Raw genomic sequence first — 61,890 nt, 5'->3', positions numbered from 1 at the left:
TTCTTCCAAGGAAGGGTATGTTTTTCAACCACATGAAAGTGATTATATTATATATATAATTATGTATATGTATACATGTACACACGTGTGTTACAAGAAAGAGTAAATGCACTTTTGCTCGAATCCTCAAATTACAAAGCTCTAAAATCAACTTGCTCAAACAAACACTTGCAGATTTCAAAAACAAATGTTACACACTGCTTAACTCAATTTGTTGACTGCACATTCCAATTCTACAATGCCTCCATAAAGGAAGAGAAAGACTTGTGTGCACCTGTGCTTATATTTAGCTAGTCACTCTCCTATAAAAAAAATTTCAAGTCAATACCTCTCCTTGGTGATCCATGTAAGCGTTTAAAGCTCCAAGTTTAAGCATCAAATAGCAAGCAAGTGTGATGAACTAAAGCTCATAGTCAAACAAGCAAAGAGAACAAGTTTAAAAACACCCTTCTCACCTTGGTAATTTATGTAAGCATGTAAACATTGCAAGTTTAAGCATGTCAAATAGCAAGTTTGATTAGTTTTCCTTCTATTGATCAGTAATAAACTTGAAGTTGATAGTATAACATGCAAAGAGAACAAGTAAAAAATCCACCCTGAAAGTCCTCTTGAGATACCAATTTGTTTTATGGCTTCGAAACTTTAGTACTAGAGGAGATTAAGTTGATATTTATGAACACTCCTCTATCTTGGCATTCATTAGTAGTGTGTTCTATATGGGTCCCTAGGAAAGTAAATTCCAAGTCAAAGAACTTCATCAATCGTCGTTGGCTACTCCTATGCACACCAACACTACACACAATAGATTGCCTAATAATGTTACTTAGCCAATTCGAGACAGGCAGCATGCCATGGCAATTCTATCCTTTCACAACTTTAGTCTCAAAAAGAGAATTTGAGCCCTCTACACTAGCACAAAATTGGCCAACACTGTTGCAGCCATTGAGGATTCTCTTTTAATTTCTTCGGTATTCATAACTTTGTGATGTAACAAAGGTCTTTACTTAAAGTGGATACAATCAGTTTATAACTGCAAGTGTCCTGAAAGAATATCATGACAAGGTGTACAAACCACTTAATATATGACAAAAGCGTTTTAAGAAATCCCTCAGCTTTAATGGCTAAACAGGAAGCCTGGACAAGCCTTCTGCTCTGGGATTCATAATTGTCAAACATGTGCATGCATAACGCATTAATGTTCTACTTTTTTTGTTGCAAGCTATATATAGTGTGGGCGTCTGTCCCCTTCCAAGCAGTGTGCCATACAAAAACTACTCAAACAAGGACCCACCAACTTGTTCTACTTTGCATAGTGAAGATCTTCCATGGAAAAATGATGCAAGTAGCTCCGCATTTACTGTATATTGGATTGCAAACAATAGGGCAAAAATTGAAGGAACACCTAGCAATTAAGCATGAAGACGTTACATACTAGCTTCAAGGGTGAGAAGACCAAACCATGACACAATGATGATTTCCAGATCTCGAAGTAAAATTTTCCAATACACATGCTGTGCAGTAATGTAATGGCATCATCCTTTCCATTGCCATTATTTCAAGCCTTTCTTCCGACAATAAGAACCCAAAAAAAACACATAATAGTACTTCACTCTTTTATTGCAATTCCAGGTAGACAAAATCAAAAACTGCTGGCCCACGACTGTCTAGAAGCTACAGGGTTTGAACTTCATTACACACCAGCATCAGTGTTTGGTACCAGTGAGCTGCGAACAAGTTACATGATATGCTAGATCAGTTTTTGTTTTATAAACCTCGAGAGGCTATGCCCAGCAGAGGCAACAGAGATGTTTGTTACTCAACTACTAACTGGTGATTCTTCAGTGACAACACTCAACCCGCCAAATTGTCAAGATTACTCCTGCCAAGAGAGGAGGGACTAATTAGAATTACTTGTATGAAACAGCATCAGGTTAGGTGGTTTCTGTGTGATATCTGGGCATACCTTTGGTGTAACATGGGGTGCCGCAGACGATGCTGAAGGGGTAGAAGCCTGGGAGCCACTCGAGGGCAGCGGCCACTTGGGCAATGCACCAGCCATGATATGGGAACAATCTGTGTAGGCAGATCCAAGGCCTACACCCGCACCAAAAGCTACAGCTGCCCATCTTGTCACAGGACTCCCTGATAAGATCAAGAAAAAAGGCATTCAGTCACCAAAAAAAAAAACAGTTCCAACCGTAGAAGCTTTCAAAGATGATAAACCAAAAAGTGAATCAGCAAACATGGGCATAGTGTGCACATATCCAACGCTAAATATACTGACAAATGCAGGTAAGGAGATGTAGGATGCTAGCATTAGGCAAAATCCATAGCAAATTAGCATAGAGCAAAAATGGACAGGACCCAGGTTGGGGCAATTTAAGATCAGTTTTGGGCATCCTACGTATGTGCAGACCAGCCTGGCCAAGTGCCTATATCGTTGGCACCTTTTAGGCCCAATATAGACGCGATTAGTGAATTTTGTCACTTCTAAGGGCTGGGAGATATTCCCTTAAATAGGCACCAAATCCCCTCATTCCTCATCACCTTCTACTTCAGCCCCTAGAGCAGTAAACTAAAGTCCACAAGAACCCTTTCCTAGCCTAATTCAGCCCAGAGGAACAAGCACGCCCCAGCTAGACATGCCCATAGAAAGTGCCCAGGTTTAGCAGAAGCCGCTTATGAAGTCGTCGTTCCAGTCGACACAAGTAGAGCAGCTCCTGCTCTCACAAGCGTTGCACTCAAAATCGTCACTCCCAGCAGCGTTCCCTCTCGGAATCCCTCTTGAGCCTTCCTCTATTAACCATCTCCTAATTCATATTTTCCAACTGCTGCAACTCCTCTTGCAGTGAACGCCCTATTGACTGCCATGTCAAAACCCAAGCATGCCCAGATGGTGAAGATGTTGAAGTCTCCCTACTACAACAGGAAGATGGATGGTGAGATAATCACCGATTCAGACCAAGAGATGGTATCCAGCATTGCAGCACCAGTGGCTCTGATACTTTTTAGCTCCATATCATCCATTGACAAGTCACGCTCTCCTCTTGTGATGCACCTCCAAGGTACAGCCAGCAGCGCACAGCAGCCAAGGCACATGTGGCAACAGTGTGCCATGTGGGCAGCAGCCTAGCCAAAAGAAGGCACCCAGGTGCAGGCAGCCTGGTCAGACAGACTGGCAGGGCAGCATACGGCCATGTCGGGCAAGTACAACTGGGTAGGCAGATGACAGGTTTGGGCCAGCCAGTACATGTGGACAAGTCAACCTTTATTAATAGGTTGTTATTTTGCCAGCCCGCAACTCATATAAACTGGCCAACCCGCTCTAGGGGCCCTCTCAAAGGAACCCTCAGCGAGCTTCCGCAGTAATTCATCAAGTATCTGCACTCAGAGTTCTTCAGCACATAGGACAACACGCAATTAGGAAAAGCAAGGAGAAGGATCTAGCAGCCAGTGTTTGCCCTCAAACAATGGCCTTCATCTTTGACATAGGGGCAAAAGTCTCTTCATAGTCTATTCCCTTCTCTTGAGAATATCCCTTAGCAACAAGCCTTGCTTTGAATCTGTCAATAGATCCATCCAGCTTTCGTTTGACTTTGTACACCCATTTTGTACCAACAACATTTTTACTCTGAGGCAAGTCAACAAGTACCATTTTTGATACCAGAACTATATTCATCATGCATGACCTTTTCCCAATGCTCATGGCCATGAACCTGCTCATAAGAAGCTGGCTCCTCTAAATCATACATACTACCCATACAGGCATAGTCAACCTCATGCCTCCTTGGTTCACCTCTTTTGCCTGCCCTTGTCCTGCTCTCCCAAAGGAGCTAAAAGTTTGCTATCTTCAAGGGTATGAATCAGCCATCTAGGGACTGATTTAGCCGATTGTATGCTTGTCCTTTTGTCACGTGCATCCCACACTTCGATGCCACATGGACATATCTGTTCAACACGTGCAGGACCTGGAGTGGAAACTGGCCCCTTGTTAGCCCCAATCCCAACAAGTCAACCAGGGTTCCACTCTAAGCGTCCAAGGTTAGGTGTACAAGTACAACGGTAAACTCGATCCCACAGCTCTGTATTCATGGATTGATCACTTTGTTGCTGGTAGGGAGTCAAACAAAGAGACCATGGTGTTACCTCGCTGCTACACTGAGAGGGAAGCCATCTCTTGGTAGACTCATTGGGCCCACGTCAATTCCAATTATGGAGTTGCTGCCTACGAGTGGGACCAATTTGTCACTGACCTCAAGAAGCAGTTTCTAGCACCTCCTTATCTTGAGCAACTCGAGGACGAGTATCCGGTATTGCGCCATAACGCGCTACTTGTCCTCCAATTTGCAAATAAAGTCACTCACCTAGCTTTACAATTGCAGAAATTGGATGCCGACAAACGAGGTCAATTCCTCTATGGTTTGGACGTGTAAATCCAGTGGGATGTGCACATGTTTGAGCTAGAGACGTTTGATTGGGCACTTTCGCTTGCGCAAAGTGCAAAGACCTCCCAACCCAGAGTAGCCAACGCAGCCACTACCTCTAGCAAGGGCCAGAACCAACCCAAGTCAAGATCCACCTAGCGAGCCTCTGGCTCCAAGAATTCAAGCAATGGACCTCGCCTTACTCCAGACCAGAAGGCTCTGGCCAACAACACACGTGGTAAGCTTAGTCCCAAAGAGCATGACCAATACAAGGAGGGGTGGTTTTTCTTTTGTCATACAAAAGGACACACTTCTATGGTATGCCCTAAGAAGACCCCTGCTCAAACTACCAGCCCGGCCTCGACAACTTCCGTGGTGAGCCAGCCTCCCACATTGACCCCCCAGGTTGTCGCTAGTCCTCCGCCTCCCACTCCTACGGTTGGCGCCATTGTCAGCCGGGAGCTCGAAGATAAGTAGATAGGCAACCATGACCAAGACTATGAGCGAAACGAACTGCTCAAGACAACTGGCTACATAGGTGGCCAGAGGGTAGTCGTCTTATTTGACAACGCAGTACAAAGGACATGGTCACGGAAAAAGCCGCTTGGTGAGCCTGATTTTCATTGACCTTGGTAGATCAGAAGGTGGAGGGATTAAGCATGAGCATGACAAGTTTGAAGCTCGTCGTGCTAAATTAGTCATCCACGACACAGAACTTGTGCGCGATTTCATGATTGCCCCTCTTGTAGGTGCAGACATAATCTTAGGCATCTCCATTGCAACCTCTGGTCATCCATCACCAGTTTTGACCACTGAGACCCCCTGTACATCTGTCGGCTGCTCTATTTTAGGGAAACAACAATTGGTGTGCTGTGTTTTTTCCTCTACGAGTGTTTCTTGCAATTGTTGGTGTTCTGATTTGAGGATTGGTGGCATCCGGTACTTGCGGTGGACACTTGTCAAGACCCCAGTCGGCTCTGAGAACCTGGAAGTCCTGCAACAACAGCAAACACATAAACCCCAACCGAAACTCTAGGAAACAGCGGAAGAGAAACAAATCTGGGCGCAAGCACCCAACCATGATAGCCATGAGCGAGGCTCACAATCTTGGCCGTCCCCATCAAGCCACGAGCTAGAGCGTCATACCCTCGTGAGTGCCCTACCATCGTCCTCATCTAGTGTCCTCTACCACCCGGGGTTGTCCCCCAAGAACAACGACATCCTGCGCGATGGTGCTCCATCTGTCGATGTGTGCCCAACTGGTACCCCTCCCCCCAATAAATAGGGAAGGAATGCCCAAGAGGCACACACTATCAATAGCGCACCGAAAAGCACATGTCCGCCCACAACATATCACACTCTAGCTCGCCAATCTGCCTGTCCCTAGCATGCAAATGACATACTCCCCTTTCTCAAAACAGCTCACTCTTGAGCTCAAGAAAAAGAACTCAAGGAGAAGTTGTCACACTCGCAACACTAGAGAAACACCCTCTATTGGTCGAAACCAATAGGGTCTCCTACTATGTACATGTGCCAAGAAGCATCGCTCCAAGTTGGACTCGAAGTCTCAACGCATGACTTTTCTCGGATACAATTCTGTGTCCAAGACATATCGTCTGTATGTCATATAATCAGCAGGCCGGCAAAGTTGTTGTAGTGAGAAGTCATATTTCTCTTGTTGATGCTTCTCCAAGGATTGATCAGAGACAGTATCGGGTTCTCGTCGGTTGTTTGGTTTGGTTGACCTACTCCCGATTGGACATTTGTTTCACAGTCAACTTATTGAGTTCTTTCACATCCAATGCTGCCGCTGTCAAACAAGACGACTCCTCTCTAGCCACCTATGTAGCCAAAGGTCTTGAGCAATTCGTTGCGCTCATACTCCTAGTCATGGGCGCCCTTCTACTTATCTTCGAGCTCCCGGCTAATGATTGCTCCAATTGAAGCATTGGAATTTAAAGAACTAGGGGCAGCCACTGGAGTCTGTGTGGGAGCTAGGCTCACCACTGAAGCCGTCGAGGCTAAGGCGGGGGTCTTTGGAGTGGTAGTCTTCTTAGAACACTCCCAAGAAGTGTGTCCTTTTGTATGACAAAAGAAACACCTACTCTCCTTCTTGTACTGAGCAATCTCCTCAGCACTCAACTTGCCATCGGTCTTGCCTACCTCCGCTTTCTGGTTTGGAGTAAGCTTGGGCGTATTGGTCGAGTTCTTGGAGCCAGAGGCTCCCATGCTTTGCCTTGGGGAAGACCCCATCTAGTTCTGGCCTTTTCCCACCGAGGTGGTAGCCTTGGGAGTAGCCGGCTAGGAAGTCTTGGGCTTTCCACCATTGTGCTTCATTTCAACACTTTGCGCAAGCGAGAGTGCGTCTTCGAAGGTGGCTGGCCTAAACATACGCACCTTCCATTGGATTTACGTGTCAAGGCCATACAAGAATTGCTCTTTCTTGTATGTATCAGATAAGCCTAATTGCAAACATAAGTTTGAAATTTTGTTGGCAAACTGAAGGACTGGTTGCGCGTTTTGATGCACTCCCCTAAACTCGTCTTCCAGTCACTCAAGGTAATGGGACAGTAGAAACCGCTGCTTAAGGTCGCAGACAAACTCGTCCCAAACATAAGCTGCCATACCTAATCTGATGTGGGCATGAGCCCGCTGCTTAAGGTCGCAGACAAACTCGTCCCAAACATAAGCTGCCATACCTAATCTGATGTGGGCATGAGCCCGCTGCTTAAGGTCGCAGACAAACTCGTCCCAAACATAAGCTGCCATACCTAATCTAATGTGGGCATGAGCCCACTGGGTCCACCAAGGAATGGCCTCACCTTCCAAGTACCAACTGGCTAAGATCACCCTATTAGTATCATTTCTTCTAACTGTGGCAAAGTAAGCTTCAAATTGATGCAACCATGAATAAAGAGTTGTGGGGTCGAGTTTACCATTAAACATACTGAAATTCATTTTTTCGGGAAAATGATTTGAGGAAGCCACTAGTGCCAGTCTTGCGTCCAAAGCCACAAGGTATCACTCATGTTCCACACGTCGCATGGCTTCGTCTTCACGTTGTCAGATCTCCAATGCACACTTCTGCAACTCAAGCATCGAACTCGGATGCGGTCGTGACCCTTCGAGAGGGTCCCTGTGTAGAGGATCTGGAATCTGGGAAACGGAAGGAGAGGGAGAAGGAGACGGAAAATGCGGAGCTGGAGAACGGGTGCGCTCTTCCAGAGCGAGTATCTATGCCTTCTGCTCTTCCAACTTGGAACTCTGGTTTGCGATTGCTCGCATCATCTGTTGGAACATCTCTAACACTCATGCCTGATGCCCTAGCTGGGCTGCCTGGTGCACTTTGGTCCTAAGGTTCCACTATGTGTGTAGGAGACTTCCGGAGGCTAAAAACCAACCGTCCTTTAAGGGACAAGAGTCACTCCGAAAGGGGTGGTCCACTGGAGTATAAAAACCACCACACGAGCGAGAAAAAATTTCTGGTTTCTTGCTGAATCTTTACACTTGAAGTAGGCTCTGATACCACTGCAACATGCGGAAGCTTCAAAGGAGATCGAAAACTTCAATGCTCAGAAATCAGCACACTTTTCGCGACGAAAATAACGCACAAAACTGAATATAGATGTGCAAAAAATAGAGAGAGAGAGAGAGAGAGAGAGAGGGAGAAGAGGACACAGTATTGGGTCCCGAATACCCTCTGTAGGGCGCCCACCATGGATGGTGTATTTGCTTTTATTAGAATGATGCAAATCTGAAAATAAAAGACCGAACCTGAACCTTCTTGGCTGAGGAGAATCCTCTGCCCTTGACCTTCACCCTTTGCGTTAGCTTCTCCTTGGCTGTCCTAGCCCTTGAGTTAGCTCCAGCACTTTGTGAATTATGAGATGAATGAACTGAAATATGCTTTGGGTATTTATACCCCTCTCTAATGCTGGTCGGCTGGTTTTACCCCAATTGGCTGACTGAGAAAAGCCTCACGATTGCATAAAATAGCATTAAATGCTGGAAACCATGCGCATTCATACATGGGCTGTCTAGCGACTTGCGCAGGCTGCTGGACAACCTTCTGGGCTCTGGCCGCCTGCAGTCCAGGCTGCCCAATGGGCCTGCCAACTGGTTGGGCTGGCCCAAGGCAAGTTGGCTGCCTGGCCAAGCCCTCTTGGTCTAGCCGACAGCCTGCCCAGCCCCCTCCTGGGCTGGTGTGCAAGGGCCATGGGCCCCTTGGGGTGGCCTAAGGCCTACCCCTTGCCCAAACATGGGGTATAATCCCCTTTCTGGGGTAGCCTGAAGGGATACCCCCCTTCTACATGCAACCTACACAGCCATCTGGCATCTCGCCACAGACCAAACACACACAACAACTGACATCATTCCCGAGGGAGACTCACAGCGCGGACTGGCACTGTTTCATGTGCAGGACAATGCACACCTGACCTTGGACGCATGTGCAGGACAATGCACACTTGACCTCAGACGAATGGAGTGGAACCTTGGCTGACTCATCCCGGACTGGGCTCACATGGGACCAGTTTTCCACCCCAGGTCCTGCACCTTCTTGTACAGATATGTCTACGTGGCATCCAAGTGCGGGATGCACGTGACAGTAGTCAACCCACAAGACTATATAACTACAACTCCATTATGCATAGCATGGACTAGATACTACCACATCCCCACTAACGTCATCAGTGCCCAATAGTGGGTGTAGAACTCTGTATCAAGATATGCTCCCACACACGCACTCCACAGACACACACACACACACACACACACACACACATAAGAGCATATATTCACACAAAGGCCTTCGTACTGAGTTTCTGTCAAACCTTCGGAGATGCAGGGCAGACTCAGCCATAATGAAGCCTAGCACTAAGGGAAGTAGCAAATAGAAAGAATTAGTACATCAAATAAGTAGTTGATAGGGCAAATGCACCACTAAAGATAGAAAGAATTAGCACAATATCAAATGGCCGAAATTAGAACATATACGTATATGTTACATGTCATATACTTATCTTATCCGGTTACAAGGGGTGTGTTCACACCTTCGCAAGTGTTCACACTCTTATATATGAATAAGGTGACACACACACATAGGGTGGATACACATAGGCCTTTGGGGGATAGTTCACATACGACACGTCGGTGCATAGTTACACACATGAAGCTCCGAAATATCCAACAATCTCGATTCTCATATATGCTAGAAAAAGGATAAAACATTCTTCGAAGAAGAAGAACCATGTATAACTACAAATCCACATTCCATACAATAGACAGTTTGAAAAGAGATCATGTGTTCAAAATACTTCTGTTGATCTTAATATTCTAGATGACATCGTAAGAGAGAACAACTTGGCTTTCAGCCTTTGTTAAAATATGAGTCTTGCATAGACATGCAACATGAAGCATAATCATAGTTTTATTTGTTATTAATTGGTCTCACCAGTTGGTTATCAAAACCAAAAGCTTAAGCTATTTTCTAATCTACTAGACAAAGCTGAAAAATTAAAACGGATAAAATAACTTGGGCTTTATGTAAACCCAGGTTGGCATGTCCTCAAGAGCTACCAAACCCTTCTTGGGGAAAGTAGAGTGGTCCTTTGGGAATATAATCCTCTTCACCCGCAGCATAGAATGCTTGCATGGCAAGAGGAAACCGAGCATTCATCTTCTCTTGCATGGCTTGGCGAGAAGCTGATTTGTTCCCGGTTTTCATTGTGGTATGCAGCGGAAGTCTTTGTATTGGAAGATCCTATCACACAGATGCTCACACCGTCTTCTGTATCCTGAGTTTCGTGAGTTTAGCAATCCACTTCAATACTTCAAACTTTAAAGAGATATGAGAGAGAGAGATGAGAACTGTACACCAGATTGGGTTCCGAATTACCCACTGAAGGGCCCCCTATCCCGATAATGAGATAGTATTTGCTTTGTTTCTTTAGAGAGAATGACTGTGGACTGTAGATAAGCCAAACGCAAGATCTCGGAGGATCGGAGATTGGCTGAACTGTACACGGCTGTAGAAACACCTCGATGACCTGATCTCGAGCCTATGCACTCTTCCCAAGGGCAGAAGGGCTACACACCTGACGTTGAGAGAAGAAGATGGTGGACTGTTCTACGCTATGTTAGAATGCTGTAAATGCTTATGAATGCTGTGTTACCTTCACCAGATGACTGTTGCATGTATGGATGATGCACAGAAGGCTGGATACTGATGTAAACTGATGATTCAGGGCTGAGAACTGCTGTGGACTGAAACGCAGACCTGTAGGGATGCTGCTGGTCTGAAAACGCAGGTGTGCTGCTGCTGGACAGAAACGCTGGCTGTACGGCTGCTGCTGGACAGAAAACGCAGGCTGGCTGCAGGCGCCTGTGGGCTGTACAGATGGACTGAACCTGAACTGCTGAATCTGTGGGACTGCTGCGTTGAATTGGGCTGAATAGATGCTGAATACAGGGACTGAACTGATGCTGATGGCAGGCGCCTAGGGCTGTAGGGGCTACTGAACTGCAGGTGTTGGAGAAATAGGGCTGGCCAAAGCAACCTCAAGCACTCCAAGGGCTGGATGAGACTAGTCTAGTGCTGAAGGCAAGGGGAACTCCTAGGACTGAGGAGGAAAGCTCTTAGCACACTGAAGACTGAATGAGAAACTAAGCCCTATGCAAGCCTATTTATACTAACTGGAGGTTGGTCAAGTTGGCTGGTCATTTAATAAAGTTTATATTTATAAATGACAAATAATGCAAATAATGCTAAATAAATACTATAAAATATGGAAAAAATACCAGATAAATTCTAGTAAATTCCCTAAGGCTTCTGGGATGTTCTAAATGATGCACAGGCATATGAATGCATATTATGCAGGATGCAGAGTGCTTTCTGATGCAAACCCTAAGGCTTCTACTGACTCTACATGCATGAATGATTCTCTCCAAGTGGGTTAAGGGACTTGACTGACTGACTAACCCGCTAAGGCTGAGGAATGACCTACGTAGCTCGTGCCTGACTTATCCTGGACTGAGGATGTACAATGGGGTCACGGCATACGACAAATATCATCCTACTGGGTTCTAATACTTTACAACTGTTGCACTGCTGATGATGAGCCATCTTGTCACCATGCACTGAGTGCAAAGTGCATGTGACATTCCCTCCTAATTAGCTTGGCGACAGGTTCATGGCTTCCAAGTAGTTCGCCAATAACTGGGGGTACTCCTGGAAGAACTCCTCGTCGAGCCATACGGCTTCGTGGGTGCCTCGATCTCGGAATTTCGTATAGAACTGACGAATCCGTCGACCGGAACCATGCTTCCATCGATGAAGAAGGATCTGCTCAGGCTCAATCACTTCTGCCTCGTCTACCACGTCTGGCTGCTGTTCATCTGAAACAACAAACACTTTTGGACCAACATATGGTTTTAGCCAAGAAACATGGAAAACATCATGCATTGTCCAACTGGTAGGCAACTTTAAATTCATGGAGACATCACTTAACTTCTTAACTATTGGAAAAGAGCCAAAACTATGGAATAAAAGCTTGGGACAACGTTTGTCCACTTGTTTCAGTCTCTGTTTCATGATACGCAAATAGACCCAATCTCCTTCCTTGAAGTGGACATCTCGTCTAGACTTATTTGCATGTCTGCTATATGCTTCCTAAGCTTTGGTCAAGCGGTCCTTGATTGACTCAATGATCTCGGAAAATGCTTCCGTGGTTTTATTAGCCTCTAAAGATGGAGACACCATTCTCGTCAAAAGAGAAGAAAAACGGCGGCCAAAGGCTGCTTCATATGGAGTCCGTCCGACACTAGATGAATGAGTGTCGTTCAAGATAGCTTGGACCAATGGAAGATAGTGCTCCCATTTGGACTGCTGGTCATGACAGTATGACTTGAGGACATCAAAGACCAATTGGTTATAAATTTCTGTCTGGCCATCTATCTGGGGATGGAATGCACTAGACAACTGCAACTTAGTTCCGAAGTTTTCAAATAATGCCCTCCAGAAATGCGAGGTAAACTTGGAATCTCTGTCTGATGTTATGGTGCTAGGCAAACCACAAATTGGATACCAATGCTTGAGAAACAGACGGGCTACGTCCTCAGCTGTGGCCGTATGCTTGCATGGGATGAGCATGCAAAATTTACTAAAGCGATCCACAATGGTAAAACACTGAGTGTTACGGGATCCAGTGAATGCTGGTAGAGGCCCTACAAAGTCCATAGATATGTCGATGAAAGGTCCGTCGGGGATAGGCAAAGGTTGAAGTAAACCTGCCTTCTTTGTATGGGGAACCTTGACTTTTTGACAAATCTTACAAGCTTGTACATGTGCATAGACATCACGCCTCATCTTTGGCCAATAAAAGGACCGTTCTAATTTCTCGAGGGTACTCTTGATACCCCTATGTCCTCCAACTAAGGAGTCATGGTGTAGAGGCCAGAGGGTGTAGAGAAGAGTGTGTCGGTGAGAATGTGTGAGGGTTCCAGCAGGTTTTAGCACCACACAGAGAAGAGAAGAAGAAGTCGACTCCTTGCAGATTTCAACGTGAGTATATCTCTCACTTACTCACTACTTTAGTTTTATTACAACTTAGGGTACACATGTGTCCGGGCGTCCCCGGCCGAACACGGGCCAATTTGGCCATGTAAAATAATGTGTGTGTGTGTGTGTGTGTGTGTGTGTGTGTTTATATGTACACACTTTACATATGTGACAAGGGGCTCAGCAAGAGCTTTACCCCCAACAACCTCCCACTTAAAGATCTTGTTGAGCGATCTTGTAGAAGTGTGTGTGTGTGAATCATCTGACTCCCACCAAATCAAGGCAATGCTCATGCGATGACTTGGCGAGGCTCTTTGTCAATACATCTGAGGGATTTTCTTGCGTTTTGATCTTAGTCAATGTGACTAGACCATCGTCTATCACTTGTCTGATAAAGTGATAGTGCACATCAATGTGCTTTGTACGCGCATGGAACATGGCATTCTTAGCCAAATGAATGGCACTCTGGCTATCACACTAGATGACTGGCATGTGTTGTTGCAATCCCAACTCAGTGACTAGTCTGCCAAGCCAAATGGCCTCTTTCGAGGCCTCTGTGGCTGAAATATATTCAGCCTCAGTAGTGGATAGTGCAACATTCTTTGTAGCCTGGAACACCATGAAATTGCACCACCAGCCAATGTAAACACATACCCGCTAGTGGACTTGCGAGTATCAATATCACCTGCCATGTCTCCATCACAATACCCCTCTAGATGCATGGACCCTTCACCAAAGCATAAGCATTTATCCACTGTACCCTTCAAGTAGCGTAAGATGTATTTCACTGCTTCCCAATGTGACTTGCCTGGATTTGCCATGTATCTGCTTACAACTCCCACTGCATAAGCAATGTCCATACGAGTCATGATCATAGCATACATCAATGAACCACAAGCTGAAGCATACGGTACATCCCGCATAGCATTAATGCTTGCATCATCTTTTGGGCTCTCTCTCTTGCTAAGCTTAACATGAGGAGGCAATGGCACTCCATATGGCTTAGCATTAGACATATTGAACCTGTCAAGTACCTTTTTAATGTACTTCTCTTGAGACAAGAAGAGAAGCTTTCTCTTTCTATCCCTTTTGATACGCATGCCCAAGATGTGCTCAGCATTGCCTAAGTCTTTCATAGAAAAGACTGAATTCAGCTGTGTCTTTAGTTGTTTCAGAGCTTCAATGCTCTTTGCGGCAAGTAACATATCATCCACATAAAGTACCAAGATAATGAGATTGTCATCATCAGCCCTCTTGGTATACAAGCAGTGATCACTATCACTTCGTTGAAAACCTTGTGAGAGCATAAAGGCATCAAACTTTTTGTACCATTGTCTGGGTGCTTGTTTCAAGCCATAGAGACTCCTTTTAAGTTTGCATACAAGATGTTCTTTCCCAGACTATACAAAGCCTTCTGGCTGTTTCATATACAGCTCTTCCTCTATATCACCATGCAAGAAAGCAGTTTTGACGTCCATTTGATCTAGCTCAAGATCCAATGAAGCCACCAAGGCAAGTAAGACTCTTATAGTAGTCATTTCACAACAGGAGAGAACACTTCCTGGAAGTCAATGCCCTCTTCCTGCTTGTACCCTTTTGCTACAAGTCTTGCCTTGTACTTGGGTTTTCCATCAACACACTTGACTTTATAAACCCATTTGTTTGGAATTGCCTTCTTACCCTTAGGCAAGCAAACCAAATCCCAAGTGTCATTTTGTAACAATGACTTCATTTCCTCTTGCATGGCAAGCTCCCACTGTTTCTGTTTATCACATGATTGGGCTTCCTTATACGAAAAAGGCTCACCCTCATCTGACAGCATAATGTAATCAAGAGAAGACGTAAACCTTTGAGGAGCCCTTCTAACAAGTGTGGACCCCCTCACCCAATGATCTACATTGACAAGCATAGGATCCACATCAGGTGGAATGTTTTCCAAAGCATCATGGGGCTGATTTTCCCCATTTTCAGCCGGCTGTCCATCATTTGCAGGTGGATTTTCAGCCCCCTGCCTGTTGCCATACATGTCTATTGGCTGTCCATTATCTTCTGGCTCAAAGACAACAGGCTCTTCATCAGCCATTTGCTGATTTTCAGTCACTACTGGTGGCAAAATGGACTCAAACTTAACTCTTTTCTTGTCCTCATTGCATGAAACAGAGTTATTTAACAGTTTGGTCTCATTGAATATTATATCTCGGCTGCGAATAATCTTTCGAGATAGAGGATCCCACACTCTATAGCCCATTTCTCCTTCATCTCCATACCCCATGAAGATGCCCTTGATGGACTTCCTGTCAAGCTTGGACCTCTTCTCTACTGGAATAAGCACATATGCTTCACAGCCAAAAACTTTCAAATGGTCATATGAGGCCGGTTTGCCAGACCAAACCTCCTCAGGGATGCCATTCTCTAACGCACGATTAGGAGACCTGTTGCATATATGAACCGCGGTTTTCAATGCTTCTCCCCAGAACTGCTGAGGGAGATTAGCAGTGGACAGCATGCAGCGGACTCGCTCACATAACGTATGATTTACCCTCTCGGCCACCCCATTCGAAGAGGGATTATGTAAACCGGCCTGACGGGCGGTGAAACAAACACTCGCACATAAAACACTTCAACACCATTGAGGACCTAGAAAAGGAAAACAAACAGGGGGAGCTAGAGTGCTCCTGCAAATAGTACACGGACACCGATTGGCCCCAAAACGCAGTGGCGCCCCTTGCGGTATTTCTTTAATTGATTATAAGAGCTTTGATTACAATACAAGGCTGGGAACTCAGCCGTCACAGTAGAACCCCTGAAGCCTGCAAAGAACCTGCATCTGGCTTCTTGTCCACTCGGCATCCACAAACAAGTCCAGCCATTGTTCATGTCGAAAGACTCTCTCACATTGAGTCTGCATACAGAAGCTTTCTCCCATGATCAAGACTGCCACAACCATCCATAGCCTCTCACACCATGAACAGCATCACACCCTAACACATCCAGTGCTCCTGCATCACAACACAGACTCCCAAACTGTCTCTCAAAAGAGTATCACAGCACAGCATACCATACAGTCGACACACCTGTACCAACCCTCTCTACTTTCCAAGGATACTATCCATCTCTGTCATGGATCCCCTGTCTCCTGTCCAATCAGTAGCAAGGTTGTACCAAACATGTGTCCATTCCTGTACCCTCTGCCTGCATGTGACCTATCTCCTGGAGAAACCCAAAAACATGCTTCTTCGAGAAACCTACGACCTGTTTCCACATGAAACCTTAGGCCTGTCCCTTTGAAACTTCTGTCCTGTTTCCATACAGAACCATTCATGGCACCATTTAACAACAGTGCCAACAACGGCATACATCTAGTTACCTGTTCCCTCATGAAACATCTGGCAACATAGAGATGCCCATAACTGTAGGTCCCACTGTTCCTTTCTAGCAGGAAGAAAACAATCTACTCCATGAGCACGCAGCCATGCAAGCTTGCATCACTCCCATGCCAAGAAACATAACCAAATGACCTGTACTTGCAGCCAAAAACCCAAGCACATAGCTGAATTTGCAGCCAAACAAAAACAGCCCATAAATAGTCCTGTTTCCACCCTCTGAACTGCCAAACCCTTCCTCTCACAAAGGGCTAGAGAGAACCACTCTGGAACAGTCTTGAGCTAGTGAAAAGAGAGACTCCGAAAGACATCACCTGCAGTCCCACTTGCTCACAAAGAAAGAGAGACTTACAGTCTTTATGTCGCTTTCCACAAGAGAGAAAAAGACACGAGGAAAAGCCCCGAACTGTCTTGTCTTCTTGTCTTGCAGCCAGAAGACTGACAACCATCTTGCCAAAAGCAAAGGACAGAGAAAGAGATGAACTTGTAGGCGCCTGTTTGCTCTGCAGCCAGTAGCCGACCAGCTCTTCAAGAACTAAAGAGAGAGAGAGAGAGAAAAGAGTCTCGAATCTCTGTTCTGTAGCACAGCCAGCATTCAGCCTTTATGATCTCCCTCTTGAAACCAGTCCTGAATTCTGCGCTGCCTACCTACAGTCCCTTCAGAAGGCAAGCATAAAAGAAGCGCAGCCCTGCAGCCCCTGAAAGAAACGCAGCCCTGCAGCCCCTGCCTGTATGCGCCTCTTTTTCAGAAAACTCTCCATGCCAGCAGCCTGTATGCACTCTGTTTTCAGAAAAGCTCTCCTCTCCCTTGCGCTGCCCGCCAGCCTTCCTTTTTCCAAAAAAACTCACGTGTGGCCCCAAAATAGCATAAGGGCCACGATTTCCCCTAAAAAAGGGTTCTTATAATTTTAAAGGTTTTTAAACCTTTGTCCCCTCCAAAATCCTTTGTCCCCATGGGTTATGAGAGACTTTAATCACTTGGCCCCCTTCACACTTGGGGTTATCCACATATGGGCTCCCTTTTTGACTTCAACCTGATGCCATTCACACTGTCCACCATGTCCCCGTGCACACCTGCATCTTGTCCAGAGAAAAACACAGGGTCGTAACATACCCCCCTCTTGAAAAATGGCAAGCGTCCTCGATTGCACTCAATGGCACAGTAAAGCATCTTAAGAGCAAAGACATCCCATATGGCAAAAACAATGGCCTTCCAATGCATCTGGGTGATAAAATAATCATCCTGCACAATAAGCCACACTGTCCTCTTGCTTGTTCCTTCAGAACCTACAGCAAAAGTCTAAAACCAAAAGGAAACACGTTACCTGTGTTAGCCAAAAACAAAACCATGCATCATTCTAAATATGACAAACATATGCATGACACATATATGCATTCGCAAACAATATGCTCCTCATAATGCTCTACCTACTCCAAAGTAACAGTCTAAGGGCTGCTCGCAAGCCTTACGCCCATGGGCATCCCATGGTACCCACGACTGAAGTTAAAACATGAGCATATGCAAGCACTCAATGCATCCAAACACTACATCCACTAAGTACTTTCCCACATATGTTTCATGGCCATCCCGCAGGAGTCACACCCAGTGGTGCATCCATGAACATAATAAAGCACTTGATGTATCATATCAATCTACATGCAGTACTCAACACAATGCAGAGTATTTCCCAATGTATTCTCAATGGTACCAGGATCCAATGGCACCAGAATACAAAAATACCTCTACCTCAAAAAGTGTATGCATACATGCACAAATAGAGTTCGATCCATATTTCCATGAACCAAACCAACTCTAGGACTGCTCGCAAGACTTATGCCCTCCATAGAGTTATCCATAGTTGCAGTTATAGTTCAAGGTGCGGCCGACTATGAACCATACCCAACTTTACCATCTCATGTGACTAGTACACAATATCATAGAAGTCCCATAAGCAGATGTACTGTCAGCCTTAGTACCTTCGGGTGAATACAAAGATGTCACCAAGCGACTCCTAGATAACAAATGAGCCTGTCTGTAACAAGGGAGCGGAGGTGCTACCCCCCTCTTGAGCATCAGGCAATGCTCCAGACCTATGCTCTGCTGAACCTGAACGAGCCGTAACAAGAGTCGACTCCAACTCATAGGCATCAAGATAAAGTTGCAACTCCTGAGGTGAATCTGCTAAGTCACCCTCCTCCATCCACTTCGCATCCATCAGTGAACCTCCTCCATCCACTTCGTATCCATCAGTGAACAGCTCTTGAACTTCACAGGATAGCGACGGGAAACCTTACCTTGTACCTTTCTTTCCTTATGTGCCAGTATATGCTCAGGAATAAGAACCTCGTCAAGTTCCTCCACTTCCATCTGAGCCTCATCTGATACATCCTCAGGCACCCAAAACCTGCTTGCACTCCACCCAAGTGGTAAGCACAAGTCCTCGATGAAGCATAGTAGATCACCACTGCTAAACATAGAAAGAAACTGTCTTCCGAACCCATGAAGCCTCCATGAATATACCACCGGTGACAAACTGTCGAAAGCCATAGCCTTCAACGCATCTCCTGCACCATAACACTTCAACTGCTTCTTGTTCCTGGCCGACTACTTCTTGCCCTTGGTGTCTTTTCTCCTGAGCTTCATCCTCAGCTTTTGCTCTTCACCTCATATAGGCAAAGACACAAAATCCTGTACTATGTCCTGCACTTCCTTTTCACTTTCCTCATGTTGAAGCTTTTAATGTGTCAACCACGGACTCGCCTCCTTGAGAAAGTCGACGATGTGTCCCGGCAACGGAACCTTGTAAACCGGCCTGACGGGCGGTGAAACAAACACTCGCACATAAAACACTTCAACACCATTGAGGACCTAGAAAAGGAAAACAAACAGGGGGAGCTAGAGTGCTCCTGCAAATAGTACACGGACACCGATTGGCTCCAAAACGCAGTGGCGCCCCTTGCGGTATTTCTTTAATTGATTATAAGAGCTTTGATTACAATATAAGGCTGGGAACTCAGCCGTCACAGTAGAACCCCTGAAGCCTGCAAAGAACCTACATCTGGCTTCTTGTCCACTCGGCATCCACAAACAAGTCCAGCCATTGTTCATGTCGAAAGACTCTCTCACATTGAGTCTGCATACAGAAGCTTTCTCCCATGATCAAGGCTGCCACAACCATCCATAGCCTCTTACACCATGAACAGCATCACACCCTAACACATCCAGTGCTCCTGCATCACAACACAGACTCCCAAACTGTCTCTCAAAAGAGTATCACAGCACAGCATACCATACAGTCGACACACCTGTACCAACCCTCTCTACTTTCCAAGGATACTATCCATCTCTGTCATGGATCCCCTGTCTCCTGTCCAATCAGTAGCAAGGTTGTACCAAACATGTGTCCATTCCTGTACCCTCTGCCTGCATGTGACCTATCTCCTGGAGAAACCCAAAAACATGTTTCTTCGAGAAACCTACGACCTGTTTCCACATGAAACCCTTAGGCCTGTCCCTTTGAAACTTCTGTCCTGTTTCCATACATAACCATTCATGGCACCATTTAACAACAGTGCCAACAACGGCATACATCTAGTTACCTGTTCCCTCATGAAACATCTGGCAACATAGAGATGCCCATAACTGTAGGTCCCACTGTTCCTTTCTAGCAGGAAGAAAACAATCTGCTCCATGAGCACGCAGCCATGCAAGCTTGCATCACTCCCATGCCAAGAAACATAACCAAATGACCTGTACTTGCAGCCAAAAACCCAAGCACATAGCTGAATTTGCAGCCAAATAAAAACAGCCCATAAATAGTCCTGTTTCCACCCTCTGAACTGCCAAACCCTTCCTCTCACAAAGGGCTAGAGAGAACCACTCTGGAACAGTCTTGAGCCAGTGAAAAGAGAGACTCCGAAAGACATCACCTGCAGTCCCACTTGCTCACAAAGAAAGAGAGACTTACAGTCTTTATGTCGCTTTCCACAAGAGAGAAAAAGACACGAGGAAAAGCCCCGAACTGTCTTGTCCTCTTGTCTCGCAGCCAGAAGACTGACAACCATCTTGCCAAAAGCAAAGGAGAGAGAAAGAGATGAACTTGTAGGCGCCTGTTTGCTCTGCAGCCAGTAGCCGACCAGCTCTTCAAGAACTAAAGAGAGAGAGGGAGAGAAAAGAGTCTCGAATCTCTGTTCTGTAGCACAGCCAGCATTCAGCCTTTATGATCTCCCTCTTGAAACCAGTCCTGAATTCTGCGCTGCCTACCTACAGTCCCTTCAGAAGGCAAGCATAAAAGAAGCGCAGCCCTGCAGCCCCTGAAAGAAACGCAGCCCTGCAGCCCCTGCCTGTATGCACCTCTTTTTCAGAAAACTCTCCACGCCAGCAGCCTGTATGCGCTCTGTTTTCAGAAAAGCTCTCCTCTCCCTTGCGCTGCCCGCCAGCCTTCCTTTTTCCAAAAAAACTCACACGTGGCCCCAAAATAGCATAAGGGCCACGATTTCCCCTAAAAAAGGGTTCTTATAATTTTAAAGGTTTTTAAACCTCTGTCCCCTCCAAAATCCTTTGTCCCCATGGGTTATGAGAGACTTTAATCACTTGGCCCCCTTCACACTTGGGGTTATCCACATATGGGCTCCCTTTTTGACTTCAACCTGATGCCATTCACACTGTCCACCATGTCCCCGTGCACACCTGCATCTTGTCCAGAGTAAAACACAGGGTCGTAACAGATTATAAGGAGGTGTGAGCTCCCTCTTAATTCCCTGCTTCTCACAAAACTCGTTAAACGCTTTAGATACATACTCTGTCCCATTGTCAGTTCTCAAGCACTTTAGTTTATTACCTGTTTGAGTACTCACATAGGCATAGTACCTTTTAAATGCATCTAAGGCCTCATCCTTATGTTTCAAGGGATATGCCCACAACTTTCGAGATGCATCATCAACAAAAGTGATCAAATATTTCATACCACCATATGTTTTCACAGGCATAGAACACACATCAGAATGAACCAAATCAAGTGTTTGAGACTTTCTTCGCACACCAGAGTAGTAAGAACGTTTTACTTGCTTTCCAAAAATACAGTCAGGACAAAAATCAAGATGAGATTTCTTTATATCAACTCTCTTAAGAGAAGAGAGTACCTATAAGCCCTTGTGGCTCATATGACCAAGCCTCTTGTGCCAAAGCTCCATGTGAGACTTCACATCCGCAACAGCAAGACACTTTCCAGAGATAACCTTTGAATGCAAGTAGTACAGTGTGCCTCTTTTGCTGCCTTGGCTACTAGCATAACACCCTTGTGCATCTTCCACATGCCACTGCCAAATGTGGTAGAGAAACCACATGCATCCGGCTGACCCACCGATAGCAAACTCTTTTTGATGCCAGGAACATATCTGACAGCATGGAGCTGCAGCTCCTGCCCATTCTCAAGGACCAACTATATAGTCCCTTTGCCCCCTATATTGCATGCATGATTGTCCCCAAGGAACACTTTACCGCATGGGCCTGGAGTATACGAGGCAAACGCATCCACATTTGGAGTTACATGGAACGAACCCCTGAATCTCATCATGGGTGGTCAGCAAAGCATCTATGACATCCTTTCTGTCAATGTGCAAGTCACATTTGACATCACTAGCACATGACTCAACAGAATCTAATGCAACAACTGTGTCTGACAACTTAGTGATAACGACACTAGAGGCAATATTGGCTTTTTCAGCCTCAGAGGATAGTTTTTCTTTCGCATCCTTCTTCTCATCTTTCTTGTTCTTGCCCTGCCACTCCTTTTTCCTCTCTTGCTCCTTCTTAAAGAACCTACAGTCGGGGCTTTTTATGCCCTTTTCTGCCACATTGATAACAAGTAACCTCAAAGTCGCCAAAGAGGTGATAGTCCAAGTGGTAAAGTGTTTGCTTAGGACCGAAAGGTCTTGGGTTCAAACCTTGCTTGGACCCCTCGGCGGCACCTCTCATCCGCGCTCTCCATAAAGCTTCCCTTTCGGCGTCGATCGTGTTCTGGCCGCCTTTCCCAGGAGGACTCCAGTGTAGCCCCTCCGCTCTCTGTGGTCGAGTGTGCTCGTCGCCCTCTTCAGAGGGCCGCGTAGATGATCTTGTAGCTCACGACACCAGTGTGGCTGGGACGTTGAGCGAGTTGTAATGTTAACTATTAGTAGGATCTCTCTCCCGGAAAAAAAAAAAAGTAACCTCAAAGTCTTTCTTTTCCTTCCCCTTGCTCTTACTCCTTGCCCTGTTAGAGGAACCTTCAGCATTCTTGCTTCTACCTCTAACTTGGTAGGCACCACCTGACTCACCACTTGTTTTCCTCCTTATTTCTTCATTGAGAATAGAGCCCCTAACTCCATCATAGCTCAACGAAGAGGAGTTACTTAATGAGACAACTAGTGTCTCCCACGAGTCGGGTAGTGTCATCAACAAGAAGATAGCTTTCAGCTTATCATCAAATAGAGGAAGACCTGTGTCCTGAAGCTGGCTCACGATACCTGGAAACACACTCAGATGCTCGGATGCTGACTTAGATTCATCCAGCTCCATATTCACCAGCTTCCTCATCAGGTGAACCTGATTAACTGGCGTGGCATTCTCATAAGTAGCCTTGAGCTTTATCAAGACCCTTGAGTTCTGTCAGAATATCATCTGACACAGCCATCTTTATATACGTAACAGCTTTCTTATTCAGCCTATTCCAATCTGCATATGACATTGTGTCCGGTTTTGTACCCTCAACTGGCGTATCACACTCTTTCAGAAAGAGTACGCCTAAAATGCGCTCCTTCCACAAGTCAAAGCCCTGCCCATCAAATTTTCGAATCTCAAAGAGATTCTTGAGCTCAGATGATGAAGCCATGTAGCTGAAATTTACTGTTTTTCAGCTTATAACACCTGTTACCTGTCACCTGCTTTTCCTATAAAACCCTTTCAAATGTTTGCTGAAATTTCCTGTTTTCAGCTTGAAAAACACTTGAAATAGTGTCTAGAATGCTTCCCCAGAGGTCAGCAATGAGCTACAAGAAGAATGCCCAAAACTGAAATTTCTCGCCAGGGAAAAAAAATTTCGAAAAATCTCACCGAAATCTCTTACACAGCAACGGAAAAGTTGCTTACACTTATTGTAAGCTCCAATGTCGATTCAGGAAAAAAATTTGCAAAATTATAGTGAAAAAACAGCAAAAACGAATTTGCCTGTTCCTGTTCCTGGAGCTCGCGACGAGCGGAGATGGCTCTGATACCAGTTTGTAGAGGCCAGAGGGTGTAGAGAAGAGTGTGTCGGTGAGAACTGTTGGAAATAAGTGCACACTAGGTGTACTCTATTCCTAGTCTAGTATAAACTTTTGTCTTGAGTCTTGTGTGTCTGCCATGTGGCATCTTATTTGTCCCACATATCAGCGTGGCTACTATCTCTTGTACTACACACCTATATATTGTGGGTGTCACATCATAAGAAGTATCTAGCTTGTGTCTTGTCTACACTCATCTCAAGGTAACTATTTGTCCTTCAATCTTGTTCTTATTTCACTTCTAGGCTTCTAGTTTCTAGCTCTTGTTTCCATATTTTTACATGGTATCAGAGCAAGGTTCCTCCTAGCCTCTTCAGCCCATTGCCTTCATCTCAGCCATCGGGCTGTCCTTATTCAAAGTTTTCGTGGAGCTGCTACTGTTATCTCTCTTGGAGCTGCTGCTGCCCATCATATTGGAACTGCTACAGCCCGCTGTACTGTTGTTGCTCTCCTTTGGCTGCCTTCTTCATCGACTCAAGGGACTGTCTCTACCTAGGATTTATTGCGCATCATCTAGAGGCAGCTCTGCAGATCGACTTTCCTCCTGTTAACGAGCTATTTGCTGCATTCAGTTCGGCCATCGCTTCCTCTTGAAGAGTCTACAAGGTACTGTGCATTGTCTCCTTCAGTTTGCTGGTCAGTCCTTTTGTTATCCTCATATCTGCAAACTGCTGGTTCCTCATGCTTCAATGGGCTGTCACATGCTATGGCCTTGACAAGTGGTGAGAGAGCCGGCTTCTAAAAACAATTTGGATCTCTTCTTTCATTCATTTCTGCAATCTTGTAAGGGAATAGACACTGCCCTTGCATTTTAGCAAGAGGTAAGACCTTCCCACATGGCCTCTTCTACTCATTCTCTCATGTCTATCGACAAATTCAATGGGTCCAACTTTCATACTCGGCAAATCAAAATCAAGTGCCATCTTATGAAAGAAAGTCTTTGGGACGTTGTTCACCATGCTGCTCCCGAAGATTCCGACATTGAGCAAGTTGTCACTTATGTTCCCACTGCCAAGAATGACAAAGCCTATGCTATCATCTTGCTCGGTCTTGGAGATGATTACATTCATCACATCTCCGACATACAGTCTGCTTCTCGAGCATGGATCACTTTGGATACCCTTTTTGGACCCCGCTCTAAAAACTCTAAGACTACACTTATGATCTCATTCTTTGATCTATATATGCAGGAGGGAGCTACTATAGCCTCTCATGTCAATTATCTTCGCACTCTTATGGTTCAGCTTGCATCAATGAAGTCCCCCATCTCCGAAGATATTGCTATTGCTGTGCTTCTCAAAAGCTTACCTGACACCTATGCTACTCTTGTCACTACCTTCAAGTATCACAATAATCCTACTCTTGAAGGTATCATCAATGCTCTCCAAGAAGAGGAAAGAACTCAACAACAAAAGGTAACTGACACTGCATTTTTAGCAAAGAAAGGAAGTTCTAAGGTAAGAAAGCCTTGCACCCATTGTGGCAAAACTAATCATATGGAGAAGGACTGCTTCAAGGCTCATCCATGCACCATTTGTGGCCGTGATAATCACCGGGAGAAGGACTACTACTCTAAACCCTCTACATCAGCCCCTACATCTACCTCAGCCCATGTTGCTGCAGCATCTCCATCAGCAGATCTTGCTGTTCATTCCTCATATGATGAAACGTGGGCTTTCTGATTACTTCATCTTTCTTGTCTACCACTTTGAACACCGATGATGTAGGTCAAGGGGTTCTAGTGTCTTACTCATTCTGCTTTTGGACCTCTCTCTTGTCCCTACCCAAGAGGCAGAGATTGCCCTTGAGGAGGGGATGTCTTCAAGGTCCATCTATTTGTCTACAGTCAGTCTTCTGTCTATCTAGTCTTGTCTGTCTGTCTATTTAGTCTTGTCTGTCTGTCTATCTAGTCTTGTCTATCTGTCTATTTGTCTATCAATCTGACTATGTCTTGTTTTAGATCCATCTTGTCCCTACCCTTGTGGACCCATATGAGGATATCACTTGAGGAGGGGTGTCTCAGGATCTTTTCTATCTCGTCTTCTATCTTGTCTTTCAGTCTTGGTCTTGTCTTGTCTATCTTTCAGTCTTGTCTTTTGTCTTCCCCCTAGTGTCCACTTAAGGAGGGTGTTGGAAATAAGTGCACACTAGGTGTACTCTTTTCCTAGTTTAGTATAAACTTTTGTCTTGAGTCTTGTGTGTCTGCCATGTGGCATCTTATTTGTCCCACATATCAGCGTGGCTACTATCTCTTGTACTACACACCTATATATTGTGGGTGTCACATCATAAGAAGTATCTAGCTTGTGTCTTGTCTACACTCATCTCAAGGTAACTCTTTGCCCTTCAATCTTGTTCTTATTTCACTTCTAGTCTTCTAGTTTCTAGCTCTTGTTTCCATATTTTTACAAGAATGTGTGAGGGTTCGTGCAGGTTTTAGCACCACACAGAGAAGAGAAGAAGAAGTCGACTCCCTGCAGATTTCAACGTGAGTATATCTCTCACTTACTCACTACTTTAGTTTTATTAAAACTTAGGGTACACATGTGTCCGAGCGTCCCCGGCCGGACACGGGCCAATTTGGCCATGTAAAATAGTGTGTGTGTGTGTGTGTGTGTGTGTGTTTATATGTACACACTTTACATATGTGACAAGGGGCTCAGCAAGAGCTTTACCCCCAACACATGGGTATCGTGGAGAAGAGCAGAACGCTTTTCCCGAGTAACACAGATACGGTTCTTGTAGAACAACCAACCATTCTGTACTGAATAGTGGCCAGGCTCAAAAGTGAGGACCAAACTATACTGAGTACCAAACTCAGGGGAGTCAACATATTGGTCTTTCATACTATCCAAGTCCTTCCCCGTGATTTCGAGAATGGTAGCTTCTTGGACTGCCTGGATGCTGGACTTTCGACTAAGAGCATCTGCTACTGGGTTATGCTTACCACGGATGTATTCAATCATACCTCCAAACTGTTGGAAGATTTGACTCCACCTGACCTGTCGATCACTCCACTGGGCACTTGGCATAGTCTGAAGCCACTTAAGTGCTTGGTGGTCTGTTTTCACTGTGAAAGTCTGTCCATAAAGAAAAGGCTTCCAATGTTTGAGCGTTGTGATCACACCCAAAAGCTCTTTGTCATATACCGAATAATACTGGAGGACTGCACCTATGGCTACATTGCTGGCATCGGTGATGACCTCGAAAGGTTCGTCCCATGATGCTAACTTTAATACAGGTGCTTCTGAGGCAGCTTTCTGGAGTGCACAGAATGCATCAAGTGCCTTACCTATAACTGAGACTTTCTGCTTGCGAGTCTTCCCCCCTTGAGCAAGTCGGTAAGAGGTGCTGCAAGGTTGGAAAACTACTATAGGCCTGACAAAGACCTATGAATGAACGGATTTCTTGGGCGGTCTTAGGAATGTCCCAATCTAAGATCTCCTGAACCTTTGATGGGTCCAGTCTAATCCCATCAGAACCGATGATGTAGCCTAGATACTGAACTTCCTTAACACCAAAGACAGACTTTTTGGCGTTTATGTAGAGCTGGTTATCTCGCAAAAGTTGCAAGACTTTCTCCACATCTTTCTCATGCTGCTCCGCAGTGGCTGAGAAGACTAGTATGTCATCAAGGAATATGAAAACACACTTCCCAATGTGACCGCGAAAAATCCTAGACATCATCTTATTGAACGTTGTGGGTGCATTTGTAAGCCCAAAAGGCATGACTACGAACTTGTAATGACCACGCTCTGTCCGAAAAGCTGTTTTTGGAATGTCAACTTCAAAAATGCGGACCTGATGGTAACCACTCTTGAGGTCAATCTTAGTGAAAAACTTAGCACCGTCTAAACGCTCCAAAATGTACTCTATCCTCGGCATAGGAAACTTATTCTTGATAGTGAGTTTGTTTAATGCCCTAAAGTCTACACAAAGGCGTGCAGACTTGTCCTTCTTTTTGACAAATAGGATAGGTGCAACAAATGGGGAGGAAGAAGGCCGAATGAATCCGGCTCAGAGAAGCTCAGATAACCGCTTTTCTAACTCGCCCTCTAAAGTCTTGGAAAGACGATAGGGAAACCTGCTAGGAGGATCTGATCTTGGGACCAAATCAATGTGATGGTCCTCAAGGCGAGAGGGTGGGAGACTGGGCGGGAGATCGTCCCTAAGCATAATGTCCTGGTGTCTGGATAGGAGGTCTGCTAACTGAGGGACTGAAGATGTAAAGGATGCTACTAATGAGGGAGGGGCTGTTTGAGCACGAACATAAAGGAGTGCTCCTTCTGCTCCCTTGCGGATAGCTCGTCTGGCCTGGAGATGCGAAATCAATGGGATGCCAAGAATGCTTCTATCCCCACGAATCATGACAGGCTCAGGAAAACCTTTACAAATAGTAAAAGTGTCCTGCCCCCAATTGGGAATAGGCTCAAACTGACGGAACCACTGAATTCCTAAGATCATGTCACACCCCAACAGAGGAGATGATGAAATCTCGTTGAAATGAGGCCTTCTGAACTTCAAAGGCAAATTGTTGTGCCTTCTGGGAAATGTGGGTGCGAAGACCAGGTGGAAACCCGTCCACATCCAGATGATATGGGACTAATGTGCAGTTCAATTTATTAGCCAACTGGGGAGAGATGGAGTCTTCAGAACTACCCATATCGAAAAGGATTATAAATTGTCGGCCCTGGGCAGAGCCATAAGCTCGAATGAGGCTCTTCTGAGCAGCATCGCTCTCACCCTCCTGCTTAGCATCAAATACCACAGATGGCATAGGATGCATGGAAGGTAAAAGTTGAACTGCATTTGAGGTAGTAGGCGAGGCTGGAGGAGTTGGGGACGCTGTGGCAACTGTGGCAGAAGGAGCTTTGGCGGCTTGTGCCGCTTGCCATTTGTGGCAATCCTCCTATAATATGACAGAAAAAACATCTATTTTCTGACTGGCACTTCCTTTGCTCCTCTGGAGGAAGATAACCTCCAGTAATGCCTGCTTTAGCCTTTTCATCAGGGGTTTTCTTAGGTTCCTTATCCTTCTTACCCCCTGAACTGGAGCTATTACTGATGTCCTCTTAGCATCTTTAGAAGATGCGTTATTTGCTCGGGTTTGGTACTGGACTGAGATGCCTGCTTAGGCTTGCCCCCGTTAAGCTTCATTTCTTCATTCTGAGCGAGAGTCAGAGCCCGGTCATATATACTTGGTTCAAAGTTACGAACTGTGAACCGAATGTTAGAGTCCAATCCACGAATGAATTGCTCCATCTTAGCCTGCTCAGATAACCCTAACTGATGTGCTAAAGTAATAACCTTACCGGAAAACTGAAGCACTGGGGATCCGTTCTGTCTGAGTCCATAGAACTCGTCTTTCAGACCGGTCATGTACTCGGGCGGGAGAAATCTGGTCTTCAAGTCATGGACAAAGATGTCCCAGTCAAAGGTTGTGACACCTGTGGCCTGGTCTGTATGAATACTAGACCAATGCTGCCACCAAGTGACTGCCTCACCAGTGAGATGGGGAGCCGCTAAGTGGACTTTGTCTTGAGGGTCTGTGATCCTAGCTAATGGAAAATGAGCATTAAACTGATGAATAAATTGATTAACAGATGAATGATCACACTTACCATCATACTTACTGAAGTTTGGTTGACTGCGGATGATGGTGGTTGATGCTGCTGCGGGCTGCTGGTGACACCTATGACTGGGGAGACTAAGGAGAGCTACTGATACCTCAAGTGTATGGCCTCCTTTTCCCGTTGGTGCTCGAGTAACATACGTTCTCGATCAAGCTCACGTTGGTGTTCCCGAGCGGCGAGTTCAGCCTGACGCCGGTCTTCGTCGATCCTGCGTTGGGCTTCCTCATAGTCCCGTCTTTCTGCTTTTTCTCTTTTCCTTCGGGCCTCGTCCTCTCTCCTTTGTTGTTCCATCTGAAAGAAGAGGGAGATGTAGTCGGGTGCTGCTGGAGGTGTAGAAGGACGTGCTGCTGCTGCCTCCAAGAGTTGGAGACGCTCCATGAGCAGCTGGTTCTGAGCTCTAAGAAGAGCTATGGTGTCTACTGTAGGCGGAAGAACATGGTCTCCTTCGGGGGAGACGTCTTCCGGCTGATGAGTACTCTCTTCTGTACACATGATGCTGAAGTCGGTGGTCGTGCCGGAACGCAATCTAACCATCCAAGGATGCCCCCACGCTAGGATACGGTGTGTGTGGACAATCTAAATCTGATACCAATGTGGTATGCAACGGAAGTCTTTGTATTGGAAGATCCTGTCACACAGATGCTCACACCGTCTTCTGTATCCTGAGTTTTGTGAGTTTAGCAATCCACTTCAATACTTCATACTTTAAAGAGAGATGAGAGAGAGAGAGAGAGAGATGAGAACTGTACACCAGATTGGGTCCCGAATTACCCACTGAAGGGCCCCCTATCCCGATAACGAGATAGTATTTGCTTTATTTCTTTAGAGAGAATGACTGTGGACTGTAGATAAGCCAAACGCAAGATCTCGGAGGATCGGAGATTGGCTGAACTGTACACGGCTGTAGAACACCTCGATGACCTAATCTCGAGCCTATGCACTCTTCCCAAGGGTATGAGGAAGGGCTGCACACCTGAGGCTGAGAAAAGAAGATGGTGGACTGTTCTACGCTATGTTAGAATGCTGTAAATGCTTATGAATGCTGTGTTACCTTCACCAGATGACTGTTGCATGTATGGATGATGCACAGAAGGCTGGATACTGATGTAAACTGATGATTCAGGGCTGAGAACTGCTGTGGACTGAAACGCAGACCTGTAGGGATGCTGCTGGTCTGAAAACGCAGGTGTGCTGCTGCTGGACAGAAACGCTGGCTGTACGGCTGCTGCTGGACAGAAAACGCAGGCTGGCTGCAGGCGCCTGTGGGCTGTACAGATGGACTGAACCTGAACTGCTGAATCTGTGGGACTGCTGCGTTGAATTGGGCTGAATAGATGCTGAATACAGGGACTGAACTGATGCTGATGGCAGGCGCCTAGGGCTGTAGGGGCTGCTGAACTGCAGGTGTTGGAGAAATAGGGCTGGCTGAAGCAACCTCAAGCACTCCAAGGGCTGGATGAGACTAGTCTAGTGTTGAAGGCAAGGGGAACTCCTAGGGCTGAGGAGGAAAGCTCTTAGCACACTGAAGACTGAATGAGAAACTAAGCCCTATGCAAGCCTATTTATACTAACTGGAGGTTGGTCAAGTTGGCTGGTCATTTAATAGAGTTTATATTTATAAATGACAAATAATGCAAATAATGCTAAATAAATACTATAAAATATGGAAAAAATACCAGATAAATCCTAGTAATTCCCTAAGGCTTCTGGGATGTTCTAAATGATGCACAAGCATATGAATGCATATTATGCAAGATGCAAAGTGCTTTCTGATGCAAACCCTAAGGCTTCTACTGACTCTACATGCATGAATGATTCTCTCCAAGTGGGTTAAGGGACTTGACCGACTGACTGACCCGCTAAGGAATGACCTACGTAGCTCGTGCCTGACTTATCTTGGACTGAGGATGTACAATAGGGTCACGGCGTACGACAAATATCATCCTACTGGGTTCTAATACTGTACAACTGTTGCACTGCTGATGATGAGCCCTCTTGTCACCATGCACTGAGTGCAGAGTGCATGTGACATTCATAGCCTTTCCTCTAGACAAATCTGTGTCCCCAAAGGCGTGCATTTCCTAAGAATTGCCTCCACTCATAAGGGTTGTCTTCCTCTTCTTTGGAGCACTTGCTGACTGGTTCACTTCAATGTGCACCTAGTAGTACGTGAGAGCCTGAAACTGGATAAGTGAGTCCTAACTGTCCTTAGGCTCTTCAATGAATACCCCTAATGAATTCTAAGATAACTGGTAACCCTCTTCTAGCAAGAAAGCAATGGCAACCTCTCTTGGATTAAGGCTTTAAGCCCTTCATGCCTGGCCCAATCTCCCAACCTATCTTGAAGCCTTTTGACCGAAGAGTCGTGAACTTGATTTCCCTGTAACTCCTCAATTAAGCTCTCTTTTTTAAGAGGCTCCTCCTTCAATTCCTTAATCTGTTGGAGATAGAAGTCTTCTTGATTCTTGATCTCCTACTAGTATTTCTCTTCTATCAACTCCACTTCACGTGCTAAGTTTCCCATGATTTGCAAGTTGTACAAGAAGCATGGGGGATGCCTTTGCCTTAATTTTCATTTTGAGAACCTAGGCTCTAATACCACTATAACGGCACAGGCACCCAAAAGTACCGATTCTAGATTGAATACACTTGCAAACGAATGAAAAAATCACACTGAAGATGAGCTGGCCTCACTCAACACATCGCTAGGGCCGGAACGGGCCGACCCCCCCCTAGGAAAGCTTTATTCCACAGAGTATTTTCTTAGGTACAAGAATGAGGATGCTATGCACCAGATTCCCAATACATGCATGAAAACAATGACAAACAACAAGAGATAGCTTATCCAAGCCACACAACACGGATAAACAACACTGATATAAACTGTCCTCTGTTGGAGTGCCTTCAAGAAAAAAAAAATCTGCTCTTCCTTCCTCTTGTGTAGCCTTTAACCACCCAAATCCCTTTCCCTTCCTGGAAAGTCTTCTATGGATATATATATATACCTTCATAAGGTCATAAAAATCTGAACTTACGAATTGAGAGATTTGAGAAAGAAATAATAGTGAAGAAGGACAAAGACAAAAACAAAACATTTGAAAGATCAAAAATAAATAAACTAACAAACCTAGCTACTAAGGAGAGGAAATCAAAAGATAATATCAATCGAAGACTTTTAATTAAGACATTAACCAAAAAAAAAAAAGACTAAGTCTTCTATGGATAGCCACTGTGCTCAGCTTCAAACTCTCTCTGAATAAAAGTTCACCTTCAACTTGAATCATGGACTATTTTCATTCTTGGACAAGCTTGTTTCATTGGACAATCTTCACTATGAATACAGTATTGCAAACAAGTGGTTGTCGATGTAGACTTGCAACCCACACTACCCTCTCAAGTGCCCATGTTCCCTACCATCTGCTCTCTATTGTTCCACCAACACATGGTAGCAATAATCTGCAAGAGAGCACATAGGACAAGAGAACACTACACGGGGTATGTGATCTTGTAATCCAATTCCTCCCTCCTGCTACTTGCTTCCATATTTAAGCATAAAAGCTTACCAATTGCAAGTAGAGTCGATGACAGCGGAAGTCTTCACGATGGAAATCCTTAGAGTGATGAGATCTTCGATTTGTCACATTTCTTCGCCGACAAAAGTCTTCAAGAGGATGAAGGGAACCTTGGGAAAGCTTCCCCTATGGTTCAACTTGAGAAAGGAGGGCTGAAATTAGGGTTTTCAACAAAAAGACTAAAAATTACAGCAATAAAGAGAGCTGTTTTGCTGAATTAGTCATTTAGGAGAGTGACTAGCATCAGGAAACACTCTTGGAAGCTCGTGAAACACCTTAGCAAGCTTGGAAATGGAGTTGGTTTATGGACATCAATGTACATATATATTATTCATTACTTATCACATTCATGCATATCTCACATTTATATATAAATTTTCATAGATGTATGTAGGAGCTCGCGTTTTTCCCTTGTACTCCCCAAGGGTTTTTTGATCAGCAGCTAGAGACCTTAGTTTGAGCAGGAGTGTTGGACTATATATATCTCTAGCTTGACCTAGATCTCACCTATATATACCTATGTACTATCAATAATATACATTTCTTTGGAAGCGATGTCTCGTGTACCTCTCTCTCTCTCTCTCTCTCTCTCTCTCTCTATCATAAGCATAAAGGTGAAGAGTGAGATGAAGATGCTTGTCGATGATAAAGGAGACCATTATTTTTAGTGCCCTTTAAATACTTCAAAGCACGCTTTGCTTCAATCCAATTGCCATGAGAAGGTTGAGCAATATATTGACCAAGAAGATTTGCAGTGAAAAGAACATTAGGACGTGTATTGAGACCAAATTGTAGACAGCCAACCAGGTTTGCATATGGCAATCATCCATCAAAGGATGATCATATTTTGAAGGTCGATTCTTAGGAGTTTATACCGGATATGTATCAACCAATCGAAATTTTTCAAGAGCGTCAGTAGTGAATTTTGTTTATTGAAGAAGCAAAATACCTTTCTCGCAAGATCACTAGATTTGAATGCCCAGACAAGAATCACCAAGATCCACCATTTCAAATACTGATGATAAGAGCTTCTTAGTATGTAGAAGGAAGGATAAATCATTGGAAACCAAGATGGTATCATCCACATATAAAGCAATAATAATAAATAAATGATATTGTCGTTTCAAGTATAAATTTGGATCAGAAGAACAGAAAGCAAATCCATGTGATTAAAGAAAGGCATCAATCTTTAAGTATCATGCAAAAGAAGCCTGTTTCAAACCAGCTCGATGAAGACGACATACCAGATGTTCCTTTCCTGGGATAACAAAACCAAGTGGTTGTTCCATATATATCTCTTCTCTCAAGTCACCATTGAGAAAAGTTGTTTTAACATCCATTTGATGAATTTCTAAATTGATTCAAAATCGAGGACACGAGCAGCTCTACAATTTCAAGCTCACGACAAATACAATCTAAGATCCTATTTGTCGGCCAAATCTTCAAATTCGGATAGGAAGGCTCTCAAAATTTACCGACAAGCTTAGGGAGTCAAAATCCTACAACTTGTTTCAATACACAACAAGGACAAAAGTGATGTTTCATACAAAATAATAGATACTTACATAGATAAACATAGATTTTTACTGAAAGAAACCTACATAATCCATAAATTACTGCAAAACGAAATCATTCAAAACTGTTCAAGCCAATCTTCTGCATTGTTGAAAGAGTAACTCGCTCTGATACCATGTTGACAGATACGATAAGAGTAAGAGAGAGAGAGAAGTACATGAGACATCGCTCCCAAAGAAGTATATATTATGATAGTGCATAGATATATATAGGTGAGATCTAGGTCAAGCTAGGGTGAGCTATATATAGTCCAACACTGCATTGTATAAATATTTTTGGAATGGAATTGATCATTATCTTGCTTATATAATGGTTACTTGGACATGCTCTAGCTTCGGTGGCAACGATGCCACATAGCCCAAGGAGTAAGATTTGTATTTGGGTGGCAACGATGCTAGATGATCCATTGGACGGCCTTTTGTACCAGATATCTTGGACTTTATAGTCGGGCGGTCATTGCGAACAAATAGTCCATATGACTATTGATGAACAGTCAGGTGATCATTGCGACTAGATAGCCCAGATGATTGTATTGGATTTCTAGTCGGGCAGTCAATACGACCAAATGGCCCAGATAACTATTGATGAACTCTCCGGCGATCCTAGTGACTAGATGGCGTTAAGGATAGACTGAGCTGTTTCCTTCGGGAGCTAGATAGCTCAGCACCGGTTTCCAATGAGACCAGACAAGACAATCCATGAACAGGAGGATCATTACTTGGATGTATGTTTGAATTTCTTTGACTTTGTGTGTTGTTTTTGATGTGTCGACAATGCTTGGATTTATGGCATGTGATAGTCCACTAGGCTCCACACTACCTGCCTAATACCTAGAATACCCAATAGATGCGAATGATGCATACCTATTTGCACTAGCTTCTATCTAGTTTTGTAGGAGGTAAGTATGCATTTATTTTATCTAACACGTGACAGGCTATGAAGAAGTACCATCAAGAACAAAGCCATTGGTCAAAGATAAGGCTTAGAGATGTTGCCAGATGAGCAGATAACACCACAGATATGGAAAAAGACCAAATGCACAAGCTCAGCAAATAGGGCTAGTGTCACGTGCATCCCGCACTTGGATGCCACGTAGACATTTCTGTACAGAAGGTGCACGACCTAGGATGGTGAACTGGTCCCATGTGAGCCCAGTCCGGGACGAGTTAGCCAGGGATCCATCTCAATCGTCCGAGGTCAGGTGTGCATTGTCCTGCACATGAGTCCAAGGTCAGGTGTGCACTGTCCTGCACATGAAACAGTGCCAATCCACGCTGTGAGAGTCTCCCTCTAGAATAATGTCAATGATTCTGTGTATCTGGTATGGTACCGGATGCCAGATCACTGAGTAGTTGAGTAGTTAGTGTTTAGAACAAGGAGCCAGCCCATAGGGCTACCCCGGATCTTAGTGTGGGCATGGGAATGGTGTGGAACCACCCTCATGAGGGCCAGGAAGGCCCAGGCTGAACCCACCAGCCATGGAGGGGCTGTAGGACAGCCCTAGGGCAAGAATAAGGCAGATTCCAGGAGTTTACAGCCTTTACATGGCTGTAGGGCAAGTATGGGGCAGCCCATACAGGCTGCCCAGCCCTTGGAATGTGGGCAAAGGCTGTGCCCAGCACTCTGGAAGCAGGCGCTTCACCTCCCAACCAGTTAGGAATAATGCGCAGCATTTTATGGATTTAATTCAGCATTTATTGCTGTATTTTCAGCAGTCGTGGGACATTTAAGGCTGGCCGCCTGGGTTTATGCTGGCCGACTGCTCATGAGGAGTAGTATAAATAGCCTAGCCCACAATCCCATTCAATCATCTCATTATTTACAAAGAGCTCAAGCAAATCAAGGGCTAGACAAGCCAGGGGAGTTGCTAAGCAAAGGGGTGGAAAACTGAAGGTCAAGGGCAAGGATTTCCCAGCCAAGAAAGGTCAAGAATTCTGTATTTTCTTTTCAGATTCACATCATTCTAATAAAGCAAATACACCATCCGTGGTGGGGGTTTCCAGGAGCGTTTAGGGCTAAAAGAAGACCCCCAGAGCCTCCGCGTGTTACATTGGTATCAGAGCACCAGGCTCAGCCAAGCTAAACATTGATTCAGACCCATATGATGGTGTACAGGTCCAAGGTACAGGAAAGTACACAGATACAAAGCCCAAGGCAAGAAACACAGATCGGGAAGAGCTCCCAGGAGGTTTGTTGGTGGTGTTCCACAAAGCCAAAGGGGATGGCAGTCCTCTGAGCCAGATAGGTTCACGGGCAACGGTCCCAAGGGAGGTTTATCCTCCAAGGGTGATGTGAGAGTGCCAGACTCATTTCTCAGGAATGAAGACCAAGACAGTGTTCAGAGTCACGGCAGGAAAGGATTGTGGACTAGATGGAACAGATGCATAGATCTTAGTCTGAGACAGAGTGGTTTTAGAGACCGGGCCGGGCTTTCAAAGAAAAGGGTTGCCAGGGATGGATGAATGACAGAGGGACTTCAGGAAAAAGTATGGGATGATGACAGTCATCCAAGAACAAGTTGGAAGCCCGTCATCAAGTTTAGCAGAGGGGGATGTCATGTGCATGAAAGATGCCATGGACATTCACCGATGCTGGTCCAAAAGAGGCAGCCAGATAAAGAGTATAAACCAGGTAGAACTAGGATGATGGAGCATAGAGCACTTTTGGCAGTGTAGACTGAAGCAAGGCTTGGAGAAGAACCAGAAGGTGCTGTCGGCCTGCAAGGAGGGCAATGTCGACTGTACCAGATGACGTCGGCTGCAGCAAGCACCTCAGTCCATGGAGAAACGCAGCCCGACCAGCGATGTGTGAAGTTCAGGCCCAATCGGCCAGCTCATACATTGCCCAAGAACCCTATAAAAGACCAAGTGTGCCCATTGTTGTCACCATTCACTCCCACTTTGGGTGTGGGTCTAGAGATTTTGGTGTTTACCACCTTTTATGTAAGGCAGCCCATGGCTGTAGATTAGGGTACCTTTTTGTACCATATGAATATACTGAATTTCCAGCACATCTCTCTCTCTACTCTCTCTCTTTATATCTGCGTTTTGCATCAGATGGTTTCCAGGAGTGTTTAGGGCTGAAAGAAGACTCCCAAAGCTTCCGCGTGTTACAATTCAGCTAGCATATGTGCAGTCCTACAGCTGCATAAGTCGCCCGAAGAGTCTTCTGGAGTGCCTTGGATTGGTGGATACTCAACCAACGTACGGTCTTCCTCGTCCTTGCATTGGGAAGTCATATCGCTTGTTTCTCAAGCATTGTACAGCATTCTCCAAAGAAATAATATAAGCAAATACTCCTACTTGCAAGAGGGGGGCCTTCAGTGGGTGATTTGGGACCCGATACTGTGTCGTCTACTTCATTTCTATTCTCCTCTCTCTCTCTCTCTTCTCTGAGAATTGGATGCTAAAGATCTCACCACATAAAAGTGCCCAATTGTGTGTTACCACGATCAACCTCAGTGCATGTAACAAATGTGCAAGCTTATGAGCATGAGAGATTATCAAATGCAACTTGTGCACTGCATTCTTTATCTTGTTGTTGAATGGTATAATGTATGCATTATCTTGATATGAGTTTAGTCACCCCTGTGATGACCAGGGGTCGGTGGACACCTTGGACTAGCCCCGTGCACTTGTAAGTCTGCAATGCGTGAATCTGACTTGGATTTGTCCATGTCAACATGTGGCAAGTATGTTTTACTCCTGCATTGTAAAGATGAGTCTGTTTTGTGTACATTTTAATGCAGGTTCACATTCTGCATAAATGAGTGAGAAGGCACCTCATTCCGGATGGCACCCAATTCATTAATGTGAATGTGAAGGGTGGGTGCTCAATAAACTTCTACTCAACTTTATGGTGCAGATCAGGTAGTCCAAAACATGGACCAGATGCTGAGGCAGATCCAGGAGGAGATTCAGAAGGCTCAAATCGCAAGACCAATACGCATCATCTGGGTAGCTATTTTGAAGAAGGAGATTGGGTTTATTTGAAGATCCAGAAGCAGCAATTTGGGGAAGTTTTGTCTAAGCTCGCCACCTTTACACAATAGAGCGGCTGGGCTAGCCAATTCAACAGCCTCATGGGCACCCAGAGTAGCCAGCTCGCCCACATGTGAAATGCGTATGTCAAGCTGCAGCCAGATAAGGCCAACAAGGCCAGTCAGGCTGAAAAAGCTGGTCGGATAGCTTCAACAATAGGTTGACTCCATCACGATGGCTGAACAGCACACCAAGGGTCCTGTTCTTCAAATTGAAACCTACCTTAAGCAAGGACAAAAAGTTAAATGTAATAAGAATGAAGACATGGAGTCCCATAGGCTTTAGCCTAGTGGTTTACACTTGAGACTCTCAAACGGATGGTCTTAAGTTCAAATCGTAGAAACACCTCACCTTCCCCTTCAGGAAGCGGTCACATGCTAGTGTGCGTTTCATGCACCTGGGCTTGAAGTTGTGTTCTCAAAGGTTTGTCCACTCATCTATGAATGACAAATCGATTGGCAACAACAGTGCGCAAAGCTGGCTCCTCAAGCTCTGTCACTCTGGATCTGAGACCTGGATCAACACATCTTCAAAGCCTCATCTCCATCACACAGATCTCTAACAACTATGAACAATATCCAGCTAACTGTCCCAAAAACTTATGCATTGCCTAAAATTTGGCAAATATTTGAAAAGGGCGGTATCCACTTGTGGTACTCAAGCTCATGTGGTGTGTAGAATCATCTTCACCATAAAATAGAGACGTGAATGATGCAAGAATGGGAGACAAGGAATATGGCATGCATCAGAATGTGATACGACACTGCAACCAATTCCAAGTAGGTGCCAAAAATCACATACTCAAACAGCCATGACCGTGAAAATAAGTTGCATTTGCATTTAAACCGACATGTGTCATCACCCCAAGCGTTAAAAAGTCCTAAGCAAACCATATATTAAAATAAGAGCCTTAGACCCAGAACACTGATTTTACAAGGCAACCTCCCCGATCAGTGCCCATGCATGTTATGATGTAGAACTCCAATTCTTGGGCAACCTTTGTCTGAGGAAGGCTACCTCCCGTGCTCATAGATAATGGGCACTCCCATGCATTTGTAATGTGTAAAACGTTCAACTGTAGGACACAGCATTTATGCCCAGAAAATCAAAAGTTTCTGAAGTTTTCCAAGCAACTTGCATGCTGAGTACCAAATTTACCTAAACAGTTGGGAGTCTAAAGCGTTTTTCCGACTGAGCGTAGCCTAACCTTTTGCACTTACTAACACATCAGAGAAACCCTAAAAACTAATCAGAAGAAAAGAATCCTTCGCACTTAATGATGGAAACTCTACACCCTAATCAGAAGAAAAGGTGCTATTGCACGTACTGAAGAAGAGGAGGGCTGAGGCTGCTCCCGCCACGGAAGAATAGAAGAAGCGGCGCAGCGTGATGTCGTAGCAGGCATCCCACTTGGCGTCCACGTTCAGCTGGGGAGGGATATCTGGGCGCTCGTCCGCCATGGCCGATTCTCTTCTTTCTCTCTCTGTCTTTCTCTTTCTCTCAAAAAGACGCAGAGTGTTCTACCGTCTACCCTTTTCACACGAGAGGGAGATTCAGTGTAATTTTGGGTAGCATAACTTCTTCTTTGAAGAACAATTTTCCACTTAATACCAAGTATTAAGTGGAAATACCAAGTATATTGCAATCAAAACCAGAGCTCCTTGTGGCTCCTACCTTGTCTCTGTCTCTGCTCCTTGCTTCTTATCAACCCACCTAGTTGTGAAACTCTTTCTACTAAGCCTCTATTGAGTATAAACAGATCCATTTTGGGTAGCATAACTTCTTCTTTTGAAGAACAATTTTCCACTTAATACCAAGTATATTGCAATTTTCCACTTAATACCAAGTATATTGCAATAAAAACCAAAGCTCCTTGTGGCTCCTACCTTGTCTCTGTCTCTGCTCCTTGCTTCTTATCAACCCACCTAGTTGTGAAACTCTTTCTACTAAGCCTCTATTGAGTATAAACAGATCCATTTTCAATCTAAGGCTCGTGTTACACCTTGCACCTTCACCTCCATCTTTCTTGCTTTAACTCAAGATCTTTCTTCTCTCAAGGCCACACTTTCTGCAATGGAACCCCTAATCACCCCTTCTTGCTAACCACCCACTTGTCTCAATCAAAGGGATTTTCCCCTTGCACTATTGGTTCATTTGTTGATGAATTTCTATCCTATTGCTGCTCCCCATCCACTGCTAGGCCACTTACTTGGTTCAATGCCTCATAAACCTGGGGTTATTTGTTGATGAAGTTCCGTCCTGCTATGTCTCTTACTTGGTTTAGTGCCTCATAAACGTGGGATTAGCGGGCCAATACATGAGGACTCCCATTATGTCAATTTGAACACATCCCAACATAGCATGCCTTTGCGGCTATTTGTTGTGTCATGGTTAGACTATTTGACAAACACCGAGAATGAGGACACAACGAGCGCACAAGCTTCTCAAGGCACGTCATTGTTGGGAAGGGGGTTGTTAGGGATAATTTATGGCTGCTCATCGTTGCATACATTATTGGCAATCAAGGCTCACGGACACCGTGAGGAGAATTAGGTTGCTAAAGGAGTAAGGTGAAAACGATGTAGAATATTTAGCAAAGATCAATACTATTTGTGAACAAGTTCAAGAGAAACATAAGTACAATGTTGTTAATTATATGGCTCTCTAACAATCTACTCCACTCCACTTGCATTGATGAAAGTGCTCATTTAAACAAGGGAATGGCATGTTCCCCTATAATTATAATTTTAAGAGGAAACTTGTACCACCTCACTAGCATTACCTTGTGTGTAGTCTCTTTCCACTCTCAACCTTGAAGCTTCTTCCCCAATTTTGAAAATTACTCTCAAATTCTAATAGGTGCAATTCTAATAGCATCCTTATTTTTGTGTTGATGAGTAAAACAATTTTTATTATGTAACCTTATATCATTCCATAAACTTGCCCATATTTCTTTGTAGCAACTCTTAGAATGAATCATTGAACTACTGGCGTGTGATATGGATCAAGGAATGAAGGCTTATGTGATTTCCAAATGTACTATTGTTAATAACGACTTCTTTCTTCAAAATATGGTTTCATTGACTAGGCTACCCAAGTCATACTTCAATAAACCCATTTAAATACTCTAAAATATTTGTATCTCTTTTTTATACGATACATTTTAAATATTAGGAACATGTAGTTGAATTCTCTCTTTATCTTCCTCTAGAGGTCCCATCCATCTCTCTCTCTCTCTCTCTCTCTCTCTCTCTCTCTCTCTCTCTCTCTCTCGTCAAACAAAAAACCTTTACATGCTTCTCCTCCTAGAGTGAGATAGTTTGTCCATTGAGGTTATAGGGATACAAACACTTAAAGACTACATTCTTGAGGTTCAAAAACCATGCCCTGGTAGATGTAATGCTCCTTGCATTATAAGCTTGAGGACTTGTAAGGCTAGTACTTTCTCCACCCAACCATATCCCAAATGAATCCTAAACTCATGGTTATATAGGCCTAAGTAGTGCATGACCTTCCAACTTCAGCCCCTTGACCTTTCTCTTGAACTACCCCGAGAAGGGAGAGCCCTCTTTTGTGTCCCTCGGGCTACCATTATGCACCATTTACTTCCCTTTTTACTTTAACTTTTATGCATATTAACCATTGCTTAAGTATTTCCCATTTGAAATCCCTTGAATCTTATTTATATGCAAACCTTTTACATATATATAATCTTTCCTAGTCTTACCTTTTAGTGTTTCTTATCAGTCTCATAACATTTCTTTTGCCTTGAAAGAAAAGTTTTCATCCTCTCGAAAACAAACTCAGGAAACCTTTTCTTCAGTGTAGCCACTCTTTCCCAAGTTGATACTTCTTTTGGTCTATCTTTCCACTTTACTAAACATTCTTTAAACACAGAATGTCTAGTTTTCTTTTCTTGATATTTTTCAAGCTCATGTGGAAGAATAGGTGGTTCTATAAAAGCCACTATTTCTTCTTTTCCAATGACATTGTCATTGTTTCCCATATTATGTTGTTTCAGTCTACTAACATGAAACACATGATGTACTCTAGAACCTTCAGGTAAAGCTACCTTGTAAGCTACACTTCCATTTTTTTTATAAGTATTGTATAAGGACCACAATACCTTGGACTTGATTTTGGTATTGCCCACACTAAATCATGCCCTCTACTTATTCGTGGTAGTCCCACTATGGAATCCATAGAAATACTTTCCCACCACTTACCCTTATGTATTTCTAGTAGTTGTAATATTCCACCTACTTTTAGGCGCTCAGCTTTATTAACTTGGCACTTAGAGCATTTTATAACATAATTATGGACGTCCTTGTTTAAACATGCCTAGTAAAACTGTCTTTAATGATTGCATAGGTCTTAGAAATTCCCGGGTGCCCTGCACTTGGATTGTCATGACATTCTAGTAAAATATTTACGAATATTTTCTTCTTTAGGTGGTACACAAATGTGACCTTTATATAACAATATTTTCTTCTTTAGGTACACAAATGTGACCTTTATATAACAAGTACCCATTATCGATGGAAAAAAATTTCCAACGATCTTTTTCACTTATTGACCCTTCTTTAAGTGATTCCTTTGCACCACTATCTTTTTAAGTGACACCCTTATATCACTAGCTGCATTTTCTTTACTCTCTATTTGAGAGTTATTTTTTTTAAATCAAGTAATTCCAAAGTACTTAATAGCTAGGGTCATTAACACATTTTCCTTATAAGTGAGCCAGTAATTCACTTTCTAGTTGAGTAAAACTCAACTCATTTATCATGGGTGCTCGACTTAGAGCATTTGCTATGACATTAATTTTTCCTTTTGTATATCTGATTTGAAAAATCAAACTCCTGTAGGATCTAAGCCCATGTAACCTTCCTACCTCTTAACTCCTTTTGAGTATTTAACCATTTACAACTTTCATGATTAGATAATACTTCAAAATTGGCACCATACAAATAATGATGCCACTTTTTAAGAGCATGCACAATTCTAAGTAGTTCTTTTTCATAAGTTGAATAATTACTTTGAGCTTTGTCCAACTTTTTACTTTCAAATGCAACTGGCCTTCCTTTCTGCAATAATACTTCTCCTATAGCAAAATTACTAGCATCCGTTTCCAATACAAATGGTTCATTTGGATCCACTATTTACAAAATAGGAGCAGAGCTATTGCTTCTTTCAACTTTTTTAAACTAGTTTGTTGATCATGAATTGAACTAAATTGTTTTCCTTTTTCCTTTAAGCTGATTCATCATTGAAACATCTATCTTAGCATAATTTCTTATAAACTTTTGATAGAACCATCTGCACATCCTAAAAAGGTTTGTAACTCATTTATATTAGATAGGGCCTTTCATCTCAATATAGCTTTAACTTTATTAGGATTCATACAAATCCCTTCCTCGGACACTTATGTATTCATGATATTGCACGTCTTTTTTGAAGAAATCATATTTAGATTTTTTAGTAAATAATTTATTTTTTCTCAATAATTAAAATACTTTTCTAAGGTGCTCAATATGTTCTTGTTCATTTTGACTAAAGACTAGTATATCATAAATAAAAACCACCACAAATTTTCCTAAATAAGGATGAAGTATAGTGTTCATCATAGTCTTTAAAGTAGCGGCAGCATTAGTTCCAAAATGCATAACTAAAAACTCATAGTGCCCAAAAGATGTCCTAAATGCTGTTTTTGGCACATCTTCAATTCTAATTCTTACTTGATGATATCCAAACCTTAAATCTATCTTACTAAAATATGTAACACCTTTGAGTTGATCAAACAACTCATTTATCCCGAGAATAGGAAATTTAATTTTTATTGTGATTGCATTCAATCCACGATAATCTATGCATAAGCATATAGATCCATCTTTTTTCTTCACCAATAATATTGGTGAAGCCCAGGAAGACTGACTTGGCGGCCTAATAAAGCCTTGTTCTAAATATTTAGCCAATTGTTTTTCAACTTCGTGTCTTTCAGTCAAACTTACTCTATAAGGTGACTTACTAATTGGCTTTGAATCCTTCAAAATTTCTATGGGATGATTTATCCCTCTATCTTGAGGTAAACCTTTTGGCAATGTTTCCAGAAAAACATCTTTAAATTCTTATGATAAATTGTTCAAAGAACAATTAACTACTTCACAAATACTTGAATCAAACTTTTCACAATGGTTTTTAAATTAAGGCATTGCATAACACAAAAACATTTGTTCTATTTCTTGATGAAGCTTTTGGAGCTCAATATTACATATCAGAGTAGAAGATGGTACATTGTGCTTTCCTTTTGCAATGTAATAAAATTTTCTTTATGCTTAGTATTATGCAAATAGCTTCTCGAAAGTGTTTCCCCCAGTGGAAATAACCATTCTCTCCCAAGAATTACATCTGCAAATGGTCGTCGATAGATGCATTACTTGAAAATCCAAAAGTGCTTCATACACCGGAATCTTTATCCCAACTTGGTTTACCACAATATCTCACTCATCTTTATCATAGCCATTGGCTAATGATACTATATACTTATGAGAACTTGGGACTTGATGCAACTTAAGTTTCTTAACCAAGTTGTAATTTTAAAAGTTATGTGTGGTCGTATCATCTATGAGAATTCTAACTTTTTTATTCGATTTAATATTTCCATGAACTCGAACCAAATCATGTGGTCCAAATGATGGTTCTCATAGATTTTGCCACCATACAACAATGCTTTTGATTAGAATGATAAACCTCGAGTGTTTTTCTTGCGAGTATTTTTGAGTGAGCGTTTTTTGGTGTTAAGGAGGCGAGTGGTTTCGGTATCTACTCTTATTGTCTCTCTCTACTGTTACACTTATGAGATGTTGAGCACTAGACACCATGGGCCACTATCATTGCAACGCCTTTACAAAAACACCATATTATAATCTAAAACTTCCATTATATTTCAAAGAAATTTTACAAGATTACAGCATATTATGACAAACACCTACGAGATGTTGAACACACGCAATAATACATAAAAGCATGTGTGTACACAATGTTGTTTACTTCCATGGGCCATTATCATTGCTACTTCTTCACAAAGATACCATAGAGAGATGCAACTTCCATTATATTTCAAAGAAAAATTACAATACTTTAGCATATTATGACAAACACCTACGAGATGTTGAACACAAGCAACAATACATGATAGCATTTTGGACCTCAACTATTATCTTGGCCTTGTCCGTCTACCCTAAAGTTACAATGAAGGTAGCAACTTCTCTTCAAAGAGGAGCCTCTTTTGTCTCTTCAATGATGCCAAAAGCTCTCCATATCCCAATGGCTATTGCTGCTTTCACCTCTAGCATATTCTTGTATGCAAGGTCTACCACTTTCTCTGTTGTGAGCTTCTTGTAGAGCTCATGCACTCCGAACGTTGTTGTCCATGCTTCCATAAGGGCATCTGATCTAGGTTCTTCTTCTTTGAGGTGCATGAAAGATTGAAGAGCTTTACTTAAGATGCTTGTAAATGTTGTAGTATTAGAGGGATTGGTGGATAAACCCATGATAATTGAGTTTATGCCTAGCCTATTGCAATATGAAGGTAGAAGGGGAGGGTGGAGTGGGATGTGTCCCTAGAAGAAGAGTAGTGGAACACGGCAATCTCTACTTTATTTTTATAAGGTCTCAAAAATAAAAACAACTATTTTAAGGTCTCATTCAAACTTTCTCTCTTTCACTCACACTCTCTCTCGTGGCCTCTCCATCTCTATCCATCTTGCTTCATCTCTCTCAATTGTCAATTTAATTACCCAAATAGTTACAGCAAAAGCTAAAAATAATGCCATTGATATAATATGAATGTACACAAGTGCATCACAATAATGTCTAAAGTAATATATTCTTTCATTACAAGTGATGAAATACATCACTAAGAATGCTGCATGTGATGGTGGAAGAAGGAAGGTGGCTTCATGTAGGGAGCTCTACCAAACGGTGGAGTTTGCAAGTGGGAATAGCGGCCTCACAAGTTTGAGACATGGTGCCCATAATGAGGGCATTGTAAAAGAACCCAATGACAAGGCACTTGACCTTGTTACTGGGGTGGGTGGAGAATATGGGCGAGGAATGTGTGGAGACGATGTCCCCATGTCCCTCTGTTACTCCCATCAAGCTTACTCACTGACGTCACCCTTGAAATACTGTTGACCACAAACTAAAGCATACCTCGTTGCTCTCCACGTTAATGCAATGCTGATGCAATATCCTGCATGCTTTAGTAAGGGTCCCAGTACCGACAAAGCAATCTAGGACTGCATCCCCTCGAACGGTGAACATCTCGAGTAACCACCTGTCATAGTAAAAGTCCACATCCAATTGGTATGGCGAGGTTCCCTCTTGCGGTTTAGGCTCTAGGAAGATATCGTCATCCACCTCAAAACCTAGACCTACCTCACCTCCCCGCCTGTCATACTTTGGATGACTAAACGTACTTTGATTGGGGTGTGTAAAGATGGAGATGACCAAAATAGTAACCTATGTGCACACACTTGTAAGTATGCTAGGGAAATCATGGTTGTTCACTTAAATAAAAACCGCTCCTTCACTCACCTCTTCTTGTCCATCTTCTGACATGACATACAAGTATTGCGGGAAGCATAAGAACAAAGTCCTGCGCAATGTGAAGTTCCAAGTCCCTGCCTCTCACACATCAATCCCCAAGTGCTCTGCACGTAGAGTACAAACCATAACACCGTCGGCATGTAGGAAGTACAAAAGCTGACTCCACAAGTATCTCCCTAAATACATTCCATCAGGGAACCACAACCTCGTTCTTGTAAAGCGCTAGATTTGTTGAAAAATGAGCCCACAGCAAGCACATGCCTCCAAGGCTATCAAACACATCCATGCTTCCCCACCTTGTTAGTGATCCTATGAATCGTTGCAATACTACAAGATTCCTAGAACAACAAAGCATATAAGTGGATTGCAGACTATATAACGACAACAAATGGAGAGAGTCACTAGCACATGTTAGAGATCATACCTGTGTTTTCGCTTTTCGAAAAGTACGAGATGGAGGTGATTAATGTTGGAGTTGAGAACTTAGTGGAGAGGGTCGACCACTTGTGAACGGAAGTCTTCATTTAGACAAGACCAATCACTAGTTATTACTGTTGTTCAAATAATGAACTAATGTTAAAAGCCAAACATGTTAAGCTCATTTACTGGATCCCAACAAGTCTACATCATCTTCTTTTAAAATCTTCAACCCCCCCTGATCTTTGCTCTCACTATGCGAGCTCACCTTCTCATCACCCCGTGCATGGGACTCATGCTCATTATCCTCATAGTCACTATCCTCAGCATCCTCATCAATGTCATCCCCTTCCCACTATGGCTGTGACCTCTTTTTGGGCGTTGCTATCATGGTCGTGGATGATGGAGATGTGTGTTCATTTGGCTTCTTGCCCTTATCCTTGGGTCATTCCTCGTTTGCTGATTTCTTGCCCTTCTTCTCCTCGGGGGATGATTGTTGCTTGGTCGCTCCTGCACTCAACCAACATAGCATTTTTAAACTCCCAAATAACAAACTTAATAGTTCATACAAATGTGCTTTCCTACACAATGAAATGTACTCTGAAATTGCTTAGCATCCTTTAGAGGAAACTCCCTCTCGAGGTAGTCTATCCACCATGGGCACACTATCCAAGTGTCCTTTCCTCGTAGCTCATCAATCCACTCGTCGGGGTACAATCATGTCTCCTCTATCTCAGATTGCACCCCTGTATCTGAAGGGTGTAGTCTGAGACAGAGGAGACATGATTGCTCAGACTGCATGTACTCGATTACACCACACACAATTTCTCCACCATCTAATACAGAAACATTAAACTTCTTTAACAAAATGATAAAATAACAATAACAACTTCTCCACCACCTAATGCGATAAAATAATAATAATAGTATTGTGGCATGCTACTACATACCTGTATAAGAGGCATCGTGGTAAGTGTGTTTTCTGGTTAGGATCCAGGGTGGCACGCATTTGTCCTTTCCACCTTACGAACGCCTTTTAAAGTGAGTCCCTGAAAGCTTTGAGGGCATCTGTGATACCTACCCCAAAGTCCAATGTGGCTCTCTTGTGCATGTTGGCTACGGCAGGTGTACTCGTCTCCAACTTCGCATATAGTAGCATGTACTCAGTCAATTGGAACTAGTACACATGTTGATGTATCCACACGAAGAATGCTCTATCGGATGGAGGAATCTGTGCGTCCCTCATTGCAAACTCGCCACCCGCGAATATGTCAAGGAGCCTACATTTCCTGCATTGTGAACCAGCGTTATGTGTCTACCTACATATTTTAAAAAAACTTTAATGCGTCGAGAGAGTTAGAGATCTTACTCTGCATCACAATATGTGCCCAAGTGATCTCTACTAGCTTGGGAGTAGTGAATTTGCTAGCCTTTTAACCCCCAGGCCTGGTAGGAGATCACTTTCTTGAAAAACTTTTGTCATAGTCGGAGTTGGCAATTTGTGCTAGGTCATGTCCCCTCTTTGTAAATAGTGCCTCCGTCTCCTTTAGGAAATCTTTATAATTCTTGTCGAACATTTCTACATTCAGAATGTATTCTCTACTCCCTCACTCAAGCAAGCCACTGACCTTGGCTTGGTACCTGGCATTGAACTCCAACTACAATGCATTTATGTTTCATAAACATATTTCAAAATCAAAACGTGGCTTGTGGTCTTATAATGAGGCACACACATACCTTGAAAACCAATTGTGAGAGGAGTACCATGGGAAGCTTCAGCCACTTCAATCTGTTAGGCCCTCGAGATGAGTAAGAGTTTTCTCGGCTCATGCACGATCCGTGCCACTGAACTTTGACAACAAGAATTGTGGATTGGCAAGGCCCACATGCTGCATCATAATATATCATGTGCCGTTGTGTTTGGCACATGAATGGTAGTAGTAACCCTGGCAATTTGGCATGATGAATCAACAAGGTATATGATGACATATAAGATGTTTGTTGATTTCATTCACAAAAAACAAGATACAATCCATGTACTTGTTTATCATGTGCAATACCAATAAGAACTCAACCTCCTCCTCCTCAAGGAATTGAACCACTCTACAAATCACCTTGGGAACCTTCTCTCTTTCAACTCGAGTGGTTTTTTGTCCATCCCTACCATGCTTTGAGTCGATGGCTACCATCCCCCAGACAATAAACATCTTTCTAACCATGTGTTACCATCCTTCCGTCTGCTCTAGTATCATGTCAGCCTTTGTTGACAATGATAGGTCATGACACACTCCACTTCGACAATTGAATGGAAGGGGCTCTTGGCCATGGAAACACTCAAAGGGGATAATGAACACCACTATTGTCGCGACTGGTATGTTCTCTCTTCCATGATTTTAATTAACCCTTCGATGGAATCCTCATTCGTAAGGATTATCGAGTTTGCAAGGAGGCGACAAAGAGGCACTCTAGTAAGGTGGTGATGATTATCAACCAAGTGGTCCTCCACCCAATTTGTATGATCCCAACTGGTGCTAAAAGTCACAAACCTCTAGCATTGCCTTCCCTAGAGTGTGTCGGAGAAGTCATGCCTAGGTAGTTGAAGTGTCTAAATGAGCTTCGCTTACATTTAAAGAACCATAGGGTCTCAAATACATCACATTTTACTAGAAGAATGCTAAAGGCATCGACCATACTGGAGAGGAGTGCAACAATGCATTTGAAAAGCTCCTTTACCATTACTGCTCAGTGTCGGTGATGTGCATTGCTACATCTATTATGTGATGCTCGTCAATTAATGATACACATCGGTTTCCATCAACATAATGTACGAGCAAGCGGCGTCGCTTGTCGGGGAGTCATCCCTGTTGGATAAATGTAATCCCAACTCCTTAGTCCAAATTAATATGTGGTTGATAGGCTAGTGGTCAGTGGTTGGTGTGTAAAGCCTACAAATGGTTGGTGCATGTGGTTCATGCAGCTCATGCAACTAAAAATAGGGTAGAGGAGTCTCTAAATAAGGTACAAGTCGTGATCAAGTGATTATGTAAGTTTGGTTCATGTCTAATTACAATTAGTGTCTTCTTGTGTTAATCTCATATCAATTTTCTGCATATACCAATTTTTATCCCTCATATTCATGATGTCTTGTACAATCTTTGATCCACCTTGATTATGTTTTGATCAATCTTCATAGCTTAGTTATCATATTCAACATTTGGTATCAGAGCTTGACTCAATTAGGTTTAGTTTATTAGCAAAAATCCTAATTAATTTCTTAATCACCATAGCCAATTTTTTTCTGTTTGAACCACTTGCTGTAGTTTGATTCCATGTGTGCACCTAAGTGGATGAAACCCTAACCTTTTGATATAGGATCTTAGCTAAGCTCCCACGCATGCTACAACTCCAAGCTCATCGCCTAATTTTGATGCAGCTCAGCGAATTTTGAATCGCCATCAGCGCAGCCCGTTTCCTGTTCAGCGTAGAAATTCACCTACGTCGCTTCGAATTGAGTCAATTGATTTGAGGTGATGCAAGTCCATTATGTGAAGATTCAGCACACAAAGTTTGGAGGCATATGGTCCACTGTAGTAGCTAACTGTAGCAGCTACACGCATCATTTTTCCAGTCGCCCCTTTTTTGCAGTTTCTGCTCCAACTACATGGTGATACCTATTTTGATTTATATTGATGATATTTTTACTATTTGGGCTTAAATCATCTATGTGAGTAAGTTCTCAACATTAATCATCATATTTCATCATCATGAGTTCCAAATTCCCCGACAAATTCAACGGAACTGGGTTCCATACCTGGCAAATCAAGGTGAAGGGCTACCTCATGAAGAAAAATCTGTGGAGTATGGTCAAGCCACTTACTGAAGATGAAGTAGGTATTTCTGCTATGCAGTTACAAGAGCTACAACGGTTGCACTTCAAGCAAAAGATGAACAAGCACTTGGTATTATCATTACTGCTTTAGAAGATGATTTTATTCATTATATTGATGATGTTGAGTCAGCTATGGAAGCTTGGGAATTATTAGAACGTACTTTTGGTACAAAGGCAAAGCATTCCAAGATTAGTTTGAAGATGCAACTCTTTGATCTAACCATGGAGAGTAATGAAAATTTAGCAGCTTTGATTAACAGGTTGAAGAGCTTAATGACACAGTTGGTTTATGTTAAATCTCATGTTCCTGAAGAAGATGCTATTGCTATCCTGCTTAAAAGCTTACCTTCAAGCTTTAGACAAATTGTGACGGTACTTAAAGAGAAGGAGCCAGTCCCTTCTTTGGAAAGTATCATAAATTCTTTGCAGGAAGAAGACAAGAAGATTACAAAGGACGTGATAGATCCTTATGCATATACTATTACTACGACATCGGCAAAGAAGAAGTGTACTATTTGTGGTCGTACAAATCATCTTACTAAGGATTGTTTCTCCAAACATCCTTGTGAGTATTGTGGAAAGACGAATCATCCATCCTCAAAGTGCTACCAAAAAGATCAAAAGCAAGCAAAGGCACATGTGGTTGAAGAAGTCAACCAACAAGAAGAAACAAATCTTTGTTCTAGTCTCAGTATAAAAGATGTAGATGAGGAGTATGCTTTTTAGATTATGTCATGTATGTGGTTGAGTCAAGACTTATGTTGTTCCAACTTGACGAGTTGTAGAGGAGAGTACACTACCCTATGTTGTTGTTAAGGGGGAACTCTTACTCATTATGTCAAGGAGGTTTGTTAGACTTGATTCATGTTTTGTAAGAAGTTGGTCTTAAGGGGGGATTGTTGGATAAATGTAATCCCAACTCTTTAGTCCAAATTAATATGTGGTTGATAGGCTAGTGGCCAGTGGTTGGTGTGTAAAGTCTACAAATGGTTGGTGCATGTTGTTCATGCAACTCATGCAACTAAAAATAGGGTAGAGGAGTCTCTAAATAAGGTACAAGTCGTGATCAAGTGATTATGTAAGTTTGGTTCATGTCTAATTACAATTAGTATCTTCTTGTGTTAATCTCATATCAATTTTCTGCATATACCAATTTTTATCCCTCATATTCATGATGTCTTGTACAATCTTTAATCCACCTTGAGTATGTTTTGATCAATCTTCATAGCTTAGTTATCATATTTAACAATCCCTTGGCTTTTTCCATCGTTTTGCCTCTAATCTATGCATAATCCATAGCCCATTATCTTGATTAGTGGTTTCCCATGAAAAAGACGTATATTTGATGGTGATTTGTGTTAGATTTGGTGTAGAATAGCTCTCTCTCTCTCTTTTTTTGAAAAGAATGCTTTTTGCTTAATTTTTAGATTAATTTGTTGTTATTTTGGTGGGTTTTCATGTTCTTAGGGCTTGCACATAGTTTGTATTAGACTTAGTTTGCATCCATTGCATCAAACAATGCAATAGAATTCAATTTTTAGTGAATGTTCTCTTTAGTGTAAGCATAGATCTAAGATCATTAATTTGAGTTTAATTGTGTATTTTTTGTTGAAATTGTTTGGATTAGAGTATTAGCAAGCATTAGGAGTAGCTTAATCTTTTAAAAAAATCTTAAAACCATAAAAAATCCTTGAATTTGACTAATTCTCTTAATGGACTAGGTTTTGTCATTAAGGGTAATTAATCTTGTTCAAGAGGCTAAAAAATTAGAAAATATGTTAATTGGGATCTAAATTGATCATATGAGTAGCTGAAATTGGGGTTTTTGAGTATTTTGAGAGCATCTAGATGCATCAAAACACCTAATTACATCAATCTTTTGATCAATTGGAGAAATTTGACTCTCTCAAAATTAAGCAAAGAGAGTATAATTAATCTCCTAATTTAGATTAATTTACACAATTGTTGATGCACAAAGATTAGTTTTTTCTTTCTCTATCCAATGATGTGCTCAATTGTGTGAATTAATTAGGGATTAGTGGTTAATTAGAGTCTTTGATTAGTGTAAAAGAGGGAGAGATTAGTGAAAAGATTAATTCTTAATCACTTTTTTACATAACTCATTAAGACTAATGAGCATTCAACGAGAAGATGCTCATGAGTTGTCAATTTGTCCATTTTGGGGGTCAAGGGTATAAGGGGTGTCATTTTAAAAGGTTGAATTTTTTTATTCCACTTACCTTTTTTGGGAAAATTCCCATATCCCTTTCATTTAAATTCAAAAAATATTCCCCCCCAAAAGGAAAATTCATATTTCCCACTAGACTCCAAAAAATAAAAAAAATATCGAAATTTAATTTCCACATGAAGCGGATCCGGTTCACGTGTGAAAACCAGAAAAAGATTTAAAAAAATTCATATAAACCTCATGGAGAAAATTTTGGCTCTCAAAAAAGAAAGGGTTTTTTCTTTAAAAAGGAAGAACCTTCAAAAAAGCAAAAATCCAATCCTACAAAAGTTTCTAAAAAAGCAAGATTTTTGAGAGAGCAGTTAAAGAAAAACTTAGTTTCTCTTGTTTTGAGCCAGGACATGATAAAAAGCATTTTCCTAAGTCCCAAGGACAAGAACTTCTGGGAATGGTAATAATAAACCTAAAGGAAAATCAATGCACATTATTCAATTCTTGACACTTAAGGATTCTCTTAAATATAAATTGATCGAGGTTTGTGGGGGATTTTTTCTAGTGAGCATTTTTTAGCGAGCCCTTTTTTAAAATAAAGCGAGTGGATTCCAAAAAGATTCCCTGCTCCCTCCATCAAGAAAGAGAGGGGATAAGAGAGTTGGAGAGAGATTCATAACATAATTATTTGAGAGGGAGAGGGTGAGAGAGAGCTAGAGGGAGTGAAAGAGAGAAAACATGACAACATCAAAGTGAAAATAAAACCAAGTTCATTCACTTACAACTTCTAAATAAAACCAAGTTCATTCACTTACAACTTCTAAATACAGAACTGTTGTACACCCTCATATTTACTTCTATGGGCCTCGCTTGTCCTCCGAGGTAAAGACACAAAGTAAGCAAATGGCATTCATACCCTTCCACACTTCCTCTAGCAAGACACAATCAGATGCATCATCAATAAAACCATGGGCTCACCATATTGCAATTAAGCCCACCACTTTCTTCATTGGAGAAATATTATCATCATTACCAAGAAGTGGAAAGGATGTGAGACATTTCCGTGCTTGTGCACCATCTATGGTCTTGTACTTGACCTCTGCATTGGTGGTCTCCCTCGCTATATGCGCATCAACAAGTTCAATGCTAATATTTTGATGAGTATTGTACTCTACTTTTGCAACAAACAAAATAAAAACACATTTTTTCTTCTTTAATGTTAATAATAAAGGCATCTTTCCTCGAATTTCTACACCATAATAATAAAGGCATCTTTTGTACTTTTTTGGGGAAGAGCGAGAATGTATTATTTTTGTAATACATGCAATTTCAGATAAGGGTTTGTGTGCTTTATGGAACACCTTGCCTATCTCTTCTCTCTTTAGCTCGTCATTCCCCTCTCATTTTCCTAAGAGTTCTAACCATTTAATGCTCATAACGTGAATACCATTTATTAATAGATGACCATGTTCTACAATACCATACTTGCTTGAAAATGCACAACCAATAGGGAGTGAGAGGGGAAAGAGGGAGGGAGAGGGGAAAGAGGGAGGGAGAGGGAGAGATAAAGATATTGCACAACCAATAGGGAGTGAGAGGGGAAAGAGGGAGGGAGAGGGAGAGATAAAGATATTGCACAATCAAAAGCTCTACAATGAGGTTGCTTCCACTACTGAAGCGGCTCCAATGGTGGACATCTTGAAAACAAAGCACTTGTCACCTGAGGACCCTTGTCTTGGTTGGGAACTTTCTTTTGTGAAAAAAATTGTAAGTGCACTCTCGTTTTAGCTTCAGAAGTGCCTTCAAATGCCAAAGCTATCTTTTAAGGTATGTGTCGAGTTGCAATGACTAGCCTCCAAAACCTAAAAATCAAATTGTTCAAGTTTCACACTTTACTTATCTAGATTTTAATAACTCTTTTTGTTATGGCTCAACCTAACCCTCCTTGAAACATATCCAAAAAGAGATTACCTGGTGAACTGCAAACTGTCGTGTGAGGATCTTTCCAATGGCCAAGCTCATAACCATTAAGGTCTCCAAGCTCTACAACTCCTTGAGAAGCAATTCCACTGTGTCTCCCACGAGCATTGTCACATCGTCGCATTGCACTACGGGTCCTCGTCTCTCCTCTCACCTCACTTCACTCACACACACTCACTAGCATGCATTAGGGAGAGAGATTAGCAAGAGGATTAGCAAGAGCAAGACTCAATTGCACAATGGGAGAGTATATTTTTGTATTATGAGAGAAATTCACTTATATACATGGCCATAAGTGTTCACACACTTAAACTGTGGCCGGTCGGGCACTTTAGGCTCTTAAGAGGCCTAATGCTATTACAATGACTACTCTCATAATATATACATGAAGTACATCACTTAGTACTTCATCCTAACTTGCTACCACACGCTCTTGAAGTGGGAATCGCCATAAATACTCCGTCGTCACACCATTACAGGCGCCCGCAAGTTGTAGCTTTGGACACTATTGCTTTATATCTTGAATGTATGACCCTTTGGTGTATCTACCATGACTCCTTGATGTAAGATAATGGCGGTAGTTCTTGTTAATCCTAGAATTGGATTAACATTCCCCCCTTCCTGAGATGACGATCGCGTACACGTGATTGCATTGAAGACCTTTGTGTGGGGAGAATGAACAAGCTTGTCGATGGTGATGTTGAATGACGTTCAATGGTCTTTGTTCCTCCGGAAGAAATAAGAAAAGCTAGTTAATGAATGAAGAGGTTAGTTGTGTATTGGGAATTCCTAACGGGGGTGGGGGATTTTTGCGAATGATTGCATTTTTTTTTGTGAGCCCCCTTTTTTTAATTTTTTGGCCCACTTTGTTTTTGGCAATCATCGGCAAGGTTACATGTGATTTTTGTTAGTGGGGACACTAAGAGATGTTAATAATGGGAGAGAAGAGAGAGAAGTGTCCGGAGGAACGTAGACTTAATTATCAGAGAACGAGATGGTGATTCTCAGTTCCTCATTTGATTCATTGAAGTGACATTCATCATTTGAAGTAATTAGCTTGTGATGATGATGTCCCTTTGTGATTCATTGAAGTGACATTCATCATTTGAAGTAATTAGCTTGTGATGATGAATTGTGAGATGATGATGTCCCTTTGTGTGGCAGGATTCTTGTCAAATGTTGTTGAGTAGAACCTGATCCTGTCTTCTTCTACCCATGTGATTTTATATTTTTATGCATATTTAAGTGCTCTTAGAAGCAGATTTTCATGAAGTACAAGAATTGAGTCATATAGACTCTTATTGAACTGCTTTGTGTTGAAGTAGCCACTTGTTGGGGTGAGGATTGAAAGAATTTCGTCGACTTACGAGGCTAATATAGATATCTTCACTAAGGATTGAAGATCATTGATTTATGAAGATGGTGGTGTTGTTTGGAGAGGTTTGTAATTTGAAGGAAAATTCCAGGTGATGGGTTGTACCATTGACCAGGCTTTCTCCCACCATGGCCCCCCATCCAAAGATGTACCTGCTGGAAGTCGATGGTGAGGCTTTTGGTGCAAATGTTCTCTAGTGCATGAGTATAGATATGTACTCATGGAGCAGTTGCTACATTAATTGAGCCAAAAGAATAGTAAGCAATAAGCTTAATCAATATATAGTGGCTATTGTGTGATAGGGCTTAATCCGTGATGGGGCTTAAATTGTGAAAGTGCTGGTTCTTAAGCCATGAGATGGAACTCCTTGAATTGTAATTCCGTGAGATAGAATTCCATGAATTTGCAGATTTTAACCTCGAGTTTTTTTTTAAATGGGTCATCTAGGTCATGATTTGCAAACAACAGCTTCTTGTGCGCTCATTTCTCACTTCTAGAGGGGTGACAAGAGCAATGTTATTTTATTCTTGATATGCTCCTAAGTCTCCATATTGATTCTTGAATTTGTTGCTGAAATGATGTTGAGGCAGTAGGGAAGACTGCTGATTGTTTGCTTGAACAAACAAGCTCTTCTGTTGGTGCTAAATGCACGAGAGTGGTGGAGGGATTTGCTTGCTGTTGCTTGGGATTCATTCTTGTCGAACTATAGGTGAAGTTGTTGGGGTTGAAGTCGGTGGTGAGGTTTTCTTCACATTGTTCGATTTGGTAACCATATGATTGAATTACCATCATAGTATCCTTGTTGTTGAAGTACATGTACAGGCATCCATCTTTGATGAACATTGTAATTTGGTTGTCGATGTGCTTGGTGTTGAGGCTTTCTTCTTTGTGCAAGCTTAGGGGACTTTGTGATGCGCTTGGGGACCCAAGCTTTGGTATTTCTTTGGCAGCAATGTTTTTGGTACCCACACTTGTTGCATTGGTGGAGTTCTTTGAGGAACTCGCATAGGATCTTGTGGACTGTGTTTTTGAGTACTCTTCTTCTTCCTTGGCTTTCGAGTGCTTCGTTGAGGAAGGGTTGTTGACTGTCAAGGCACCCAAATTTGATTGGCACCTTCATAGTAGCCTTGAGCTACAAGTAGCTACAAGTAGCTACTTTTCCACCCACATTTTGATACTATTAAGATGTCGTGATTATGGGAATCTTGGTGGAGTTTTCTTTTGGGTTGGTGTGGAAGGTTTGGGGCCCTCCGTGACTTTGGTTGGCGATGAGGCTATAGGTTTGAGACTCATTGGCATTGTTGATGATGAGATTAGAGTCTCTTGTGGAGTGGCTGTCGACAAACGGGGCCTTTGAGCATATGGTTATCTCCATTGGTGAGGTTTGTTGATGAAGATGCATAGGAGACAGGGCCTTTCCTTTGAGTTCCCTGTTAGAGTTAGATGGTTGGGCTTTGGGATCTTCTTCAAGAATAGCTGCTGATTGCGAGGTTTTGGCATCGAACTTCGTAGGTGTAAGATTCCTCCCCAGCCCCTCAAGATGTCCAATTTCTTTCCCTATAATCAATCCCCCTTTTCAGAATAATAAAAGATCTTGTTTCTACCTGTTTTGGCCTAGAGAGAGAAAATGTTTTAGAGAGAGATAACTTAGTTTTTAGATATCTTTGGGTGGCAAAATATCCTTTCTTATTAAAATAAATTTTCCCAAAATAGAAGTTTAAAAAGAATTTCCTAAGGTGCATTAGAAATAAATTATAATATGCTCAAAAGACCTTAGCCTAAGGGTCTAGATTTTTTGAAAATTTTGGATTAAGGTTCAGAGGGACCAATAAGATTAATCTAAATGGAGGGAAGAGATAAATTGAAGAAATAAAGAAAAAACCCCCCAAAAAATGAGTAAATACTCACATAAGATGAAGAGTGGACTAAGGACCAAAGGAAACATTAAAAAAATGAATTTTTGACACCTCAAAATGGGGATTCCCCCTCATGAAGGAGGCACCTTTTTTCTCATCATTGCTTTCCATTTTAAATCAATAAAATAAGATATTTCATCTCTCCTCTCTCCTATTTCAAGTCTGGTTCCAAAAAGTAAGTTAAACTGACCCAAAAATGGTCAAAAAATGACCAAACTGATCTTGAAAATTCTAGAATCAGTTTGCTTGGTTAGAGGCTCATTTTTCCTATAAATAGAAGCCTCTCCCTTTGTAAAAGGTTAATAGTGTTTATGCACTGTTACTCTACCCCTTCCCAGAGTCTAATACATTGAATTCACTTGATAATTCAATTGTTTTTGACTAAATCCTCTCCAAAAGAATTGGTGGCCACTCTTGATCCAAACAAGAGTAGAACCCTCAATCCCTCAAGCCAAAGAAAAGCTCACAAAACTCCATGTAAGCTAAAAATTCTACTTTTTTAATTTCTAATCTATGGTTTTCTGAATTCTTTGCTTTTTTTTTAAGTTGATTAAAGTGAATCTTGATGTTATGCCTTGATGAAAAGGCCACCCCTTTCTCTTCCTTAAGAATTTAGCCTTTCTTTATCCTAAAATGAGTAACAAATAAATTGATTTAAACTTTTCTTATTGTTTACTCTTTAGAAAGTGAAAATTGAGTAGATTAGAGTACTTTACTTCAAATTAGGATTAATTTTAAAGTGATATTAGAATATAAAAATTGAGAAATGGTCAGCCATACAAAGGAGGCTATGGCAAAATTTTCTTAAATTTTGTGGAAACTAAAGTTTATCCCTTAAAATTGAATTTATGCATAAATAGATCCATAAAAGGATTTTTATAAAAGTGTTATTCCCACTGAAGTCGATTTTTATGCATAAATAGATGCGTAAAGAATCTTTATATCAAAAATCAAAATTCTCTTAAATTCTATGTTTGAATTCTATGAATAGATGTGATGAGATGTTATGTGAATGGATGGATGGATGTGATGTGAATAGAGGTGATGAGATGTGAGGTGAATAGATGTGATGATGAGATGTGATGTGAATCCGATAGATGTGAATGGATGGATGGATGTGATGTGAATAGAGGTGATGAGATGTGAGGTGAATAGATGTGATGAGATGTGATGTGAATCAGATAGATGTGAATAAATGGATGGATGTGATGTGAATAGAGGTGATGAGATGTGAGGTGAATAGATGTGATGTGAATCAGATAGATGTGAATGGATGGATGGATGTGATGTGAATAGAGGTGATGAGATGTGAGGTGAATAGATGTGATGAGATGTGATGTGAATCAGATAGATGTGAGGTGAATAGATGTGATGAGATGTGATGTGAATAGATGTGATGTGAATCAGATAGATGTGAATGGATGGATGGATGTGATGTGAATAGAGGTGATGAGATGTGAGGTGAGTAGATGTGATAAGATGTGATGTGAATCAGATAGATGTGAATGAATGGATGAGATGTGATGTCATGTGAATCAGGATGTAAATGAGTGATGGGATATGAGTGGATGATATGTGATGAAAATGGATGTAAATGTATAAGTGAAGAATGGATGTGAATGTATATGTGAAAGAATTGATGTGAATAAGTATGTGAAAGAATGGATATAGATGTGTATGTGAAAGAATGGGATGTGATGGAAAGAGATGTGATGTGTCATAAATATATGTGGATGTGAATGTGATGGATATGAATGAATGTGAATATGATGAATATGAATGAATGAATATGAATGAATGTGAATGTGATGGATATGAATGAATGTGAATATGATGGATATGAATGAATGTGAATATGATGGATATGAATGAATGTGATGTGATGGGATGTGAATCGGGATAGATGTGAATGAATGAGATATGAGGTGAAATGATTGAGATGTGATGTGAGTGAATGTGATGTGAGTGAATGTGATGTGGTCTAAATGGATGCGATGTGATGAAATGGAAAATGATGTGATGAGAATGGCAATACATAAATTGTGTTAAAGATATGAATGAGATGTTCTGAATGAATTTGTTGCTATATATATAGGCAGTGATGTGTGTGAACACACTTAGGACCGCCGGGGCACTTTTTCCCTCTTTAGGAGGTTTTTTTCCCCCATCATTCTAGGGCTAACTTATCTTTGTACATTGACACAATAATACATAGTGTGTTGTGTGCATTCTTGCTTCTTCTTCTCCAAGCTTTGTGTGCTTTCCTGTAACCCTAATTCCAACAATTGGTATTAGAGCAGGCATCGGCTCCCAGGGCTATGCCGCTAGCACCCTCCGACTCACGTTCTTAGAAATTGCATCTGAGGTCGTTTGGGGCTCCGTTTTTGCATTACAAGTTATGTACATGTGTTTTCGTCACTTTGTGCAAAAATTTCGACAGTGCAATTTTCTGCAAAACAGGCATATGTATTCTATTGTGAACCGTGCTACATAGCACGAGTTGTTTTCTGTTCAGTCTTTGCTTCATTACAGGTAGCTTTTGCATTAGTTTCAGTCAGTGGGGCCATGGCTGATAACAGTAATGATGTATTTCGCATGTTATCTGCTGATGACAAATTGGATGGAGACAGCAACTACCCACTTTGGGCATACATGATGCAGTATGTTTTGGTTGCAAAAGGAGTGTGGAACATTGTGTAGGGTATGGATGTACGTCCAAGTTCTATGGATGTAGGATCTGTTGAGGATGTTGCAGGTTCTAGTAGCTCTACTATTGCTGCTATTTTACCCACTGCTGAACAAGCTCGTTGTGGGATGGTAAAGATGTGCAGGCTCATGCCTTGATTGCACTTTCTGTCAAACGTAACATCACTCCACATATTCGTTCAGCTAAAACAGCAAAACAGGCTTGGGATATTCTAGCTGGTTTGTATGCAGGTCGTAACGAGGCAAAAATCTCTTACCTGCGTAAAGAGCTAGAATCGAAGATTATGCAGGAAGGAAATGGGCAATCCATACTGTGATATCCAATCCTTGACAGTTAT

General features: G+C 42.5%; 1 protein-coding gene across 1 annotated transcript; it reads right to left on the bottom strand.

The window, feature by feature from the left end:
- Positions 1–1,514: 1,514 nt before the first annotated feature.
- On the bottom strand, positions 1,515–40,053 carry LOC147612683 (MICOS complex subunit MIC10-like). The gene is made up of 3 exons (XM_086783250.1): positions 39,811–40,053; positions 1,964–2,142; positions 1,515–1,879 (listed from the first exon to the last, which is right to left on the bottom strand). The coding sequence occupies exons 1-3, from the start codon at positions 39,941–39,943 to the stop codon at positions 1,874–1,876; spliced, it is 318 nt and encodes a 105-aa protein (XP_086639376.1). The 5' UTR covers positions 39,944–40,053; the 3' UTR covers positions 1,515–1,873.
- Positions 40,054–61,890: the final 21,837 nt, after the last annotated feature.

The sequence above is a fragment of the Cibotium barometz genome, chromosome 45 (assembly GCF_041138505.1).
Source record: "Cibotium barometz isolate CiBa-2024 chromosome 45, ASM4113850v1, whole genome shotgun sequence".
In the NCBI taxonomy this organism is placed as follows: Eukaryota; Viridiplantae; Streptophyta; class Polypodiopsida; order Cyatheales; family Cibotiaceae; genus Cibotium; species Cibotium barometz.
Note: the sequence above shows the minus strand (reverse complement) of the source record. Positions and strands in the feature narration are given on the sequence as shown.

Excerpts from the sequence above, each read along its gene's own strand:
- LOC147612683 (XM_086783250.1), bottom strand. The coding sequence starts at position 39,943 with ATGGCGGACGAGCGCCCAGATATCCCTCCCCAGCTGAACGTGGACGCC. Across the intron at positions 2,143-39,810 it reads CTCAGCCCTCCTCTTCTTCA|GGAGTCCTGTGACAAGATGG; the intron begins GTACGTGCAATA and ends TGATCTTATCAG.